This window comes from Cryptomeria japonica, chromosome 3 (assembly GCF_030272615.1).
Source record: "Cryptomeria japonica chromosome 3, Sugi_1.0, whole genome shotgun sequence".
In the NCBI taxonomy this organism is placed as follows: domain Eukaryota; kingdom Viridiplantae; phylum Streptophyta; class Pinopsida; order Cupressales; family Cupressaceae; genus Cryptomeria; species Cryptomeria japonica.
This window is the reverse complement of record NC_081407.1, coordinates 905162167-905234255: the sequence shown is the minus strand read 5'-3', so window position 1 is coordinate 905234255 and position 72089 is coordinate 905162167. Positions and strand designations below refer to the sequence as shown.

Genomic DNA, 72089 nt, shown 5'->3' with positions numbered 1-72089 from the left:
TACTTTGGAGAAATATGTCTTTTATTCCCAACCCCCTTTTTTCTTTTGGTTTATAGATTTCATCCCATGCTACCAAGGGCATTTTGAATTTATCATTAGCTCCTTGCCAAAAGAAGGTCCTCAGATGTTTGTTCAGTTCCTTCTTTTTTGATATAGGTAGGTCAATATAGGAGAGTTGGTATATGGGCATGGCTGATAAAACTGATTTTTATCATAGTTGCCTTGCCCACTGAGGACAACCATCTTCCCTTCCAAGTATCTATTATTTTTATAATTTTTGTTAGAGTTTGGTCCCATAAATTCGAGGATCTACAACCCTTATCCAAGGGTATACCTAGGTATTTACAAGGTAGGTTGTCTTTGTTAAATTTGAGGATATTGCTTATTTTATTTGCTAGTTTTTCTTTTGTGTTGAAGAAGAATATATTTGATTTTAGGGTATTGATTTCTTGGCCAGAAGGCATTGAGTAGGTGTCAAGAGTTTGCTTGATAGACTTGGCTTCTAGCATATCACTATGTCCAAAGAGCATAGTGTCATCAACAAATTGTTGGTGCATGGTGGCTTCAAGTCCACTAATAATTTTGATGCCTTGTATAGATGACTGCTCCCTGGCCCTATTAAACAATCTTCCCAGGGATTCTGCCATTAGAATGAAGAGAAAGGGAGATATAGGGTCCCCTTGCCCGAGCCCTCTAGAGATAGCAAAAAAACCCATAGGAGATCCATTAACAAGAATTGACATTCTGGGTGTGGAAATGCATTCGTAAATAAGGTTGATCCATTATTTAGCAAAGCCAAAGGCTTCAAGGCATTTATATAAGAAGTGCCAATCTACCTTGTCATAGGCTTTTTTGATGTCTAACTTAATTAGCATAATTGATTTTTTATTAGTTTGTACTGAGTGAATTGCTTCTTTGGCAATGATGATACCATCATAGATTGAGTGGCTTGGCACAAACCCAGTCTATTCCTCACTGATCAGCTGGGGAAGAAACTTATGTAGTCTATTTGCAATTATTTTTGTTAGTAGTTTGTATAATGTGTTACATAGGGCTATTGGTCTAAAGTCTTCAAAGCACTCAACTTTGTCTTTTTTTGGTATTAGGGCTATAAATGTATTGTTTAGCTCCTTTAGAATTTTACTAGAGTTTCTTATTCCTTCTAATGCGTCAGTGATCTCATCACCAATGAAGTTCCAACATTGCTGGTAGAAGAAAGCTAGGAAGCCATCAGGTCCGGGGGCTTTGTCTGGGTTCATCTGGAAAAGTGCTCTCTCAATCTCTTCCTTAGTGAATTTTGCATTTAGAAACTGATTTTGCTCTTTGTTTATTAGCTTTGGGATACACTTGAGGACCTCGTTCCTAGAGGCTAATCTTGATCCTTCTAGGTTGTTAAAGATTGTGCTAAAGTAATCAATTGCTTCTTTTTCAATGACCTCCAGGTTGTTGCTCAAATTACCAGATGGAGTCTTAATGTTGTTGATTTTATTTATTATTCTTTTTTGCTTAGTACTATTGTGGAAGAATTTGGTATTTCTATCCCTTGATTCTAGCCAGAGTTCCCTTGACTTTTAATTCCAGAAATTTTTTTCTCTGGCCAAAATTTCTTCATACTCCGTTAATAGGGATTTTTGTCTAAGGTAGAGATAATTGTCATGCCTTTCCTAATAACCTCTTCGTTTATTTCCTTTGAAGCTTCTTCTATTTCAATTTTTTTGCTGAGGATATTTTCAAAAATTTTCTTATTCCATGCTATTAAATTTTGTTTTATTATTTTTAATTTGGCAACTACTTGGAAGGATTTGGAACCTGTTGCCTCGGCTTCCTTCCACCATTTTTCTATTAACTTTAAGATATTCTCATCTCTTAGCCACATTAGCTCAAATCTAAATGGGCTTTGGGTAGAAGGGATGACTTCTAATATGTTGAGCTAGACTCGGAAGTGGTCTAATCTAGATAATGACAGGATATTTGCTTCAAAGGAGTTCAGAATGTTGGCCAAATTTCCCCGTAAGAAAAATCTATCCAATTTTTCTGCAATATCGCAGAATCCCTTTCTCCTATTATTCCAAGTAAAGGAGTTCATTTTAGTTTTGATTTCCATTAGATTTCTATTTATTATCCATTCTCTTAAATCTATGGTGGTCTAGGAGACTTTTTTCATGCCCCCCCATTTTTCCAGAGGATCTGCTATGGTATTGAAACCCCCTCCTATAATACTAAACTGATCCGACATCAAAGTGAGGAATTGCTTGATTTCAGCCCAGGTTTTCTTTTTGTCCTTGTTCTGAATGAGCCCATATACATTTATCAGGAGGAATTTTAAATTTCTTTTGTTACTATTAATCCTACCACACATCTAGTTGGGAGACTTATGTATTGACTCATAGGAAACTGCCCTAGGGTCCCAGATTATTGCTAATCCTCCAGACACCCCCATGGCTTGGATCCCCACTACTTCTCTTATCCCTAATTTTTTGTTAAATGCATCTAAATCATCCTTGTTTAATTTTGTTTCTTGTAATAAAATTAATTCTGGGCTAAATTTTGTTAAGCAACATTTTATGATTCACTGCTTGTTAGGGGCATTCAGGTCCCTAACATTCCACGTGAAGAGCCTCACTTCTCCATGGGAAGGATCTTCCCCTTCCCTGCATAGAAAAGGTTTGTTAATTTAGTTTGGCCTTCTGCCTTTCCTGCCAAATTGAGTAACTGCAATAGGGGTTTCCTACCCCTTCTTTTAATTTCTTTGGCGTAATCAGGGGAACCAATATCTTCTATGGTTTTGGCTAATCCAAGGTTTCCTTTTTCTAGTTCCTTTTTTGATTCTATGATCCCCATAACCTTTTGGACTACATCCAACATAATATCTTTCTTCAAGAGCCCTAGCATAGGAAGCCTTTTTTGATATGCTAGTTCCTCCTCATCAACAATTTCGTCTATGAAAGTTTTCATCAGATTGTTAATTGTTTCATTGCCCACATAATCTAAGATGATCCTATTTTCTACTTCAATTCTCTTTGAATGTTCCTCCTCAGTTTCCTTGGTTTCTATATTTAGGGGGTCACTATGTTGTGATACCGAGTAGGCTTTATCGCTCAAAATAGAAGGCAGGCAGTCCTTGCCATCTGCCTTGTTGATAACCCCTCCATTAAGTGTCATGTCTGATTTCTCCCAGGAAGAACCCTGCTTGCACCAATCCATGAGGGTAAGCTCTTTGACGAGAGGGAAAGGGGGATCTATATCCATAAGTGAGGGTGTCTCAAATAAGCCACCATCATCGCAAGCAATTTCGCCTTCCTCTATTTCCTACATTAGGGTTTCCTTATCCTTCCTATCTATTGTATTCCTACTCAGGTCCAATTTATATGTGGTAGCCTTCATCAAAGTATTTATGGTGAAGCCTCCTCCTTCTGGATTGAGAGTTAGAACAATCTTATCCTTATGGGGTAAAGCTAAACTTCTATTTCCTAGATTAGGGTTGGGTAGGGTGAGATCTGGAAGGATAAATTCTCTTGAGACCACTCTGCCTTTAAATAATTCTAGTTTAATCCAATACAAATAATGATTTGTTATAATTTTAATAGGCTCAATGTTAATAGTATTGATTGGCAATTTGACCATCATCTCGATGGTTGCAGAATCTCTGAAATTTTCCTCTAAACCTTCAAAACTCCCAAGTGAGTCAACTATTCTTATAAGGCAATGATCGTGAATAAGATCAACTGGGAGGTTAGGTAGTTCTACCCACCTTGGGACAGAATGATCTTCGAAAATCTTAGGGGAAAAATTTTGTTGTCATTAAAAAAAGAGAAACAGTAACCTTGAAAGAAACAAGGTTGAAAATTTAGTAATTTATCCCTTAATACTGATGATTTGCAATGAATAAACATATAATTATCTTCTAAGGTTGTGATACTTACCTGCCCTTTGGTTGTGAAGCTCAACCACTGGATAATATCCTGGGTGGAGGCACCGAAACCACACCATTTACCAAAGAGACCACGCCTTTTGTAATCCTTCCAGATATCGTTTGTGTACTAGTTACTTATGATAATTGTGTTCTGACCAGAGCTGATATGGGAATCGACTTGCTTCTCACCAATATGATTTTGAGACTTTTTTGCTAGCTTAAAAGCCCAAGGAAGGGCTCTTGATGATTTTGGCAGAGACTCCCCATGAGGCCTTTTTTCCCCAAGTTTAACCCTATTTGCACCCGTGGCAATAGAATTTGCATTAGATCGGTTCTTGTGATGGCCACCAATTGTCCTTCCTTGCCGATAGGTCCTTGTGGTTTTCCAGTGTCGATCTAGGGTTCCTTTATTTCTTCGACCAATTAGTATCTACTACCACAGACGCAGAGATATCCTTGTTATTTGTAAATTTAGATTTATTTTCGCTGATTGGGAGGCCACCTGGAACCCTAGCCGCATTCTTGTAAATTGGATTCAGAGTTAATGGGATCGAATTTACGCCTGTAGCGCAGGATTGCATAGATGAAAGGGCTTCAAATCTGTTTGCTGAACCCACCTTGCTTTTGTGGGCATTTTGAGAAAATGAGATAGCTTGCCATGGGGATATCCTCTTAGACCCTTGGATATTTTTAGGGCAAAGGGCGGTTTTCGCAGCTGGATGCGATTTCTTGATCGCAGGATACTTCTTACCACTTGTCGTGGTTTGGGCCAAATTTTGCAGAGCCATTTTTTCATCAGAATTATGAGTATAATTATATAGTTAAATATTGATAATATAATCAAATATTAATTTTATTTAATTTATAAATATTTCTATGTTTTTAGATTTATTATTTATATTTAAAAAATAAATTTATATAAGACAAATTTAATCCAAATTTTACTGTTGCTGAGTTCCAATTTGAACCTTGTGACATAGATTTAAATAATTTCATATATATACATACAGACAGGTGAACCCAACCCACGAACCCAAAGGGCAAAAATTATTTGCCCGAACCCAAGCCAATAACTTAGATTATGGGTAATTTGGCGACATTAATATAGATTATTTCTTTCCTGGCCTGGCTGAGGAAACTCCAGTTATCTAGATTGTGGAATCTACTGAAACACTCTTCGATGCAAACAAAAATATTAAGAGCCAAAATCATTTCTTGCTCTAAACTTTCCCTAGATTTAAAGGCAACTGGTCCAGCCTTTGCCTCCCATTTCTGAATGTCTCTATTCCCTAACATTGTGCAGCGCATCTTGTATATTCTTAGGTTACGTCATTAAATTATTCATCAGGTAGAGCTCTTCTGCATGAAAGAATGGAAGAAACTTCATTAAATGATTCATTATAGAGAGCTCTTCTTCTGAATTTAGTTACATTCTCTTGCCTTATGCTAGCATGCATCAAAATGGAAAAGTTAAAAAGCTATTTTTTTTTTTCCAACAGTAATTTGAGACATAGGTAACTTCTTAAATGGTGAACCTAATCTAGGCTTTCATTCGAGACATAGGAAACTTGGTGAATGGTTAACCTAATGTAGGCTTTCATTTGATGTTCCTCGCTTCATGCACAAAATCACACCATAGACCTAGACTGTAAATTTGTTAGAAGTTTCTTCCGCTCTTTCAGTTTCATATTTCTGGTCATTCGGGGACATTAATATAATTTATTTCTTTTTAGAATTGCTTGATGGAAATGCCAGTTGATCTAGATTCCATAGTCTACTAGCATGCTCTTCAGGGCACCCTAATATTCCAAAAGAAATAAAATCGTTTGCTACCATAAACCAGCCCTAGATTTATGGGTTATCTGGGCTAAACTTTTTTTTCTATTTCTGGGCGCCTCTTACTTAAAACGTGCAGTATCGTCTGCTTTTAGGTCACCTCATTAAACTATTCATCATTAGGGCATTCCTTCTGGATCCCAAGGTTTAAGATGTATTTGTATTTCGTTGCTTCCTATGGGGTGTTATTAGTGTACTATTTCAGTCATATCAGATCCTAATAGCCCTTATCCCAATGAGAAGTCAAGTATGCAGACCTTTAACAGCTCCTATTCACTTATTTCCAGGTATCTATTTGGTGGACATCAAGTTGTATTGATTATCATTTTAATTGGCATCACTTGGGGAATTACAACAGTTGTCTTTCATACCAGCATTTATTATCAGCAGTGAACCTTCTTCTTATGTTGTTTATGATGCAGATGTACTGACATTGTAATGCTAGAATGGTTACTCCATTGTAAGCTTACCTTTCAATGCACCTTATTACAGAAGGTATCCAAGAGAGAGTATTTTGAGGTATCGAGCTCATTCTTAACCTCTTGTTGGTCCATGAATCATGTAGCTTGCAACTTACTCCTTTATAGCAATGTCCTTTCCCCAAGGTTTTGGATTAACATGAAGAAGACAGAATGTTTTCGAACATTGGTAGACATACTTGCAACACTTAGATTTATGGTCGAAAATGGTGAGGGGGTGAACATACAAATGAAAGAACTGACACCGCTATTCTAAAACACACAAGAAACCCAGAACCAAGTTCTATTGTATTTTTCCACCTTAGGCTTGCTCAATGATCTCACTGAGGTAGATACCCCATTCCGACAACAATTTACTCAACATAGAAGTTTTGTACATAGTATTAAGATGCAGACTCGACTCAGACTCAAGTCATAATGCAGACTCAACTCAGACTCAACTCATAATGTAGACTCAAATCATAGTTGAGAGAGCACTTTTGCAGACTCAACTCAGACTCAACTCATAATGTAGACTCAAATCATAGTTGAGAGAGCACTTTTGGGATTAGAATTGTACCTCACCAAAAATCTTACTGAGTTGACATCAGAATCTATTTCAAAACCTATCTGGTTTCAATGAACAGTTCTAGACTTGTCAATCAACTCAATAATATTTAGTTTTACCAACCTTGCGCTTGATCAATGATCTCGAGGAGGCAGATGCTTCAATTCAACTACAACAATATAAAGGCCTTTGTACTTGGTATTGAAATTCGGACTCAAATCATACTAGAGAGACCTCTTTTAGGATTGGACCCAAACTCACCAAGATCCTCATTTCACAGACATCAGAGAGTCTATTCCGAAGACCACCTAGATCCACTAAATAATAGCAGATTTGTCCATCAACTCAGTTGGACTAACAAACTCAAGCCCATTGACTTATTTTGTGTGATTCAGCTCAGGAATCAGAGGCTTTTTGAAGACCTTCTATTCTTAACTTATGGATTTTTCATCATCCAAGCTCCAACATTTACATTGTCCTACGTGCCAGCCAGAAATCTCATTGCAACAGGGGCAGAGAACGCTTGTCCATTAACAACTACCAAAAGTATCACCACATTGGAGCTGCAGCAACAGGTACAGGATCACATCAACACACACCTACAGTACCCACACCAATGGATCCAGTTCTCTACAACGCATCTACAGTCACTTTAGCAATGTCAACACAGCACCAGGGATAACATTGGAATTCCAGATGTGTAATTGCTTAATCAGTTCACCATTATTCTCCAATACACAAAGATAAGAATGCTTTTTTATATTTTGATTACTAAATAAAAATTCAGGTTATATATATATATATATATATATATAACAATTTGTAAATAGAGTAGTTTAATAGCTTATTTGTAGTTTTGCTCCAAGAATATTATCATATTTGTACACTTGTTCAGAAGGGCACAGTCATTTTTGGTATTCGATCTCTGCCCTAGTAGAATATTACCTATATAATCTCTGGAAATAACTTGCAATTCTAACTAGCCACAAACCTTAGAAGATGTTCAGAAGATAAAAGAAGAGGAGAAGAAGAAGAAGGATGAGGATGAAGAGAAGTGGAAAGAAGAGAAGAAAAAGGAAGAAGAGAGAAGAAAAACAGTGGAAGAGGAGAAAAAGAAGGCAGAAGAAGACAAGCTAAGAGCGAAAGAGAAGGAGGAAGTGGCACAGAGCACTCAAGTGGAGATTCCAAAGGCAACCTGTAGTCAAGCCAAACCGGCTGACATTACTAGTCCCATTGACCTCCAATCTACAAATGAATAGGAGCTGCTGCAGAGCATTAAGCTTTCTCAAGAATGCCTAGAGGTGATAAGGAGGAAGAAGGAGCAAGACGTGATCCAAGCTGTGGTGGACACTCTTACTGGTTTGATACCCGGTACCAACCTCCCTAGTACCGATTCCTCTCTGGCCGACCTGAAACTCTTATGCACAGTTGTGGAGGACTAGGTACAAAGCCTGGAAGAGGTTGCTGAAGGGAATGCCAAAAAGGAGCATCAAAAGGCTTTGAACACTGCCTTGGTGAAAAAAGTACATGAGCTCCGGTCCGATTTGTAGAAGGCACAGAAGGACATCAGAGATGCAATGGATGAGGGGAAATTACTGCTCAGTAAGATATGTCAACCCCATCTTTTCTGTGATGATGTGCTTGCATATTTTCTACAAAAGGGATAGTGTATATGCTTAGGGGGAGTAATTTTGATTATGGCATTTTTTTTGTAAAACACTTAGATGTCAAATTTTCCTAAGTGTTGCCATCAATGCCAAAGGGGGAGATTGTTGACATTTTTGATGTTTATGTTGTGATTGTCATTAATGGACACACACTTGCTTTGAGATCACTTTTTGTATGTATGAGTTATGCTCGACCTGTATTATGTTGTAGTCTTTAGACTATCGGTGTTTTGCAGAAAGTGTTTACCGATCTCAAGCAGCATGAAGACCTCAAGTGGTTTGAGGATCTCAAGCAGAATGGAGCAAAGGAACTAAAAGTGACAGTTATCATTTTCCCAGTCTTCATTCTTGTCAACCGGTAATCTGTTTAATAATTAAACCGATATTACTCTGAGTTACCAACTGGTAATCAGTAAAGTTGTAGAAATCGGTAATACTCTGTGATGAGTTACCAACTGGTATATTTTTTTGTGATGAGTTACCATCCATCGACACTTTGATGGTGATTTTGTGCCGTGTTACCAAATGTGTCTAGATACACCGAACCTAGGAACTTGTAATGTAATCCTATTGGACCGACATGAAATCAGATTCTTTTTAAGGACATCATGTCTAGAGTTTTAACATGTGTAGCTGTTAGGGTTTTTGGTGGTTGATTAGTTCTTGTATGTGCGATCTTAATAGAGAAGATCAATTCTGTGTGCTGTAACAGAGTGTGGATTTACTAAAGACTGAAGTAATGTTGAAATGCATTAGCAATGAGCTATCATGGATCTAACCAAGCAGGCTGTGCTATTTGCTAGATCATTCACTTGTTGATTACTCACATCTTTGACAAGTCAGAAAACCCTTAACCGGGTAGGCCCAGAAAAGCCTTTGTAAATCCTCTAACAATGTGATTCACATCTATGGATCTGAAATCCTCTCACAAGGTAGTCTTTAATCAAACTTGTCTCCTAGCAAAGATTGAGATTCCTAACATGATCTGTTCTAGTAAAGAACATTGTATGACCTTAACCAGTCTGGTTACTATTCTGCAGATAGTTACTTGTGAGTTGCATCTCACCGTGGTTTTTCCCATTTGGGTTTCCATGTCAAAATCTCTTGTGTTATGGTGATTGTGCTTCTGTGGGTGAATACCTTATTTGCTGTTTGGTTTGCATTTGTGTTAACCGGTTTGTTAGTCAAACTGTTATACCGGTTCACTGCTAGACTGTTAAAGTGTTTGAGTTCAATATTTATTGGTATACTAATTCAACCCCCCCTCTTAGTATTCATCATAACGAGCTTCGGCCTCTCACTGCATCTCTCTAGAGAATCATTAATCTTCATAATGTGAGAGCTACTAGCACTCCCAGACCCCAATTCTTAGGAAAAAAGATTATTGTTAAAAGTCTTCATACTAAGGGATGGGGATTTTGAGCCCACCGCAACATGAAAATCCATGGTGGGAGGTGCCTTCGAGGCCTCATTACCAATACTCGACATTGGATCTCAAAAAAATAAGGAACCCACACCCCAAAGGGACACGCGAGAAAGCATGACACCCAAGACCCCCACCCCTCCCAAACACCACTGAGAGGAAGAGCCAAACGTAGCCCCTTGCCTTACTGGAAACACTCGACCTATAGAAAAACTGAACCCCAACCACGCACAACAAACGCCCCACCCATAGAGCACCGCTCCACCCCGCACACCCTCGGCCACTACCTGCCTTGCACAGTCCTCCATTTCCCTCCCCTGATGTACCTGCAAGCACTTCCACCCACCTATAGTGCTAATTAATAGCAATCTTAAGACTCAATTTTAATACATGAATATAAATTTCTCAATCAAGTCCAATAAAAGAAGAGAAATGGTGTTTGTTAATGGATAGGGAGATAGATGCAATGGAAAGAAGTAGAACATGAGAGCAAACTAAATTACCTATGGGTGAATAAGTGATTGGAGTTAAGTGGACTGTGGGGAATAATTTTGAAGGAAGAATGGAAAAGAAAAAAGTAAGTGTAATAATAGAACAATACAAACAAAAATCTAGAAGAGATTGTAATGAGACATCCACTCTCATACCAAGAATTAAAACTATGAAGGTAGCCTTAATAATAGAATATCAACACAAGTGAAAGGTGTACCAACTAAATATAAAATTTACCTTTATAAATGATGTGATGAAGGAACACATTTATGTTGAACAATCCATTGGACTATGAAGTCCCAAGAAAAAATTAAAGTATATAGATTTAAGAAATCACTCCATGACTAAAATAAGCACCTCAAGCATAGTTTAAAAAAGAACTCATATTTGCTGACAAATGGATTCAATAAAAGTAGTTGTGTATCCACACCCTATATAAAGGCAATTCATGGTGAGATTTTAATTATTATCTTGTACATATATGATTTAATTTTAAAAATATATAAAGACTTTCTTATTGTCAAGTTTAATGAAGCCATGAAAATGGAGTTTAAAATGATAGATTGTTGTCTACTAAAATATTTATTTGATATTAAGGTAAAATAAATAGATATGGAATGTTTATTTCTCAAATAAAGTGTATTACAATTTTTTTAGAAAAGGTTTAAAGTGTTGAATGACAAACCTACATCAGCACAAATAGTCATAGATTTAAAATTAAATAACAAATATTTTATGAGGGTAAATAATATATTAAAAAAAAATCATTTAAAAAAAAATAAAAAAATATAAATTTCATGAATATTTCTACATTTCATTATTTTACATCATTTTAAGATTTACAATAAAAATGTTATTTTTATGTGATCAAAGTTGAAACATTCTAGTTGTGTTGACCATTTCCTTTCAATAAAAATACCACTTTTATTATAGTTATTGAAAATAAAGATTGAGTCATTTTTAATCTTCTTATCATATGGATTAATTCATTAACTTTCTAAACTTTTCAAATTTACACTAGAATCTTTTTAATCTACTTTTTAAGGATTGTTATTTTTGTTATGAAAGAAGTTAATTAATTAGAGATTAATTTGAATTAGGTCATGTCTTTAAAGAAAGCTAAATTTGAAAGTATATTGAAATGAACATGATAGTAGAAATCAACTCTTTAGTATCTCTTAACAATCTTCTTTATGTTTATATGTTTCAATTTTATTTATTTTTTGATAAAAGTGGAATGTACTCCACTAAATTTTATTTATATCTTTTTATTTTTATACAAGATTCAAAGAGCATACCAGAGGAAAGAACCTTGGAAAGAAAACCTCTGGTCATAGCTTGTAAAATAAACCTATACTAGCCGCTTTAAAAAATGCGGTCACATATACAAACAACCGCTTAAAAAATGTGATCACATGTGAGAGATCATTTATATAATATCTTATGGTGCATACAAATCCACCGAAGATTTCCCACAAAATAATAATTCTGCTTGCCAAAAGATGGAAGAAGACAGATTAAACCAGAGCCTTGCTCAAGAACCCGCAGACCAAAACCACCAACTCAAATGCTTTGAGAGGCATGAACAAAGTGCAAAAGCCCAGGAGCATGATGTCAAGGAAAAGAAGACCAAGAACTAGGCCCTTCCAATGGTGGAGAAGAGGGAGGCACCATCTGAATAGGAGAGACACAAACTGGCGAAGAGCGAACAGTGGACATTGATTCTAAGAGGAAATGAATTCCTGCAAATATATTGACAGCTGCAGCCAAATAGTCTGGTGATACATGGTCTAACAGAGCAACCAAAGCAAATAATGTGTCATCATATAAGTTAGATATCAAACCATTCCTTAAGATTGAAAGGAGTTCCCCATGCCAACCTGAAGATAATAACTGAGAATGAGAGATAAAACTAGCATAATCAAAATCACCAAATTCAAAATGGTAATTAGAGAGAGCACTGTCCAAATCAACAGAAGTGTAGAAATGGGGGCTGAAGTATGTATCAAACATTTCCCTAACCATATCAGAATCCAGAAGCACATCCATACATACAGTGAGAAACCGAGAAGCAATATCCACAAGAAAACAACTTGAGTTATCTGCAATCCATTGCTTTCCCAAAACTTTGTGAAAAGCTAGAGAAAAATCCACCGAATGAATGTAAAACAGACGCCCAAGCTTTTCATCGTCCAAAACAAAACAATCTTGGAAATCATAATGTTTATGCGGCATTAGAATGCGATAGCCCATGAATGCCATCAAAAAAGACAATGCAAAGCTGAGCGAGCAGAGGAGAATAAAAGAACACAAAGTCATCATAAGGGAGTAGCGAAACCACGAAAGGTTGGCACAATAAATTACTTGGCACAAATGAAAAGTGAATGCAAACTAAAGCATGCCGCCACCTTAATGTAATATGATGACAATCCATACGAAACAAATAGCTAGTCATGATCGTTAATAAACCAAGATAACCACACGAGCCAAATTTGTCAACAATCCTCAAAAAACTGCCACAAATGAATATGAGGAAAGCATATGTAAAAATCGTGCAAACATCAAGGGAGGACAATAATGAAAAACTTAGAGAAGATTACAAACTTACAATAAAAACCTCCCCCGCACACCAAAATATCGCAACCAATACTTGCAATAAAAGCAATAGGTAAGAGAATAGTGATTAAATAGAAATGTAGTCATTGCATTCCAAAACTATAAACATCAGTAAGAGTACATGAGTAAATATTCTTTAGAGTGGCAACAAGATACAATAAGAAAGCATCCACCGACCACAAAAACCAACCCTATAGAGAAAGAGAGGCCCGAGCCCTATATGAAATTACACACAAACATGCAGATATAATGAAGTAATATCCCAAATGGATAACACTACATTAAACTACATGGCTGAATGAAACTACAGGTAATGCACAAGGTCATACTTCTCTAGTCGAATTGATATCAATTAAATCAGATGAGGAGGAAGAGAATCCGTAGCTACCCCAACCAATTCTTGGATATCCTCATCCAAAGCTTTATTAGCCAGGAAGTCAGCCACCTTATTAGCTTCTCTAAAATAGTGAGACATAGTGAAAGAATTAAACAACTCAAGCTGATCAAGAATCTTATTCAACCAATACTTTAAATGCCAAGAATGGGAAGAACGATTTGTAACCATGTAGAAAACTACTTGAGAGTCACCCTCAATAATAACATCCAACAAATGTAATGAAAGAAGGAAATCCAGGCCTAATGAAAGAGCATGTAGTTCCGCAACATTGTTAGTACCATAATCAATACATTTACATTGAGCTGAAATGATAGCCGCCCTATCATCAGAGACCACAATTCCAATAGCAGATTTACCATGGTTGCCATGAGAGGCACCATCAAAATTCAATTTAACTTTTGAAACTAGAGGAGGCAACCAAACAACATCCTTTCTATTAATTGGAGGTCGTGACTGAAAGAATGCACCACTTCGAGGAAGTGTTTGCAAAGCTACCCAATTATTAGACACCTAATTATCCCAAGGAGTATAAGTATTGTGTGACCCAGAGCCTCTATAGATGAAAGCCAAAACAGTTTCAGAAATCAACTTTTCAATACCGCAAAGCACCTCATGCAGAGGGGAGGATAGTTTCTTAAAAATCCTATTATTCCTTTCTAACCAAATTTTCCAGATAAGAATAGAGGGAGCAATAATCTAGAGAGAAGCATAAAATGCAGATGGATATAAAAAGGCCAACTCATAAAAAGAGAACTAAGGTCCTTACTTAGAGCAGACTTCCAATTTAACTTGCTAAGCAGCCAATTCCAACAATGAGTAGCAAAGGGACAATGTAGGAAGAGATGATCCACCGATTCAAGAAACCGTCCACACATAACACAAGGAAAAACTACAGTAATACCCAACCTATCTAATCTCATACCAGTAAGAATTCTATCCTGAATAGCCAAGCAAAAGCCCTTGCTTTGGGCAAGCAAGCAGCATGCCAGAATAGTTTAAATGGCAAAACTTCCCTCTTAACATCTAAAGATAAAAAATTATAACCTTCTTTAACCGAATATTCCCCAGATTTTGAAAAAGTCCAGGTGAGCTCATCATCCTTCCCCGAGAAGAGTAATGTACGTTTCTTAAGCTCATCCTCAAATGTAGATTTAATGTCCCGACCCACTAGAAGAGAAGCAATTGATTTCCACTTTGCCATTGGCAAGGAACCCGAGGAGTCGACAAAGAAATAATCCACCACAAAAATGCCCCAAGAGCATTTAAGGATGGGCATAAGGGATGACCAGTCCCTAAGACTAGACATAATAGGGAAGCCATTCCAAACCTCATCCCAAAACCTAGCCTTACGACCATTATGAATAAGCCAAGCCAAGCCTGAAAAAATCACAGATCTGCATTCAGTTATAAAATTCTAGATCACAGAGCCTTTGGGAAGAGCATAAGTAGTGAAGATAGCCTCCTTAGAACAATTAGCCAAGTATTTAGCAGATAAAATGGATGCCCATTTAGAGGTAGGCTGTTTATAAAATTTCCAAACCAACTTAGCACCAAGTGCCAAGTTCTGCTTACCAAGGTCCCTAATCCCAACACCTCCTTTATCTTTAGGAGCACAAACCCTATCCCAGGCCAACAAGGAGATCCTTTTTGTCTTATCAACATTATTATTCCATAAAAAGGATCTTGCAATTGAATGAAGAGCCCCCACAGTTTTTTTTGGAGCCTTTAAAATGGATAACAGATAGATAGGAATCACATTTAAGACTGCTTTAATAAGCACAATTTTACCAGAAAAAGTTAACCACTTATGGGACCAAGAAATAATTTTAGATGAGATAGCCCCAGAAACTCATTCCCAAAAATTGTGCTTCTCAGAACCAGTGTAAAATGGCAACCCTAAATATTTGCAAGGAAATTGACCCACCGAAAAACCCCAATAACGAGACAACCTGGACTGCACCAAAGGGGAGACATTAAGGAAAAAAACTTTAGATTTAGCTTGATTAACCTTTTTCCCAGAGAACGAAGAATAATCCAAAATGATCTTGTTAATGACTAGAGCTTCCCTCATAGAAGCTAATCCAAATAGTAAAGTATCATCCACAAAGAAACAATGAGTATGGGGTATGAAAATACGAGGAATGGAAATCCCCTTCCACGGGCCCCTCTCCCTGGCACATGAAATAGCTCTACTAAAGGCTTTGGCCAGAATGATAAACAAAAAAGGAGATAGTGGATCCCCTTGCCTAAGGCCTCTAGAAGAGGCAAAAAAACCACATGGGGAACCATTCAATAATATTGAAAACCTAGCAGTACTAATACAAGCCTGAATCCATTTAATCCATTTTACTCCAAACCCAAATTTAGATAGCACAAACAATAAAGCCTGCCAATTAACCTTGTCATAAGCCTTCATCATATCTAATTTGAGAATAATAGCCTGAATAGACAAATGAGAGATGGAATGTAGAATTTCATGGGCCACAATGGCTCCTTCTGGCATCTCTCTACCAGGGACAAAGCCCCCCTGTTCATCTGAGATGATTCTAGGGATGAGCTTTGCAAGCTGTATAGAAATAGCCTTGGTAATAATTTTGTATAAGGAATTTTACATAATGCAATTGGGTGAAAGTCCATAAAAGATACAGGATTCTCACACTTCGGGATAAGAGCAATTAGAGTTGAGTTGACTTCCCTTAACATAGTCCGATTACATCTAGCTTCTTCTAAAACCAAACGAAGATCCTCCCCAAGAAAGGACCAACATTTTTGAAAAAAGAGAATAGTAAAACCATCAGGACCAGGCGCTTTCTCAGGAGACATAGAGAAGACAACATCTTTGACTTCTTGAATGGAAAAGGGGGCCATGAGCATAGCATTATCCTCCGTTGTTATAAGCTTAGGAATGAAAGAGGCAAAATTGTCACAAAAAATAGAAGATTCCTAAGAGAGAAAGGACTTAAAAAACTAGACACCTTCATTAACTATATCCGATTCTTTAGTTAAAACAACCCCATCAGAATTCTGAATGGAAGAGATCCGATAACGTTGACATCTCAATTTGGTCGAGGCATGAAAGAATTTGGTATTACGATCCCCATCACTCAACCATAAATCTCTGGATTTTTGACGCCAATAAATTTCTTCTCTAGAGAGGATCTCTTCTAATTGTGAATTCAAAGACTTACGCTTCTGGAAAGTTGTAGAGTCCATGCCACCAATCATAACCATGTTATTAAGAGCTTCAATCTCTTCCTAAATCTTAGCTTTCTCAAAAAAAATGTTTTTAAAATGCAAAACATTTCATGTCTTGATTTGAAGCTTAAGAAAAGAGAGCTTTTTAACGAACCGAAACATCCTAGAGCCACAAACAAAGGGAGTCGTAGACCACCAAGATTGTAAAAGTGATAAAAAGGAAGGATCACAAAACCACATTGGTTCAAACTTAAAAGAAGACTAACCAGGAGCTTTGTCATAAAAAATGGATAACCCAACTGGAAAATGACCAGAACCAGCATAGGGCAAAACTGAAGCAACTACATCCACATTAGAGGAAATCTAGTTATCTGAAACCAGAAAATGATTAAGTCTCTTAGCAATCTGAGAGAAGTCCTTTCTCCTATTTGTCCAGGTAAAAGGCCCATTCAAAGTCTTACAATCCACCAAATTATTATTTGAAATGAAAGAAGAGAAATCTTCTAGGATACGTTTGTTAGGGATAATTCCCCCACACTTCTCATCATTAGATGAGATGGCATTAAAATCTCCTCCAACAACTATAAGCTGGTCAAGAAGAGGGCATAAGATGAGAGATAAAGAATCCCAAAGAGCTTTCTTATCCCCAATAGATATTGGACCATAAACATTGAACAACCAGAGCTTGATATCCGAAACATGACTTTTAACTAGAGCCAACATCCAGGAGGGGGCAGAAGCAATTAGTTTTAGATCAATAGACAAATCATTCCAAAGGAAAGCCAAACCCCTAGAAGTCCCCATCGAGGGGGATACACAAAAATTCCAAGACTTCCACTTGGAAAAAAGTCGATCAGCACCTTGACTATTTAACTAAGATTCTTGTATATGTTTCAAATTTTAATCTAGTGTCAATATAACAAATTCTTACCCACTTTTTTTTTCTTCGAATATATATACTATTATATTATAAATTATAATATAGACATTTAGTTAAGAAGAAATTGTCAACATGTTGACTATTCAATTTGATGATTTGTAATTCACATTCTAATATTACTTTCATCTATCTACCCTCTGTCTATATACTTATCTATGTCTTTCTTTTTATCTTTATCTCTCCTTCTATTTCTTCCTCTCAATCTATCTATCCCTTTATCTCTATTTTTCTATTTTTATCTCTCCCTCTACCTCCACCCATTTCTCTATCTATTTATCTCCATCTCTACTTCTACTAACCATTGCATCTCTTTTAAAGAGAGTTGCTACAAAGTGCTGACAAGTTGTCAACATGCCAACTATTCAATCCTCACGATTTTTGGTGAATCCTTTGTGATGCGGCACTACTTTCCAACTAAAGCGACAATAAAACTCGAAAACAGAGTTTAACGAGGAAAAGTGAAAGGCGTTCACACAAATTGAGGAGTGCATTCTAAACTCAAATTGTATGACTGTGCATTCTTGTTCTTGTACTTCAAATCATACAAAGGAAGAGACAATCGAAGACTATGAAAACAATCAACAAGTAATATTTGTTTTCATCTTTAAAGATTTAAACTAAATTTCATGGCCGCTTTCAATGTCATCGATGCCAATGATGTCGTGGACCAATATTGGTTTGTTAAGTTTGGCAAAGAATGTCTAATACGTAAAGTGAGTATATCATCTCCAAGACCATACTACTCTAAAATTGATGAATATTTGTGTCGATCTTTAAAGATGTCCAAAATGGACCGGGGATTTACAGGTTATAACATAGTCGGCTGTCGATATCATAGATATAATTAATTATGTTTCTGTTTCAAGAGCGGACAATGGAAAAGGCAAAAATGTCATTAGCGAAGTGGAAATATACAAAATTAATAACGCCAGTCGATTTAACACATGAAATATAGTTCTCTTGCAAATATATATAAGATAGTGAGTGAGTGGTCATCATATAACAAGGACTAGGGGTTTCGAGAAAGGAGAAGAGAATGGGGGGATTGAAATGGATGTTGTTGGTATGCTGTGTAATGATGATGACAATGTGTACAAGTGCGAGTGAAAGGCGGGGAAGAATGACGGTGAACAGATTCGAGAAAGGAGGGGTTGGAGGTGGCCCCTCGGCTTGTGATGGGCACTTCCATTGCAACAAAGATCACTGGGTGGCTCTTCCTCCTTCCACCTTTGATCATAACTCCAACTGTTTCCGCAAACTGAAAATCAGTGCGCGAGGGAAGTCTACGGTGGCCACCGTCATCGATGAATGTGCGAAGCCGTGCAAGGATGATATCGTGGACGCCTCTGAAAGTGTTTGGAAAGCCCTCGGCGTGCACCACGGTGATAATGACTTCCGCCTCATGCCCATCACCTGGCATTTCATTTCCTAGTGATCATCCTCAGGCATAATAATAACCTCAATCCACTTTACCACCTATCCTGCTTTGTCTTAGCTACTCTTTTCTTTTTATTGCACACGCTTCACGCCATGGATTACTTCTCTTGTTCTCTGCTTTTAGGTTTTTCTTTGTGTTCAAAAGTGCATACCTTTATTGCTCATTCGATCTAGTGCACTTAGTGGCAATAGATTCCTTATCAATTGGTATAATCATCGTGGCATTAAAAATATTTTCTAAGATAGGTGGTTAATTGTCTTCAACCAACCTCTTCAAAGTAATTGTGAAGTTGAGGATATCAAAATGAATGGAAGAACATGTTAGATATTTATCTTGAAAGGATCTTAGCAATTGTGAAAGAAAAATAAGATGGTACAATCATATATTGCGGTAATGCATCATTAATAATCTTGATAAGGAACTTAATTTTTCATGGATGAAGTAAGTCATATTGAGATCGACTATTATTTCATATAAGAGCTTATAGAATATTGAGAAATCAAAGTTCAGTTTTGTAGATCTAAGAAACAACTCACATATAGTTTCACCTAAGATAATTTTAAATTTCTAAGAAGTATTCTGAGTATCATGAATATAAAGACAACAACTTTAAGCCTTTGTAGTCATCTTCATATGTAGTTAGTTTCAAAGATCTTTAGAGTATAAAGAATAGTCAATTTTAGAAAGCTTAGAAAGTTAGCTCTAGATACAGTTCCCTGATATGGAAACTAGATGGATTTGACTAACTTGGATACCTAGACTAAGTATCTGATGTTGATATTGAGTTGATAATGTGAAACTTGTGATCACTAGTTTAATACTCCTCTAATCTGTTGGAAGAAATCTGTCTGAGATAATTGAAAGTGAAAGTCCTCCTAAATGGGTACTTGGATTAGTTGAGGAATTTTTGAAAACTTGCTCGGATAAGGCTCTATCTCAAATGTGCCACTTAAATGCGCTATAGAATTGATCAAATGCGGTAAGAGATTCGGTGTATGCACCACTTAAATGATCATATGCGCTACATGATATGTTGTGTGCACCTCAGGGTTGATTAAATACACTATAGGATGAATCAGATGTGCTTGAGACATGCTCAAATGCACCACAAGAATAAGCAAATGCGCTATTCTGTGGATTTCCTGAATGTAACTAGTTGAAAACTGATTGTGATGTTTGATTTATCTTGCAAGATGTTTTAAGAACTTTGATAAAATACACAACAAACAAGCATGAAGACAATGGTCATTTTGCTCCTAAATCTAAACATTGAGTGTATGTTCTGCTGAGGATGTGTTCAAATCCCCGATGTTTTCACTGGTTTGGATACAAATAAGACATATCAAGTAGACTCTTTATTCAAGGGTCATTGACAATATCATAACCCACACTCGCTACTCCTTCAGCTCAAACAACCGTGTCACCCCCTAGAGAGTGCCCATTTTTTTGCCTTTGTCCAGAAATTAACCCAAAGAGGATTTCTCCTTAATTGAGTAGTTATCTTGGGAGATGTATGGTGAGTAATCTTAGGGGTGGATTCTTCCCCACCCTTGCATTATGATATTGCCAATATATGGCAACTCACTCGGCTCAAAGTTTCTACTTGTATGGTTTGTAATAACGGTTCTGTTTGGTGCGTAGGGATAAGTTTAAGAAACCAACCCCTGGGCAATTGTGTAAAATCCTGGTGAATGAGACATTATTTTCGGGGGGAAATTTTCATATTGATGGCAAATTTGTTTTTCAAAAATAGGGAAAAAAATTATTTTGTATTGGCGATTTTTTCCTAGGGTACGAAAATTCCATAAATTTTTGGCGAATAATACCTTGTTCTATGGGGAAAATATATATTGTAGAAGGCTAATAATTTTTGTTAAAAGGAATAAATATATAATTGTATGGGCGCAAAATTTTCTCCGAAGGAAAAATTATTTAAATATATTGGCGATTTTTATCCATTGCTTGATAATTATTTAATTTATTTTGGCGAACATTTTGTTATTTATGGAAAAATATATAATTTATAGTGGATTTCATGAATTCATTGCCATTAATAGACAAGGCACATCACATCACATTAGTACATCACATTGAGTCCGGACTCTGCATGATGTATCAATAAGAGTGGCCTCTTTGACATGTGAAGGGTGACACATACCTAAAATCCATCAATGATTTTAAACCGTTTGATAATCGTAGATCAATGGCTGAAGTTTTATTTCGGCCCAATTTTCTAAAGAGAACATAGCTCACCAGAAAGTGCCCGAAATGGAATTGGATTCAATAATAGACACGTTTCAAATGTCACGAATCACGATCAATAATTTCGGTCATTTAATATATATCTATTCACTAACTGCAATCCACTCTATCCCCACGAATTCCAATGTGGTACTTGCCAACTTGGTACTGGTTTATAGCTGTTTCCAATTTCACACACTAGTGCATTTATGGGTAAGATTTGCAGAGATACAAAAGATTTAAAAAAATTTAAAACAAATAATACGATTAGAGAAGTAATTATTACAATCAAGAGCTTCAACTATTTATATATGATCTCTGCTTCTTTCATCTTCAATTAGCCTTTGCCATTTGGTAGATAAATCGTTTGAGCTCACGGTATTTAAATTCTTCCTCTGGTTTAGGTTTATAGGCTCAGGTTGTTTAATTTGTTAATCTGATTTCTCAAGATGGACACTCCCATCTACTTGAGAATTATTGCTGTAGAGGACCAGATGGCCTTTCTGGGCTCCATTAGAGACCCAACCCTCCAATCAGTCTGCAAGGAGGTTGGGTCGTTCACCAATGAGGCTGTGCAGATGGTGTTGGGCAGAGAGTTTCTATGAAACGAAAATAGATACCATGTTAACACGGACATTACATACCGGTTCTTGGTGACTCTTGTGGACCTCAGAGGAGACAAGGTAGATATGCTGATGATGTTGAGGAAGATTTTTAAGGAAGACTTCCTTGGAGACGACATTATTGTTTTCCTCCTTACAGAAGTAGGGGTGGGGATCCCTTTGGTGAGTGAATTATCCAAGCTTCTCATCCTTGACCAAATAGTGCCAGTGGCTAGGCAACTGTTTCTCCTGAACCTGAATGCAGAGCACTTGATGCATCACAAGAAATGGGTGCAGATTGGTAGGGACTTCCTTCGAAAATGGTTGCTTCTGGACGACTTTCCAAACTACATGTGGCTTGAAGAATTCTCTCAGCTTATGCTATCTAAAGAAATCTACATGGAAGGAGGGCCAGATTCTTAGTGTAAAGTTGTAAACCATCCACTACTTGTGCCCTAGCCCTGACCCCCTAGTATTTTTTTTTGCCTATGTACTCGAAACCTGACAGGCTTAGTGGCTCACTCATTTTGGCTTTTAAGTTTTTGAGGGACTCAAGTCTCAAACGTAAAAATTGTAAAGTTCCAAAGCATAAATATTAATGATAATTTTTCAAATTCCAGTTTGTTTTAGTTTGCCTCTTAGAGTCTTATGGATATAAAAAATGCCTTCTATAATTCTATTTCATTTTTATTAATGAAAGGTTTTAAAAATTCTTTTTGTCTATGAGCTATGATATTTCAATATTTTGTTACAATGGAAATAAATTTAATACAATGATCTTTTTTTATGTTATGCCTCTCTCTCTCTCTCTCTCTCTCTCTCTCTCTCTCTCTCTCTCTCTCTCTCTCTCTCTCTCTCTATATATATATATATATATATATATATATAAATTTAGTTCATTCCATGAATTATTTGTACATTGATTATGGTTGATTTTAATTTTATAAATATATATAAAAAATAAGTTTATCTTGCAAAAAACAAGTGAATTAAAACTAAAAGTCCATCTTACTTGTTGTTGAAGTTTTGAACTAGTGCATGCGTGGGTTGGTACTGGGTACATGCTATGATTTATAGTTAAGATTTTGTCATAATGAATAAATTTGAGACATTTATGAAAGGTAGATGGGATAGCTTTTATGGAAGAGAACCAAGGGCAAGGATGTCCCAACTTCACACAAAATTGATCTAAAGTAGGATTTATGAATGATAGCGAAAATGACATCTAAGCACTTAGTACCAACCTTAACGGGAAGAGTAATAGAACCTATAGTAGGACAAGAGAAACCATCTAATATCTTAACCACTAAATCAAATTTATCATATCAATATGTTACTTCATGCAATTGTAAAGTATAAAGATATTCTTAACTTATTACATTCACCATACATGTTAGATCAATCATCAAAGAGAACCCCTCGTGAGAGTATGTCTTTGATCTTTGTAGGTGATACATAGACTTATAGTGGGCCATCAAGTGTTTCAAATTTCAATAGTCTCACTAGGATCAAAGGTAATGCATATTGCATAGGTCCTTAGGAGGTGCAAGTTTATCAATAAGATTCACCACATTATTTATCAATAAAATTATATTAAATTAAAATTTATATTAAACTAAATTTATGTTGAACTTTTATATATTTTTAGTCTTTATTTATCTATTAAACTAAATTAAATTAAAATTTATATTACACTAAATTTATGTTGAACTTATATATATATATATATATATTTTAAACTATTTTTTAAAATTATATATCATAAACATATTTTTAAAGAATTTTGTTAAAGTTTAAATTAATATTTTAGATTTAATATTTAATATTTTCTTTTTTATATTAAACTTTTACCTTTCAAATTGTATATCAAAATTTATATTTTTATTCTAGAAACTAAGTTTCATGTTCTATACTATTTTCGAATTTCATATTTTTACAAATAATATTAACATTATATTTAATAGTTATCTCAAACTATTGCACATCTTTAAATGTCTCTTATTATGGGACCCACGACATCTGACAACAAGTACCATCATCCGTTGGATGAGCAAAGATCAACGACTTAGGGTGGATTTCGACCCAAATGTGGGAAGTGAACACATTTGTGAGAACATTGCCCAGAATTGAATGTTTTAAATTTAATTAAATATAATTAAGTCTATAAAGCTCTTTTTCGGGTTGAAGTTTAAAATGATTAAACAGACTTAAAAAACAGTCCTGACTCCTGAAAAGTGACGTGAGTATGGTGACGTGCCCAAAAAATGGTAGAAGTCGTGGGACCCACGACAATCTGACAATAGGTACCATCGTCCGTGGGATGAGAAAAGATCAACGACTTAGGGTAGATTTCGGCCTGAATGTGGGAAGTGAACACATTTGTGAGAACTTCATCCGGAATTGAACGTTTTAAATTTAATTAAATATAATTAAGTCTATAAAGCTCTTTTTCGGGTGGAAGTTTAAAATGATTAAATAGACCTAAAAAACAATCTCGACTCCTGAAAAGTGACTCGAGTGTGGTGACGTGCTTGAAAAATGGCAAAAGTCATGGGACCCATGACATCTGACAACAGGTACCATCGTCTGTTGGATAAGCAAAGATCAACATCTTAGGGTGGATTTCAGCCCAAATGTGGGAAGTGAACACATTTGTGAGAACTTCGCATGGAATTGAACGTTTTAAATTTAATTAAATATAATTAAGTCTATAAAGCTCTTTTTTGGGTGGAAGTTTAAAATGATTAAACAGACTTAAAAAATAGTCCCGAAAAATGGCAGAAGTCATGGGACCCATGACATCTAACAACAAGTAACATCGTCTGTTGGATGAGAAAAGATCAACGACTTAGGGTGGATTTTAGCCCAAATGTAGGAAGCGAACACATTTGTGAGAACTTCACCCAGAATTGAACGTTTTACATTTAATGTCCACAAAATTTAGACTGAAGTGATGAATGGTTTTTCCTTTGGCGGTGAATAGATATTAATAATAATTAATAAAATTACAACATGATTCTAGATATTTTGCCCTAAGTATTACTTTTGTACTTTTCATAGTTTTCAAAATAAGTGACTCATAAATCATAATCGTATTTCATTTCATGGACAAACTAGTAAATCAAGGGAGATTCTGAAACAACTACTAGATTGAGGAATGCAAGTTGCAACAGAGACTGTCTACACCAATCTAGTGAAATAGAAGTTTCGTGTAAAATCTAGAACACATACCGCCTTTTTTTATTTTTTTCAATCTCGTGGTCCAATTTGAGGGTTAGCATTTTCAGGTTTGTATCTAGAATTATTTTGAATTATTAACAATAATAGCAATGTGGAAAACGGGAAGCAGTAGTTCAACATGAAGCCAAGTGAAAAAAAAATGTACCTAACCGAACTGGTTAAAACACCAGGTTTCACTGATGAATACCATGATATTTATGACCCTATTATCCATGGTGAAAAGCGTATCATAGATATTAGATATGCATTGTCTAATAAGGTGATAGATCCATCCAGGGCAAAATTTACTGTTTTCAACGCAATGTTAAAACTAAGAACAAATAAAATCACATCGTGGGATGCTGGATTGGGAAGCCTGGTGTTACCTGAAGTATTCCCTTGCCCTGATTTTGCCATGCTCTGCACCAAAAATTATGATGAAGATAAAAAAGCAATTGTCAATAAAAATACAAAAGAGGAAATTCTATCCATAATTGTGGGAGAATTTGCTCATTTGTTGAACCTAGGGTTTGAAGCACAAAACTCAAACGTCCAAATTGACCTAGGAAAGCTGGTATAGAATTATGAGAGTCTCAATCCAAGTCATAGAGATTAATTTATCAAAGCTCTAATAAAGTGTGGTACTTAGTTGGATCAGAATCATAAGCCTCCTTATGATTCTAACATTTTTGTTCCATGGGTTGGGGATACTATTTCCTTGCTATCATTTTGCCCAGGATTGGAAAATGATAGGGAAGTGGGTACAAGCCTTCTTGAAATGATTTTTAGGATCCATTGTGTAGGCCAGCCAATAAGATATAATTTTATTGAGCACATTGTTCAATCCATGCAAAACCAATTACTAATGATCAAAAAAGGTTCCTGTAAGACATTTAGGTTCTCATCCTACTTGTGCTATCTCCTTCTATCCAAGTATTGTGCAATATTCGAGACCACGAATCTTCAAATTGTGAATTATAAGATTGATGAGAAGACTCAGAATAGAACAAAGTGTCCAATATATGAATGGACACCAAAGATAAAGATGCATGATAACATAAAGAACTATAGCCATTTTGTAGAATTCTTTTTGGCACCAATGTATAATGAAATTACAAGCACTCCAATGCCTAGATTTCCCGTGTCTTGTAGAGATTACATTCAACTCGGAAGTCAAATACAATTGGTTGACTGGTTCTTCATGGAAGAATTCACTGTGTTAAGGTTTTACAGATCAACAGTAAAACCATACAGACTTCCAATACATGTGGTCCAGAGAGGGTATTTGCATTGGAATATGTACGACAATTGGAGAGCATAGATAGGCACTTCCATGGTCAATGAAAGAAGAGCATATTTCCTTTCTTGCCTTTCTCATGTGGAGGGTTCACATTTGAGAGAAAAACATTCAATATGGCACATGATTTTTTGATAGTTTTTAGCTTTGGTGATGAGGGTCTCTGGCAGTATGATCCAATCGGTGTAGTTGAAGAAAGGCTTAAGAAAAATGGGAACTCTTTAGCGTTATGTCAACATGAAAGTAAACCATTGCTAGAAAAGCTTAGAAACATGGACTCTTGGGATGAGGTAAAAAAAAAGATGGAGAAAATTGCTGCTGACAATAACATTTCAATGTTAGAAATGTCATCACAAATTATGGCATTGCACACACAAAGGAAAACAAAGGAGGGCCAGGGCATCCAAAATAGAAGGTCCTATAATTTCTACCAAAAATCTGCTAATCCATCTAACAAATCTATTCCCAAATCAATTCTGCAAGAATGTAAAGAGAGTTATTGGACTCAAACCAAAATAAATGATTTTTGGACTATGAGGAAGAATCTCAGTGAACCAAAGACCAGTGCATAATTTTAGATCATCGACGAGGATGAAGAGTTTAGCAAATTGTGGAATATGGAGCATCCCACAACAACATATGACATGAGTGAAGATGATGATGAGTATGAGGTTGAGCCCACTCCAACAACTACTACAGTCCCTAAAATATTAGGTGGAGTCAATGAGTCCATGAAAGAAAAATATAGCAAAGGGGCAAACATTATGGAAAAAATGGGTTTTGAAGGTGGTGGACTAGGTCCTAGAGGAGAAGGCATTTGGTATCCACTTGAGGTACAATTTCCATAAGATTCAAAATCAAAAACTCTTGTTAAACTAGTCATTGGACTTGATTCTTCAGGTTCATCATAGAAAGGTACACTTCATTACCCTTAGGATCCAACTACATTTGTTTCAGGTTCGAATCCACAACCACCACCACATCATGGTATTCCCATTGGTGGTGAATCAAGTGCCACTGCCATTGGTGGGGATTCTGGGGATAGTATTCTTATTATTGTTCAGTCAAGTGTCATTGTGATTGGTGGGGTTGGCATGGGTACTACTACTGATACTTGTTGTCTTGGTGCTGGACAAGGGCTACAACAAAATATCTCTCGCAAGAGGCCACTAGTGGTAGATTCTCAATCTCATACTATTTGTAGACACCCAAAATTGTTATGTCTAATTAAATAAATATTTTATTTATTTAATTATCTAAGCTTAATTCTTCTATTAATTAAATAAATCTTTATTTATTTAATTAATTCATTTATCCTCTTCTATCCTTATTTCTCATTTAAATAAATAAATTTATTTATTTAAATTATCCTTTTCCTAAATTAAATAAATATCTTATTTATTTAATTAATCTCATTTCTTCTATTAATTAAATAAATATTTATTTATTTAATTAATTCATTAACCTTTTCTACTCATGACACATGTCATTCATCTCTTAATTCATACATTACCTACCCCTTTCATTATTTTATTATTTCCTCTACCTACCCTCTAATCTTAGCCGACCTCCTTTTACACCTCTCAATCTTATCCCTCCATTTCATATAGTGTCTTCTATATAAGAGGATGCTTCCTTCATTATCAAACCCTAATCAATCACCCTAATGAATCAATTTATGCACTTGACTACACTACGATCCTACTTGCAACCACATTCCGTTCTTTGTTGAGCTCTTCTGCACATAAAATCTGAGAGAAAATATATCAAGCAAGATCAATGGAGATAGGAAGAATGGAGATCAAAGCCCTATTGGACATGTGAAGGTATAATCTTTTTGATTTCATTTGATTTGCATTGTCTTAGGTAATCTTCATATGTTATGGTGGATCTTTGTTGTTGTTATGCTAGGGTTTTTGTGGTTGAATTCATTTAGCTTTTCAATATTGTTATTGTTGTTATCCATTTTCACCATATACATTTTGGCATGCCCGGTGGGACTCTTGTCTCTTTTGCATTTAACATCCTTGTTGCAGATTTTGTATTTTGAAGTTGCAGATCTGACGTTTTCGGCAGCATTTTGATATTCCTGCGTTTGTGCACTTTCGGATCGCGTTTTTGTTTTTCTAGCGCGTCTACGACATCTGGAATCGTGTTTGTGTTACTGGTAATATTTTATTTTGCAGGTTCTGGGAAAGTGTGTTTGTTTTATTAAGTCGCGTCTGCGGTGTTTTTAACCGCGTCTATGTCCAGAAATCGCGTCTACATTCTACAGTCGTGTCTGTGCCTCGCAGAACCACATCTGTGTCACGAAGTCGTGTCTGTGTTGAGGGTAATCACATTTGCGTTCAACGGTTTCAAATTTTGGGTTTTATTGATTCAATTTTGGATTTTTCATTTAGGGTTTCAGATCTGGTTTATTTTGAAGCTAACATTTTCAGATCTAGCTAACGAAATTGGTGCAGCTTGTCTTAAAAGCAAAATCGTTTGGTTGAAGGCCCCTAATTTCACAAAGTCTTTTGGGTTTAAAATTTACCTAACTTGTGTGCTTGCAGGAAGGGGTGATTATTTGAAACAATCCAAACTACTAACAACTCTTTGTTGCAGGTCCTTGGCAAGGGTTTTTGGATTTTTATTGTGTGCCTTGTTTTCATAGACTAGCAAACACTTCAATTGGTGCACTAAAATTGAATCATTGTCTTTTGTGTCTTGAGCAATAGGCTCTTTTTGTTTAATCTTTAGAGGGCCTATCTTCCTGTGTGGTCATTAGGACTACTAGTGAGAAGAGAACGACCCAAGTGGTAGCAAAAGAAAAGCCATCTTCTTCCAAACCACTATAAATAATTGTATTCATGGTGAAAACTATGGATAATGTGTGCTGATTAGTTCATACCGACACTATGTCTCCCCATAAACCCGTTTGATCAAATTTATTTGATCAGTTGTAGGGCATAACCCCTACCGGCTGGGAGCCTTTTGTATTTGCAGAGCTGAAAGTGCCGCATGTATGGCCACACGAGTGGATGCCCTTACTAGCACCTTTTTTTTTTAGAAGCCCAAATCCTTCTAGTTGTTGGGGTAGGAGGTCAGACCTTTGGTAGCGGCCCACACACATATGGTTCTTAGTAGAGATACAAATTTCACCATGGGGAGTTTTCATGGGGACTGATGCTTGGCTAACCCGAGAACTGAGTGCCGAGGGTGGAGCCAGTGAGGTCAAGCATCTAAGTATCCACTCTGAATAGCGTAGCCTTGGGGGTAAAACCCCATGTGGGATCAACAACTATTGTCTTGGCCAACCATAAGAATTGTGCTTGACTTATGTTAAACATTCAAAAACATTCAAGACCAAACAACAAAACATTGTGTCTTTTGTGTCTTCAAGTGTATGCAAAACATTTTTTACATCAAACAACACAGTTTTATTGGAGTCATTTCTGAGTTTAGACACTTGCAAACATTGGGTCTTCATCAACACTGTGTCCTCTTGTCACGAAAAAATAGTCAAATAGTCAGATTTTGGTCACAACAAAACAACTTCACAGATTGGAAGAAATTGCACTAATTTTGCAGAAACGCATCTATGTCTGACATAATAGCGTCTGTGTTGTATAACCGCGTCTGTGAAGGGCAGAATCACGTCTGTGTTCCCAGAATAAACATTACACTTTGCACAAAATTTCAGAAATGCGTCTGTGTTTTACAGAGCCATGTCTATGTCAGGAAACCACGTCTGTGAAGTATACAGGCGCATCTATGTTTAGAATTGAAAAAAAAAAAACTGTTACAGTTCAGCAAACAAACACAGTTAGTTTCAGAATTCTTGAGCTTCCTAGGTCACTTCTCCAGGGTTTCATTTAGCATTCAACCTGTCTTTGGGTCTCACAAAGTCCATCATTGCTTCACATCTCACTTTACATTCACATTTGTCTAAACTTGAGTCAAAAGGCCACTTGCTTGTCCTCATTATACTTTGTCAACACACTACATACAACAACACTTTGCTAAGTGGTCCCTCATCAAGGTTTCTTACCTTTGGGTCTCATTTGGTTTTACTTAGAGTCAAGGTCAACTTACCTCATCAAGAGAAACTATCCTCTCTTTGGAAGTCACACCTACTCTACTACATACATACTTGGTCTTACACTTTGGACATTGCAAGTACACCTCAGATTCATTTACATTCCATTCAACTCTTGGTCTTCCATACTTTTTCCATTTTTCATCTAGTCTCACACATCTCAGTCAATACCTAGTTCATGGTTGAAACCCGTCTTCAAAAATCTAGGAGAGAAACTAAAGAGGCTCAAGAGTCTACAAACATGAGTTCTTATGAGTATGACAATGATATCTTTTTCAATTCTGATTATACTACATTACCTGACATGGATGCCTATAGAAACATTCCAAATGTTGAGAACATGGACACTACAAACAACAATGCTACACACAATGACAATATGGACAACTTTTTAGTACATTCGGTAGATGTGGAAGAATCCATTATGAATCCCCATTTCAATCGATTGGTTGAGGAAATAATGAGGAGGGATAGACAATACTTCTTACAAATGATGGCACAAAGTGGAGCCAAGATACCTCATGATTTTGACATGTCTCAAATAATGGAAAATCGACCTTTGCAACAACCTCACTCCAACATGGATCAGAGGAGGCCTAATAGTGGAGGCAATAGAAGACCACATCTTGTGCTTGAATCACCATCATCTTTGTTTCAAAAACCAGAGGTCCCACATAAACATGGTCAAGCATATGATACTCACCTTCGCAAACCATTATGGAAGTCTTATGCAGAGAAATATGCTCAATCACATACCAATGCTAAGGATCAACCACCAAAGCAATTGGATATTCAAAGGCATGCTCAAAATTTGGACACAAGGAAACCCCGTGTCAAATTTGGGGGCAACACATTAGAACATGACATGCCTGTAGAGTATGGTATACATGCACAAAATAGATATGGTGTTCCTCAACATGAATCTATACCAAGTGGTCCATATACGTAGCATCATTATAGACCTCCTCCATATGAACATGTGTATGATCAATATCATCCATATATGCAACATGCTCCTCCTCCAATTGGTGCCTCAAGCATGGGGTATGGTCTAAGAAGCCGGTCTCCACCTAAGAGCAATTTGGAGCAGCAAATTAGGGATTTACAAAAGAAAATGGAGGACATAAATACACCAAAGCCAACATACACAATGAGAGACATATTTCCTTATCCATTTGACAAGAGAATTCCAATGCCTCCATTTCCTACACTTTGTGATGCCTAAATTTGATAAGTATAGAGGAAAAGGGGATCCTAAGGCACACATAAGACAGTTTTTCACAGCTTGCATTGAGGTAGCAACAAAAGAGACATATTTGATGAGATTATTCCCACAAAGCCTAGGTGATCAAGCTATGGAATGGTTCTCCCAACTCCAACCTGGTATTAAGTCATGGGGTGATCTAGCAAAGGCATTTATCCAACATTTCTCCTACAACATAGAGACAGACATATCAGTCACTACTTTGTGCAATACTAAGAAAAAAGAGGGAGAGTCTTTTGCATCATTTTTACAAAGATGGAGGAATCTAGCTAGTAGATGCTCTTGTGAAATTCCACAAAAACAAATGGTAGAAATGTTCACCCAAAATGTTAACAAAGACATTGGCTATGATCTAAGGAAAGCTTGTTTGTCCACCTTCAAGGACATCATTGAAAAAGGCTTAGCAACAAAGAAGGTCCTAATTGAACAAGGAGTCATTAAGATATTCAAGGAAAACAAAGATGACTTTAAGGGAAAAGACAAACTGAGATTTTGGAACAAAAACAAGAATATAGTCAATGATGGTGTTGTTGATGCCAACACAGTGCAACCCAAATTCATCTTTTCAGGATCAAGTTCTACAAACAATCAAGTGAATACTCAAACAACTTCCAGATCACGAAGGAAGTACACCCCATTGGGAGAACCACTTGAGTCAGTCTTCAAGAAGCTTGTGGTAACAAGGTAATCACAGTTCCAGATTTTCCTCCATATGAACCAAAGGTCAACCAAATTGGTGGAATGATGATGAGTATTGTGAATTTCATAAGAGCAAAGGTCATAAGATAGGAAATTGTCATCGACTAAAGAACATCATACAAGATCTCATTGATAGAGGCGACATTGAGATTGAGGGACACTCATCTAATCAAGAACATGAGATGTTTAAGGAACCGTTCCCAAAACATGACAAGGGAAAAGCTAAAGCCACAGATGACCAAACCAACTATACCAGAGCATCCTACAACTATGATTCAACTATCAATCACATCTCAATGGACAATTATGTCTCTACCATTATCATCAAGGACAAAACGTCTGAGAATTCTACCCGGAGACCCAGGATTGTCCTAAAAGGTGTTGGATCTTCTTCCGAACCTACCTCTGAATGTAATGTCACAACCCGTCGAGGTAAAATCACTTTGCAAGGTGCTCCAACTAAAAACACTACTTCTTCATCAACCAAACCTAAGTATGACCTTATAGAACAGTTAGGGAAGACACCCACGCTCATCTCTATTCTTGAGCTCTTACGCATATCCCCCGCACATAAAGCCATTCTTGACAAAATCTTGAGAGACACTATTGTTCCTACTGATCTGAACGTGGACTAGTTTCAAGCCATGATGGGATACCTTTCCATTCCACATTCACTTACATTCACAGAAGCTGATGATGCCTCCGTAAGTCAGCCACATAATGCACCGCTACACGTTGAAGCCTTCATACATAAACATCGAATACAATGAGTCCTGATAGATGGAGGAGTTGGTCTAAACATTTGTACATTGAGCACAATTAAACAATTGGGATATTCTGATAAGGCTGTGAATTCCACAAATCAAATCACCATCAAGGCATATGATGATGAAGAGCGTTCATCCAAGGGCACAGTCACCTTACCTCTCAGAGTTGGGCCAGTTACAAAGGATGTGGTTTGTCAAGTCTTGGATCTGGATCTCACTTATAACATATTACTAGGACGTCCTTGGATTCATGAAATGAGAGTAGTCCCATCTACATATCACCAATGCATTAAGTTTCCTCACAATGGAGTGGAGGTAACAGTTAACGGCGATCCTAATCCATTCATATACTGCGATAACCTGAAATCAAAGACTGAGACTATCATTCCCAGTAATCGTGAAGCTGTTCCTTCCTTAGCATACATTGATCCTGAGTCATTAAAACCTTCGACATCAAAACAGGGTGAGCTTAAAGGCAAGTTTCAAGACAAGGGCATGGGGGAATACACTTTTTAAGCGTCCTAAAATTGCGACACTTGCAATTTTGACCGCATTTGGGTCTTCACGATGGTGACGCAACACTAAACCTGAATGGAGACCCCGAAACTTGCTCATGACACCAAAAACTACATTTTCTTACACCCTGGCCTGAACCTCCTTTGCACCCTGCTGTCCCGGGAGGTGGGACCAGAGCACCCAGCACCCTGGTCCCCTAGGACCATGGCGCCCAGCGCCCTGGTCCCTGGCCCTATTTTGGGCCCGGTCTCCTATGGGGTCTCAGGTCTTTTTGTTTGCAAATTGGAAAATTATCTTTCCTGGTCGGCCTAAGGTTGGGAAAATTAGTCTATCAACCCTAATTGACAAGTATATAAACTACATTTTCCTCTTTCATTCGACATGATGGAAAAAGCGTGGAAACTATACTCAAGCATTCAAGCATTCAAGCATTCCTTCAAGCAATTGATCATTCTAAGTCTCCATTCAAGGCTAAGTGTTGCATTCAAGACAAGGATTCAACCATTGAAGAGGAGATCACTTACAACACATTACATGCTACAACATACAACATACAACAAACAACAACATCTATACCTTCGCACATAAGGATACAAACATCCTTACAACAAGGTACTATTACTTGTTTTACATTACATTTACAGCATTTCTCATTTCTTGGTTAATTCCAAAACCGGGGTTTGACCTAAGGGCAAACCCCTAATCCCTAACCCCCCAATCGTCTTCGCTTTTCTGTGTGTAGGTTGCAGGTACGTGACTAAAATTGAAGATCTGGAATCCTTGTGCAGAGACGAACAGATCCCCCTTCATTTCGCGGATTTTTCGGAGGACCGTGTGCACGCCGGGCGCCATTGTCCCATCAACTTTTGCTCAAATTTGCAGGACAGCGCCGTCTCGACATTTTACTGCTAATTCCAGGTCTGCAGCTTCATCCTATATCCCTATCTCAGTTTATAAGCGAATCTTTATCACTTTCTATGCATTCCTAGTTCAATCTTTCCATCTACATTCTTTACAAAAGAGGGTATCCTTGCTATCACAACCCTTGAAACTCATATAGAATCCAATCTTGCATTGCGTGGGATTGGATCTTGTGGGTTTCAACCCCTCTTTTGAATGTAAAGTCCCTCCTAAGTGAAAACCATCAACCCTAGTGACTCTCCCTTCTCCCTCCTCGGAGTTGGGGAGGGGAGAACGACTAGGGTTAGATTTTTTTTCCGCTTTACATTTTGGTGAACCCGACGTGAACATCCTTTCTGATTATTCATAGTTAGATCTGAAAATTGGATTCCTTGATTACATTTCCATGTTTGATCTTTTGCAAAATTTAAGAGGTTAATTGCATAAAACCCTAAATTTTCTTTTTAAGTAATTTGTGAAATGTTTAATGGTTGATGCTTGTTTCAGATCTGCCCTTCTATTACAAATTATCAATTCATATTTGTGCTTTGATTTTGAAAATTAAGTGGTTAAGTGTCAAAACCCTAATTTTTGAAACCTTCTTGATTCAACCTTTGTCTGACAATTTCACTGATCAAAACATCTCCAAATCAGCTGTAACTTTGGATTCCGCAATAAAATCACAATATCTTTCATCCCTGAAAATTTGGAAAAAAGTTGCGAGGACCGTGTGCACTCCGAGCGCCATCGTCCCCGACATTTTTTCCGAAATTTCGGGAGCGAGATCTTACTGTATTTTCCTGCTAAAATCCAGAATTTTGGCTGATTTTATCAATTTTAACACCTTCAAAATTACAGTCAAAGTTGGTCTAGTGATTGCTTGGATTGAGGCTTCTAATCATTCAAAAATTGTCGAAATTGAAATTCATGTCAAAATTGTGTTCTTACTGTCCTAAATCTGAAAAGTGTGTTTGCATTCATTCGAAATTTCAGTGCTTTATTCAAATTCTTGCAATTTGTGACTTTTGAAATTAAGTGCTTAATTACAACAACTTTGATTTCCGCTTTCAGAATTGAATTTTGCGTGAAATTAAGTCAACTTTCAAATTTCAAAACTTGCATTGCTTTTGGTATTCCCTCTAAAATCATAAAATTCAAAATTTCAGTTTCCCTCTCTTCTTCAAAATTCAAATTTTGCATTTTTCGACAATCTGGGTAGGGTTCAATTTTGAGATTGCAACTTTAATTTGGCCTATCTACAGATCGTAAAATCACTCAATTTTTTCAGGTTAGCTGTAAAATCATCATAACTTTCATCCCTGCAAATTTCGAAAAAAGTTGCGAGGACCGCGTGCACCCCGAGCGCCACGGTCCCAGACATTTTTTCCGAAATTTCGGGAGATTGTCCTGATTGTATTTAACAGCTTAAATCTGGAAGATTGGCTGGTTTTACTGAAATTTGCTACCTCTAAAATTCAAAATCTTCTCTCTCTCTAGTGCATGAGTTTTACAACAATAAGTCCTACTTACACTATTCCCGTTAGACGAAGCCTTAGAATTAAGTCCTTCCAAGGTTTAATTACTGAGGAGATGGAACCTAATTTGAATGGTCTTTTTAACGAGGACATGGGTAATTCCTCTAATCCTCTTAATGATGAAGAAGCTCATCATGAGGTTTCTGTAGAACAACTTTCAAAATTGGATAACCAATTTGATGATTTTCGACAATGGATGTCTCAAGAATACCCTGATAGTCAAGCTCTTCCTTTAATTGAGGGTCTAAAACGTATGCTTCAAAGTGATAAGAATGGAATTGATATTTTGCATGGTATTGCACACATTGTGGATTCAAATGTGATGCCTATGAAAAGTTGTGCCGAAACCTTAGGTTATACACAACCTCCTACTCAAGACAATCATTCTATTCCTTTGACAACTCCTATTGCTAGTATACCTACTTTTACATCAAACATAATGACTACTTCAATACAAGACATTCCTCCTATGATCACTAATCATGGGGGCAATCCCTCTTCTTCAATTAACCCTCTTCCTTCATTCAATCCAACTTCTTCATTCATTCCTTCAATGAGTGTTCCTCTTGTATCTCCACAAATGAACATGACGCAAGGGGGCAATTCGTTTTCCATTCCTCCTTGTAGTGTTCCTCCCGTCCAATCATCTCCTATGACTAACTATCATAGTGTCCCACCACCTTACTCTCTACCTTCTTTCAATAACATAACACCTCCATCACAATCTAACACGTCTAATATGAACTCTTCGACTGAAGCGACCATTAATAATCTTGCACAAACTGTCTCTTCTTTACAGCAACAAATTGCCTCTATGAATCAATCTAAGTTTAGTGTGCCCACATTTGATGTTGCGAGCCCACTTTCTCTTGATATTGTTCGAGCTATTCCCCCTAAACATGTTGAAATTCCGCATTTGGAGCTTTATAATGGTAAGGGTGATCCTCTAACACATGTTAAGACCTTTCAAACAATATGTACTGATTTTGCTTATGACCAAAGGTTGCTTGCAAAATTGTTTACTAGAACATTAAGAGACAAAGCCCTACAATGGTATTGCTTTTTGCCTTCCTATTCTATTACTTCTTTCGAACAACTTGCAAATGCTTTCATTCAACAATTTCAAAACAATATAAGTCCTAAAGTTACTTTGATTGATTTAATGCATTGTAAACAAGGTGTTAAAGAAAAAGTGACTGATTTCATTGGTAGATATAAGCATTTGTATGCTCAAATTTCTTTTCCAGTGCCTGACAATGATATTCAAAGAATCTTTATTTCTAATTTACAAAAAGATATTTGAGACAAACTCCTGTTTTCTGAGTTTACTTCTTTCCAACAGTTGTGCGCAACTCTTCACAATTATCAACTGGCTGTGAGTCAAATGGAACAATCACATCCTATGACTCCGAGTGATAAGGGTGATAGTAGTCAACAACCATTTGGGAAGTTTAAACTGAACAGAGAGTCCATTAAATTCAATGAAAACATCATCAACAACAATGTGAATGCAGCATCAGGTGTGTCTCCTATTTCTAAGTTTTTCAAGAGAGAAAGAAAGTTTACTCCTTTGAATGAATCATTGCATAGTATTATGAATAAGTTATTGGAACAAAATGTGCTTACTCTTCCTCCTATAAGGCAAATTGATCCTGCAAAGATTACTTCACCTTATTTTGATAACAAATCTTTTTATCAATTTCATCGTCAACCTGGGCATGATACTGAAAAATGTTTTGCTTTAAAGGGGAAAATTCAAGATTTGATTGATAATAATACTATCTCTGTTTCTGGAGTGAATGATAAAGGCAATACATCTGTAGCTCCTCCTAACCAAAATCTTCAGATTTTCACTGATCCATTACCTTCTCACACCTCTAATGCGATTGATACTACTGATTCCTCTGTCTCACCTGATGATCTTGTGTCCATGACTCCGAATGTGATTAACTTTGTAGAGAAACATAAAATCCCTAAAGAACCTTCCATCACAATTGATTCCAGTGAAACTATCAGGGCACCTGATGGTCCTTTATATATAGTTGCAAAAGTCAAGAACACACCTTGCCGTGGAGTGCTTATTGATCATTCTTGTATGGTTAATGTCATTACTGAAGAATTTCTGTTTACTTTGCAATTGAATCAAGTTATCTATGACAAAACAGATGTGGTTGTGAAACTATTTGATGCATTTTCTTCTCCTGCAATTGGTTCTATTACATTACCTATTGAGGTGCATAACAAATCCCTTGATGTGAACTTTGCTATTATTCCATCTTCCGAAGAATTTCGTGTGAAGCTTGGCTATCCTTGGCTATCTTCCATGAAAGCTATTGCTTCTCCTATTCACAAGTGTTTGAAATTTCCCCATAATGGTGAAGTTGTTACTATCAATCATAGTCTCTTTAAACCAGCTGAAAGAACTTCTAGCGTTCCTCTTGATTACTTTTGGCCTAAACAATTCCAATCTCTTCCTCCGCGAAGTGATCATCTTTTCAAATCTTATCAAAAGTGGAAAATAGATATGATCCTATCTCTAAGTGAACCTAGAACACCCAAACTTGACATTCCTATCATTCTTGAGAAGGAAGTTCTTCCTTTGAAAGATAAAACTAATGTCTTTCCTCAAGAAGATTCCCAACCCATCCCTATGGATGTGACTATGCCTATGATTAATAAACTTCCTAAAAGTAGACCTATCCCTCCTCGTCATGATGGACTTGGTCTCCTTCCAAAACCAAATATTCCTCCTTTATATGGAGCAGTTCCTCCTCCTTCCTCTTATGGAGAGAAGAGACCTTCCTCTTCTCCTATTGTTCAGCCTAAGAGACCACAACCTAAACACCCAAGTGATAAGGATGAGAACATTCCTCCTCCTCAATCTTCTCAACTTCCTACTAAGACTAGACGAAATCGTTCTGCACGTGAACGCCAGCGAAAGCGTCGTCTTAGAGCTCAAACTTTGCAATCCCCAAAAACACCTTCAACAAGCATTATTCCATTTTCTCCTCAGCCGGAAATTGAGCCAAAATCTCCTAAACATAAGATGCATGATGGTCTTGATCCTGTGTGAGTTAAAGATCCTATTTTTATAAATCTTGATGATGATATAGATGAAAATGTTATTCATGATGAAAATGCTACTTCTCCTGTTCATTCTGATAGTGAATATGAACTTGTTGATATTGATAACCATTTATGTAATGAATTTTCTACAACACTTATCCTAGCTCCTAGACAAGAACACCGTGGCTTGGGATATGAACATAGCCCTTGTTTGGATCTTGTGATAGCTCCATCTACTGTGTTGGATGTTCCTCCTCTAGCGTGTTCCCTGCCTTCCCGAAACATGGATCAGCAAGATCGGGGGGTAGATGACGTGCTAGACTAGTTTCATTAGCATAGTAGATTCTCTCCTCCTCTCTTTTGTTACTTCTTCTATGTGTTATTCTCATTCTTCTATTTGTTGTCCTTAGTGTTGTCTACTTCAGGACGATGCAAAGCATTGAGATCTCTCGATCTCTCTCATGTTGACTCAAAAGACACATGTGTTCCCTTCTTCTAGGTGACCTTCCTTGATTGGGGAATGAAGAACAATTATGCATACATACATATGATATACATGAATTATCATACAACATACTGACCCTGAGGAAAGCGAAGTCACTTCGTGCTTTGTGTTTTGTGTCTATTATCCTTGGGCTTATCTCACACTTGGGGGCTAAATCCTTGTGATAACGTGCTCCTTTCCCTTTTTCATTTTCTTATATGTATCACTACCTTAAAGAAATCACCCTCGGTGAGGCATGTGCGATCGCTTTAACGTAGGGGGGCATACATCCCGTTCATATCTTTTCAAGATACTTGAAAATTTCTTGACAAATTTAGCTTTGTCTTGAAAATTTTTGATATCTTTCTTGCATGACTCATAGTGAGGGAACCTTACTACTGATAGTCATGGTTCTCCCTCGTGATCTTCCCTTTTACTTTGTCAATCGAAGTCGTAAGATCCTTAGTCCACTGGGGGCTTGGTGTATCTTGCCTCCTTGACATGGTGAAAGTTTTTCAATGTTGTTTCCTTGTACTTTACCGAAAATATGAGCCTATGCTTATACTCCCGCTAAAGTGGGGGCTAAATGTAGCATCCTAAAATTGTGACACTTGTAATTTCGACCGCATTTGGGTCTTCGCGATGGCGACGCAACACTAAACCTGAATGGAGACCCCGAAACTTGCTCATGACACCAAAAACTGCATTTTCTTGCACCCTGGCCTGAACCTCCTTTGCACCCTGCTATCCCGGGAGGTGGGACCAGAGTGCCCAACGCCCTGGTCCTTCAGGACCAGGGCGCCCAGCGCCCTAGTCCCCTAGGACCATGGCGCCCAGCGCCCTAGTCCCCTAGGACCATGGCGCCTAGCGCCCTGGTCCCTGGCCCTATTTTGGGCTCGGTCTCCTATGGGGTCTCGGGTCTTTTTGTTTGCAAATTGGAAAATTATCTTTCCTGGTCGGCCTAAGGTCGGGAAAATCAGTCTATCAACCCTAATTGACAAGTATATAAACTACATTTTCCTCTTTCATTCGACATGATGGAAAAAGTGTGGAAACTATACTCAAGCATTCAAGCATTCAAGCATTCCTTCAAGCAATTGATCATTCTAAGTCTCCATTCAAGGCTAAGTGTTGCATTCAGGACAAGGATTCAACCATTGAAGAGGAGATCACTTACAACACATTACATGCTACAACATACAACATACAACAAACAACAACATCTATACCTTCGCACATAAGGATACAAACATCCTTACAACAAGGTACTAGTACTTGTTTTACATTACATTTACAACATTTCTAATTTCTTGGTTAATTCCAAAACCTGGGTTTGACCTAAGGGCAAACCCCTAATCCCTAACCCCCCAATCATCTTCGCTTTTCTGTGTGTAGGTTGCAGGTACGCGGCTGAAATTGAAGATCTGGAATCCTTGTGCAGAGACGAATAGATCCCCCTTCGTTTCGCGGATTTTTCGGAGGACCGTGTGCACGCCGGGCGCCATCGTCCCGTCAACTTTTGCTCAAATTTGCAGGACAGCGCCGTCTCGACATTTTACTGCTAATTCCAGGTCCGCAGCTTCATCCTATATCCCTATCTCAGTTTATAAGCGAATCTTTATCACTTTCTATGCATTCCTAGTTCAATCTTTCCATCTACATTATTTACAAAAGAGGGTATCCTTGCTATCACAACCCTTGAAACTCATATAGAATCCAATCTTGCATTGCGTGGGATTGGATCTTGTGGGTTTCAACCCCTGTTTTGAATGTAAAGTCCCTCCTAAGTGAAAACCATCAAACCTAGTGACTCTCCCTTCTCCCTCCTCGGAGTTGGGGAGGGGAGAACGACTAGGGTTCGATTTTTTTTCCGCTTTACAACTTTAAATTAGACCATGTACTTACGACAAGTCATGAGTTCCCCAAAAGAATATGGAAGACCACATCCTAACAAGCAAGTATCCATCATGATACTCAAATGGGACCCTACTACCTTTCAGAGATGGGGTGAACTGGAAGAGGAAGATCTATATAAAATGCTTTACAAAGACATTGAAGATAATACACAAGATCACATCAGTCTACCATGTGAGAAATATGGCAAAGGCTTCAAAATTCTACAAAAATTTGGGTATGATGGGAAAAGCCCTCTTGGGTTACGAAAAGAAGGCATCATTGAACCTTTACAACCTGAATTGACATTTAAAAAGGAACGCTCGAAAGGACTTGGTTTCTTAACTTCCAAGGTCCACACCCAAAGGACAGAAGAAGCCTTACAAATCAAAGCTGCCAAAATTCAACAAGAGGATCACTATTCCATAGATTCCAATGAATGGGAATAGGGTTCCGACAAGTCTTCCAGTGACTACGAGCTCACCGAGATATTCAGAGAGCCAGATGAACCAACAGAAGAAGAGGAATTTTCTAACAAGTTCAGAGTTGGTCAAGAAACAACCCATGAGGATTCCACACAGTCCATGTCTCAAGGTTCTAGGTTGAAATCACATAGGATGAGAACTCCTGTCCTAGAATGCGCTACTAGTGATGATAATTTGGATTCGTTCATGATCGAGACTGATGAGGAGAGTGCTATCGATGACCTTGATAATTACCTTGACATACCTGAATATAATTGCATCTTCACTCTTAGCCCCGCTAACTTCGAAGACATTAAACGCCTTCCCCTTGTTCACCACCAACTCATTGACTGGGATCATGAAGGACCTACACAGTTTGACACATTCCAAAATGATGAAGCGTTTATTGACTATCTGGGCATACGAGATGATCTTCCTCTTGGGGACCATAAGGCAGGATACACTATAGAACTCAACAGCATGGCATATTTTGGTGAGGGTGTCGGACCTTCCAGTCGCAAAAATGTGAAAATAAGAACAAATCAAGGGTCTTATGGTGAAAACCACACTGTGGCGCTATCTGACCCCAAAAAGTAAAAAGAAAGGACGTATCTGAGGGTGAAAACCTCTCTGAGGCACCCGAAGATGGAAGGCTCGACATTCTCCCAGCATCATATGAGGAAAATTCATCCATGTTGGTAGAGGAGACTATCAAAACAAATATTGGTACAGAAGAGGTTCCACACAACATATTCCTAGCTCAATCATTGACAGAGTCCAAAAGGTCAAAATTCATAAGTTTCTTCAAAGAATGACAAATCAGCTTTGCCTGGTCATACGTTGATATGCCTGGATTGGATCCGGATTTTGTAATGCATCATTTGACAGTCAAACCAGGGGCAAAGCCAGTGAAACAGAAATTAAGAAAAAAGCATCCACAAGTGGCATTACTAGTCAAATCAGAACTTGATAAATTATTGGACGTCGGATTCATACGCCCAATTGATTATCCCGAATGGATCTCCAACTTAGTGCCTGTCAGTAAATCAGATCGCAGCATCAAAATTTGTACAGATTTTAGAGACATCAACAAAGCTTGTCCAAAGGATGACTTCCCATTACCAAATATTGACTTGATTGTTGATCTCATAGTAGGTCATGAAATGTTATCATTGATGGCTGGATTCTCTAGTTATAATCAAATAAGGATCGCGCCCGAGGATCAACACAAAACATCATTCACTTGTCCGTGGGGAACTTTCTGCAGGAATGTTATGCCCTTCGGGCTAAAAAATGCAGGTGCTACATATCAAAGAGCCATGACTACTATCTTTCATGATCTCATGCATGTAACCATGGAAGATTATGTCGATGACCTCTTGGGCAAATCAATAGACAGAAATACACATTTGGACATACTTTCAGTCATCTTTGATCGGTTGGAAAAATACAAAGTAAGATTAAACCCCAAGAAATGTGTCTTTGGAGTAACCTCCAGGAAGCTTCTAGGATTCATTGTATCCAAAAGAGAAATCGAAGCTGATCCAGCAAAAGTCAAGGCCATCTTGGAGATGCAACCACCAAGAAATATTAGTCAACTTCGATCCTTACAAGGCAGACTCTAGTCCATCCGAAGATTCATAGCACAACTTGCAGATAAGTGTAATCCTTTTCAGCACTTACTACATAAAAACATCAAATTCAAATGGGATGATAACTATCAACAGGCTTTCCAGATGCTCAAAGATTATCTTCTAAATCTGCTAGTTTTGATGCCACCAGTTCTAGATCAACCTCTGTTACTATACATATCAACTACTTCAACAACACTGGGGGCACTCTTAGCACAACAAATTGCTGAGGGCAAAGAAAAAGTAGTATACTATATCAGTCGCACATTGGTAGGATATGAGCTAAACTACACACCAATTGAGCGTGCATGTCTCACCGTGGTCTTTGCTTCGCAGAAATTATGACATTACATGCTCACTCATAAGACTAAGTTAGTTGCAAGGATCGATCCATTGAAATACCTTCTCAATAAAGCAATACTTATTGGGCGACTAGCCAAATGGGTAATGATCCTGAGTGAATTCGACATCGAGTATGTGGACAGAAATGCAACAAAAGGACAAGCCATCACAGATCAATTAGCAGATGCTCCCATGATAGATGATGTCCCTCTAAGTTCAGAATTTCCAGATGAATCTATTTTGACAATGTCACATGCAAAGCCATGACAACTGTACTTTGACGGCTCATACACACAGCATGGGGTAGGAGCCGACATCCTCTTTATAACTCCTCAAGGGGATTCTATACCAAAATCATACCGCTTATCATTTCCTTGTACTAACAATATAGTGAAATATGAGGCATTAACAACAGGATTACAAATTGTAGTTCAATGGAAGATCCAGGAACTTCGTGTTTTTGGGGACTCCCAACTTGTCATCCGTCAAGCAACTGATGATTACCAAACAAAAGATGAAAAATTAATTCCTTATAAACAAATGGTGGAGGACCTGAAACAACACTTCACAAAGATAGACTTTGAGCAGATACCAAGAGAGCAGAATCGCGCTGCAGATGCCATGGCTACAATTGCTTCATTGATTGATCTACCTCCAAACGAGACCCGCTATGAGTTCTTGGTGGATAACCTTTTGGTTCCTTCATATGAGATCATGCCTATAGAGATGATATGTGACGTCGGTCCCGAGTTCCAGTTATATGGTTCCATTTTCACATACCTTCGTGACAATACTGTACCTCCTGATCTATCAAATAACCAACGTCGCACTTTCATTCGCCAATCCTCTCGATATGTCATTTTAGCTGATATCCTATACCGGTGAGGTCTAGATGGCACTCTTCTTAGATGTTTAGAAAGCGATGAGGCTCAGATTGTGTTACGTGAAGTGCATGAAGGGATATGTGGTCCACATGCTAGTGGTCCTACCTTGGCCAAGAAACTCATCAAGACTGGATATTACTGGCCCAATATGGAAAAAGACTCATATTAGTTTGTCAAGAAATGTAAGCAATGTCAAATTCATGGGGACCTCATACATGCACCAGCACAAGAACTTCAACCACTTGCGTTTCCTTGGCCCTTTTGTCAGTGGGGACTCAATCTCATAGGCCAGATTCACCCTCCTTCTTCCAATGGTCATAAATTCATTATCACTGCCACAAAGTATTTTACAAAATGGATTGAAGCTGTGCCTCTCACACAAGTCACAGGAAAACAAATTGCTACATTCATCCTCAACTATATCATTTGCCGATACGGTATTCCTCTTTCCATTATCACTGATAACGGGCATCCCTTCAAAAATTAGGATGTTCGTGAACTCTGTGACCGCTTCCATATTTCCCATCGTTTTTCCATGCCATATTATCCCCAAGGTAATGGTCAAGCTAAGGCGTCTAATAAAACAATCCTTAAAATCATAAGAAGACAGTCGACGATGCTAGCCGTAATTGGCATATCCAACTTAATCCTGCACTTTGGGCCTACCGCACAAGTGTCCGCACACCTACAGGAGCTACACCCTATTCACTTGTCTATAGCGCTAAAGCCATCTTGCCTATTGAGGTCAAGCTACCCTCTTTACAGGTCTCTTTGCAAAACATCATCAGTGATGAAGACTATAGGTTTCTCGATTACAAGAACTGGAACTATTGGATGAATGAAGACAAACTGCTTTTAATCATCTCAAAGCTTACCAACAACGAATGAGTCGCAACTACAATCACAAGGTCAAGCCTCGCACATTTGAGGTAGGTGATTTGGTCCTCAGAGAAAATCCCAAAAATCAGCAAGACAGAGAGAAGAAGGGCAAGTTCGAACCAAACTGGCTTGGTCCTTACATCATTATAGCCGCATATGGATCTGGGGCATATCAGCTCTCAACTACAGAAGGTGAACCTTTGGAGGATCCTATCAACAACATGCACCTTTGCAGGTTTTACACATAGCTCTTTAGAGTATCCTAATTCAAAAAATACAAAAAAATAAAAAAATTCAAAAATACAAAAAAATTATAAAACAACAAAATCGTTACTTGGTGAAAACCTGGCAAACAGGCACCTTGTGACACAAAAAACATTGAAAAATCAAAAAAAGTAAAGAGAAATAATTTCGTCCAACGGTGAAAACCACTTTGGTGGTGCCCTGGGCAAGTACCATGGTGAAAACTGGGTCACCAGCACCATGCGTAGAGACATTGCTTCTCCTTCCTTCAGGATTCACTTTCATTCTTTCACTTTGCACACACTCACATCCTATCCATTCATAATAAAATTACCCGTTCCCATCATGACTTGTTATTGATCTACCCAAGATTGGTTAACCATTCATAATAAACATCCCTTTTCACTCCTTTCCATCCATACTAAATCAGATCCTATCGGTGGCTAAGGCAAATCCTACGTCTAGTGATGGGTGTGGAACTGAGAGCATCACATGTTGCAAGGAGTACAGTTTCTTCCAGCTTTCTTTAGTCTATCCACACACAATTTGCAATAAAGCAACATCTGCATCGTCGGTCCACAATAAAGTTTCATCTTCTCCATAATAAAGTATCAGTTTCATGGATTCAGTCAGTTTTAGATGAGACACAACAACAACAATGGGCTTCAACAAAATCAAATCTTTCAACAAACTCAGACAACATTATGGTTCAATGCTATCTATCCTTTCTGTGAAAGTAAACATTGTGACCACAATCAAATACGACTTTATACAAGTGACAAGAGACACTAAAATTGAGGACTACAGTGGATGTTGGTGTCGAGTCTTGGTTTTCTTTTGATTTTATCTTTTGGTGACATGTCTTTTAGCTTTTCCAGGATGTCTTTGACTAGAGATTCTATCTCCAGGATGTCTTTGACTAGAAAGGCAAGGATGGGGTATCGTCACCTATTGGTATTTGCTGTCTGTGGATTGTCTCTTAGTAATGCTATGACTTGTCAAAAGATATGAGGACACTGTGAGTCTAGTATGAACTGGGGCATTCCTTGTTTGTGACTGTCTTATCTCCATGCAAATAGGTACAATGACTTTTTGGGTCGAACATATGCCTCGATTGTCATAACCTATTTTTCCATAATAAAGCTCAATGATGATAACACACAAGAAACTCTTTCACTTTCATATCTTCTGTCTTCCATCCTCCTTTCTTGATTGACTTCCATCGTCCTTCTTGAGTCTGCGTAGCCTGTTATCACATGACTGAGTATAATGACGCACCAAAAATATTTGCATTCCATGTCATTTCACCTGCATTATCACATATAAGCATTTCATACATACATATAGATATCACAACTGCATCACATCCTGCACACAACACCTGTTAGCACAATTTACATTTGCATTATCATATTCATCTGCATTTCATACATTCACATTTGCATCATGCATACACATATAAAACATAAAAGAACAAAAATACTACATTGCATCATATACATATTTGCATCCATAAACATAAAACAAACATCACATAAGAACATCTCATCATATAGGTACACATGCATATAGCTGCCACAAAGATGAATCATCTCATATATATAATCATAAAGTGTCATGATACAATGATGTCAAAAATCATATGGCTACAAAGCACCCGCAGGTGTCTACATCATCATACAAAAATGGTACAATACTGATACATAGGGAGCCCTCTATGGATATGATGAACTCCCTCCCTCGGAGCCGCCCGGCCTCGATGGAATCTAAGCCCCTGAAGGACCCGCCCCAGGATCATCCCTCTTGTCCCCTCTATCTGGTGGTGGTGGAGGACCCATAACCCCACCACTCAATGCCTGTCTCCTCTGGCTCCCTCCCATAGCTGTTGCTATATGCGACGGTCTATCGAAGCTCCTCACCTGCTAATCCGTTGGCACTGCACCATAATAGAGATCCCGCCAATAGGCAATCTCCTTCCCTGCCCACAAGACATAGGCGTATCCGGCCCCTGTGTCCTCTGCTGCCTGTCTCCCAGCCCTCAGTGCTGTCTCAGCCTTTGTATAGCGCTGAATGGCCTGATCCCGCTCCCGCTCAGTATCTCTGAGCCTCCTCCTGAGCCGATCCCTCTCCCTCTCCAACTCCTGGATCTCATCTGCCTATCCCTGGTAGATCTTCCTCAGCTCTATCAGCTCATCCTCCTCTGCATCAGCCCCCTCAAGCTCTGCCTGTGGCTCCCCCTGTACGGGTGCCTGCCCCTGTGCCTATGCCTGTAACTGTACTAGTGCCTATCCTGATACCTATCCCTGTATCTGTCCCTGTCCTTGTACCTATACCTGTCTGGGACCCTGTGCTGCTGGCACCTATAGAGGCAATCCACCACGACCCCTCATGACCTGAGCCTGCCTTTCCTCTCCGCCCTCCCTCCGTGGTGCAACTCTCCTCTCTCCAACTACTCCCCTCCTCCTCCATTGGCCTCTGCCTCCATCACCTCCACCACCATCATCATCCCCACCACCATCTCCATCTAATGGCTCTCCCGAATCCGTCAGGCATGGGAATGGATGCTTCGCCCAGTATGCTGTATACTTGGCATCCATGCTGGCATCCTCAATCTCTGGCCACATGTCCCAGGGTAGGGGCATCATCTCTACTAGCTATGTAACTGCTTGATCATATGATAGCAAGGGCCCAAACTGCGCCTGATCTCTCACAGTCCGTGCATACATGCCTGAGCCCCGTGGCATCCTCTGGATCCTGCCAAACTGCCTACCAACCCTGTCCACTAGCTGCCTCTCCAGCACATAGGGCATCCGCCCAATCAGGTACCTGCTCTGGAAGGTGTAGGGAAGCTCAACTGCATCATCCTCCCACTGCTTGCATCCCAAGTATGGTCTCCATATGACCATGTCAATGTCATCTATCACCCGCCGCCAATGCTCTAACTTGCCAATCCGTGGCTATGACGTGATCATGTCATATAAGTGCACAAAATTGCGTCCATGACCTCTGCCCCTGAAATGTATCGGTCTCGTCACTGGCAGATGCTCATAGGCCCACACCTACAACAATGTCACCCCACAGCCCAATCCCACTGATCCATGGTACACAAACTGATGCAGCTCATAGTACAGGTGTGCCAACACACATGGTCCCTAGGCATATCTGGTGTGCTGTGCCACCAGTGTCTCCAATGATCCTCCCTAGCCTACAGCCAACCCTTGTGTCACCTATCTAGACACAGGAACCCACTGATCGCTCCTCCTACCACTGCTAGTAGCGCTAGCCCTGTAGCTGTCATCGTATCCCACGCCACATGTCCAGCCCTCATCTCTAGTCTTGGGTCCTCCTCATCTCAGGGCCTCCCTATCTCCATCTCGATCATATGAGATTAGCTCCCCATCGATCGGTATCCGCAGGATCCTGTATACATCCTCGAGGGTGACTGTCATCTCACCCATCGGCAAATGAAAAGTACATGTCTCGGAGTGCCATCTCTCTGCCAACACAGTCAACAATCCCATGTTCACCCAAAACTTAGGCACATATAGAACTTGTCTCAATCCCATCACCTCGATAGCAGCTCGCTCCTCGGCTGTCAGCTCAGGTCGCAATCTCTGAGTAGACGGGAATCTCTCCTGTGACTCCAGCATTGGCAAATACTCCTGCAGTCAAGCAAATCAATCATGTCAGTCATAGTGGTATTCCCTGTTTATCACAAAATGCTACTTTTTATCTAAATGCATATGGCTATCTATCCTAGTGACACTTACTGTTCATCACAAAGTGTTGCTCTTATCCTATTAGTACTCCCTATTCATCACAAAGTACTACGTGTGTGACACTCACTGTTCATCACAAAGTGTTACTCACATTTGCACTCACTGTTCATCACAAAGTGCTGCTCATATTTTAGTACTCCTTGTTCATCACAAAGTACTCTATCTTGGTACTCACTGTTCATCACAAAGTGCCTTGATCTATCCTAGTCTTCCCTAGAGGACCTTCTTGAGTGTATCCTCTCAGCTGCTTATCCAATCGACAGTGTATGTTCATCACAGAACTGCTGATTTGACCTAGAAGACAAAAAATCACATTTTTTAAACACAAATGCACTTACCTGACACAAACGCGCTTGAAGATTGCACAGACGCGCCTGAACAACACAGACGCACTTGACAAACACAGACGTGCCTATGCTCTACACAGACGCGCCTGGGCGACATAGACGTGCCTATGCTCTGCACAGACGTGCTTGGGTGACATGGACGTGCCTTCTTGGCATAGACACGTCTACATATCACAAATGCGGCTGCATTTGACACAGACGCGGTTTCAAGCATAGATGCGCCTGACACAAACACAGATGCGCCTCACGAGCATAGACGCGCTTGGTACCAAAGCAGACGCGCCTGGATTTTTTTGGACATTTTTTGAACCCTATTCTAAGCACATTTATTGCCCTATCTACCATGCATTAATGACAATAATAAATGCATCAAAGTACGAGGAGGTTTTGCGGTACTTATCGGCTCTCCTACCTCTGCTGGCCTCTGGAATCGGTGAACGCGGTCGAATCTGTGAACGAAGGCCATTGCTGCTGACTGTTGCTACTCTATTTTCGCTCTGTACTCTTCTCTCATGGATGTGTAGATGACAATGAGGATGTATTTCCCCCGTGGTCTATCTTATAGACTACCCTAGTCCTAGTCCTCGTCGCTCGAGTCAGTCTTCATTATCCCGTGACTCTGTCACTTTATCCGGTCAGTCCATTCTAACCTTTCTTTATTATCGAGAGATTGTCTGCAATCTTTTCCGACATTTTCATCCAATCTCTCGAGGGGGCATATCATTCCCATCTTGGGGCAACTCTGTATCAGTTCATCTTATCTTCTTTGAAACAACGCGACAAGCCGCATTGTCTCAAAGAGGGGCAAAATGTAGACACCCAAAATTGTCATGTCTAATTAGATAAATATTTTATTTATTTAATTATCTAAGCTTATTTCTTCTATTAATTAAATAAATCTTTATTTATTTAATTAATTCATTTATCCTCTTCTAGCCTTATTTCTCATTTAAATAAATATATTTATTTATTTAAATTATCCTTTTCCTAAATTAAATAAATATCTTATTTATTTAATTGATCTCATTTCTTCTATTAATTAAATAAATATTTATTTATTTAATTAATTCATTAACCTTTTCTACTCATGACACATGTCATTCATCTCTTAATTCATACATTATCTACCCCTTTCATTATTTTATTATTTCCTCTACCTACCCTCTAATCTTAGACGACCTCCTTTTACACCTCTCAATCTTATCCCTCCATTTCATATAGTGTCTTCTATATAAGAGGATGCTTCCTTCATTATCAAATCCTAATCAATCACCCTAATGAATCAATTTATGCACTTGACTACACTACGATCCTACTTGCAACCACATTCCGTTCTTTGTTGAGCTCTTGTGCACATAAAATTTGAGAGAAAATATATCAAGCAAGATCAATGGAGATAGGAAGAATGGAGATCAAAAACCTATTGGATATGTGAAGGTATAATCTTTGTGATTTTATTTGATTTGCATTGTCTTAGATAATCTTCATATGTTATGGTGGATCTTTGTTGTTGTTAGGCTAGGGTTTTTGTGGTTGAATTCATTTAGCCTTTCAATATTGTTATTGTTGTTATCCATTTTCACCATATACACTATTGAGAATCCTATATCAAGTGCCACTAACACTACAAATAAATCATTCGCAGCTTCAGATCCCACACCTCAAAAGATTATGAAAACTACACATAAAAGTGTCAGTGGGACAAGATCAGGAAAGGTTGTTGGTAGTCCTAGTAATGCACAATTAGTTAAAACCATAGGCATAAGTGGAACTAGAGCCTCTATTATTTCTATGTCACCTTCAAACATTCAATTGCTTCAACAAGCCCAGATTTTCAATTTCGCGATTACTATAAAAAATTTGAACACACAACAAATGCAAATAAAGAAAAAAAGAGAGAATTGCATAGGGTTGCCCTGACTGAAGTTTTAGATGAACAACCTACAAGGAACATGGTATTTCCAACATATGAACCACACAAAGATATGATGGAGTTCATGGTTGTTATGCCCCCAACTAAAGATAAAAATCCACCACACAGCTAGATAGATCCCTATGAATTTCAAGTTAGCACCCTCCAAATGGATTTTTCCAAAGTACATAATGTGGACAAAATTAGTGTGTCAAAAAGGACTAATAAAGTGGTCTACACTTCACTGCTAAAGGTGGAGAGAGAAAAAATAAATTGAAGAAACAAATAGAAAAGTTATAGGCAGAACTGGCAAACAAAAAATCAAAGAGGAAAGCAACAGATAACAAGTGCAATGATTTATAGAAAAGGATAATAAATTCGGCCTCTGGAGTAGAAATTGCAGAGCAGGAGAAGATGGATGCAAAATTGAAGGACCTGAGAAAAAAACTTGCTAAAAGCAATAAAAAAATTGATGAGGAAAGAGCCAGTTTTCAAAAATTATACAAAAGTTATGAGTTTGCTGTCGCCGAAATAAGAAAAACACAGGACCTATCGGATCATGAGAAGGTAAAAGAAAAACATTTGCAAGAGGAAGTAGAGGAAGAAAGAAAAAAATGTGCACAAATGAAAGAAGACCCGCACAATGCAAATGATAAAATTAAAACATTAGAGGATAGATTGAAAGATAATATTAAAAATACAATGAAGTATATGCAAGAAAACATTTGGCAGAAAATAATGCAGATGAGTGACAAGTTGTGTGAATGGTTTGAATTGAATGAAAGTCTGAGAGTAATTTATATGAAAATCAAAGGGCACTTTGAGAAGAGCATACATGTTTATTCAAAAGAGGATATTGCAAAACAGATTCTGCAAGTAGTCTACAGTACCAGTGACAACTACTTGGCATCTAAGGGAATTAAGAGCCGCATTAATGCCATAGTTAAGACATCATCTATCATTCAAAAATGCCAGAAACTAAGGGAAACATCAGAAGTTATGGATGAATGTGGCAAAAAGATATTGAAGCTGCAAGAAAAAAAAACTAATTTGATTAAACTTGGTTTGCCTAAGACCGTTGACCCATCAATTAAATTCATTGGAAAAGAAGCTTACAAAAAAAGCATGGAGATAAAAATGAAGTTTGATTTAGACTTGCTTCCTAAGGACACAACTCCCCAAAGCTTTATGGAATTCATCCAACCATTTACAACTTTGAATTCGGTATTGGGTGAAACAGTGATGTCAAGTCACTCTTTTAAATATGGAATGTTGATGAAGTTGCAGTTGACTTTTCATAGTTTACAAAATATTGACCTTCCATCAGACGAAGAGTGGAGCATCCTACAAAAACTGACACATAAATCTTAAGAATCATAGTATGTATTGCACAATTTTCTTCTTTTACTCTTAATTTCAAGGTTTTATGTTTTTTCTGTTTGGAATTTGGCATCGCTTGAAATAACTCTTTTTTATGAATAGGAAAAAACTAGCACTCGCTATTGCTAAATTGCTAATCCAGCCTATGAATCTATGATGCACAGTGAAAAACTTCAGCTTGTAAATTTGTATTCTCAAATTCTCCCAAGCTTTAACATTTCTGCATTTCTCTATTTTTGATTACTAGGTTTTGGGCACTGCTATTATCTATATTTAATTTGTCATGGCGTGAATTAATATTTAATTTTGAACTCTATTTTTTGAACATGAGACATCAGACATGTAGCAGTTGTTAAATTGCTAATCCGGCCTGTGATGGCCATGTAAATATGTGGTGAGTTTGTGATTTTGATGTTGAGTCTTCACATATTGCAATTCAACTTGAAGCTGTTGTTGCTCCCTTGTTTCTATAAAAGGGAATTCAGGGTCATTTGCAGAGGATTCTGAAACTTTGTATTGACTTTTGCATGGAGAATCACACAGATTGGTGTATTACTATTGAATGAATTGTATTATATGGCTATATTTTAAAAAATTTAATGAAAATATAAGTTCTCAAACATGTCTAAATAAATAATAAACATCTTTGTATCGATAAACACATTATGGTCTTTTATTATGCTATTTTAAATATGGAAATAAAAAGCTGAAAAATACAATTACAAATCAATATTAAATTCTAATTGCAAAAGGTAATATGCTTTTGTAATATGAATGATGAGATACAGTAATAAGATTAATAAATACCAATCTCTTACAGTTTCCATTCATCCTTATCAAATTCAGAGCTTTCTTGATTCTTGTCTGTGGTTTCTTCATTCTGAGTCTACATACCTTCGTTGAACTGCATCTCAATGCTACCAGTAGGTCCAGTACATGAGTCAATAGTCCAATGGGCACTTTGGTTTGAAGTGTTTCCCAAACCTCTTCTTTCACATTTGGAGCTCCAAATTTGCAGTGCCTTATCGTAAGGAAAAGCGTGGACATCATACCTAGATGTATAGAGCCTCAAACAATTTTCCAAATTTTTGTCTAGTTTTTTTCTTAGCTTTGATTTTAGGAACCCCAAAGCATTGAAAACTCTCTCATCTTCCACCAAACCCAATATCATGGTAAGACATAAATCAACAAGCTTTAAATATTCTGGCATTGAATCATACAACAATGCGTTCTCAACTATATATTTCCAAAGCCTTGTTACTGATCCCTCTTCGCGGGGGTTGTCCATTTTGCCATATTGTTCTCTCATAGTGTATGCAAAATGAGATGATTTCTCTCAAAGATGAGTTTCATCTAATATTCCATTTATAGTTACTCCGTTCAATTCTTTGGATATGCAAAATTGTTTTATCAAAGTCAGTAGCTTACTTCGAAAATCAACTGCACTGTTGAGGCTCCAATAATGAGGAAACACAATAGACATGGATTCAAGTAGGTTGTTAGGAGGGAATCTACTTCTAATTTGTGAGGAAAGATCATACACAATTTTCCTCATAGAAGTAGTTGCAGTCTCAACAATCTTGTCAACATCTTCCCTTGTAACTCTTGCTAGTTGCTTCCTGGGGTGCTTTCTTGGTTCCTCAGGGTCAACCGTGGCATAGAAGTGAATAAGTATCTCAACTCCCCGTACATTGGCACATACCTTCCCATCTGCACCGATTTGTAAAAAGTTATTAGGATTGTTCAAATTTGTGAGTGTCTGCCACTTAACAAATTTTTCATTAGATAGTGTTGGTTGATTTTGATAGAGATTGTCGAGGGTCATGCATGTCATCTTACACAATGTAGCATATTCTGCAATATACAGAGCTCTTTTTTGAGCAGCCTTCATAATATTACTCATTTCCTCTAGCATGGGCAGAAGAGTTGCTAAAGTTAAGAGTGTCTCTAGATTACTTAACCTTCGAAGAAGGTTAGGAAATTTTGGTTGATCTGACTCGTCGCGAGTTGTGTGAAATAGTCCAATCAAGGATGGATATTCTGAAAAAACTCGATGCGCTAGACCATCCAAAGAGATCCATCTGGTATCATTATCCTTGAGAAGCTTGTTCCCATTAGTTATTCCATTAGCAAAGTGTTGAAATTCCATAAATCACTTGGGACTTTGACATAAGTGCGAGTAGAACTCTGATTAAAATTTCAATTTTTTTTATCGAAGCAAACTTGCTCAGAATTCCAAAAGCTAGATTCATTCTGTGAGCCATGTAGTGAATTGCAGTAATGTACGATGCAAATGAAGTTTCAATCTTTGTACAAAGACCATTCCTGTGACCTTGCATTACTGAAGCTCCATCTGCTCCAACACAAACCAATTTTTTGGCTACCGTCATGTCATCCATACCTCCATATTCAATTAAACTTCTCTTTACTAGTTTAAATAAATTTTCCGCTGTCACAATCTCCTTCATTTTGGCAACAACTAGTAGATGAGGTTGGCGGGTATGATTCTCTATAGTATAAACATGCATGCATACCCATGAAGTATTGTCTATTGTTGTAACTTCGTCTAAAGAAAATACAATAAAGTTTGACTCTCTTATTTTTTCCTTTACATCTTTTTTAACCTCAGCAAGACAACTTGCCCATTCCCATCCACTGTTTACTAACCAGTGTCTATTAGGATAGTTAGGAACTTTCAAAAAGTGTAATAAACCACTAATTGATGGGAAATCCGTCATAGCACGCCCTTTGCTCAAAATATAAAAAACAACGCTTAACTAAACAACTTTTCCTAGTTGTTCTATTTTCATTGCTTTTCTAAAACTAGCTTCAATAGAATCTTTAACTTCGTCTGTATTTTCTCATGAAAATAATACTCTTCAGCATTCCTCACATGCTTACATTCCTCATTTGTTTTCCATCTTCTCACTAATTTTTCAACCCCGTCTATCATTTGTTTTTCATAAACTTTACCCATATGCTTTTCTATGGTGTCAAATTTTAGTTGCAACCTAATTTCCTTGTTATGTTTCTAAGTACAAATCTTACACCTGCATTCTATTGGAGGTTTGCCTTCAATTGGATTCTCCACTGGTTCAATGAATGGATACTTTGATGCCCAATTAATTTGAAAATTCCTCACTGACATATCCCATTCCCGATCCTTTTTTGATTGTGGTTCATCCTTTTTTGATCTGGCTTTTCTTTTCCCCTTCCATGCATTATCATCAATGGCATTATCACCCAAGTTGATTATATCGTTCCTGCTAACTTGGGCATCTACCAGATAATCTTCAACAAGATCATCTTGATATGAGATATCAAATTCACCGTCGTCTTCAACAGGTGGTGTAGGTTGCAAATTTTGTACTTGTGCTTGTGATGATGTACCTTCCTAATTTTCACCACAGTCTTTTCCAAAGCCAAAGTACAAAGACAACGTTCTACTTTTTGTTGGCCTCTCATGGCCTTCCCCTCATTCAGGTTTCCTACCCTTCTTCCTATTCGACATCTCCAATGAAATAAAGGTTGCCAAAAAAGTATCAATTTGTTGAAGAAGAAATAATAGACTATAAAGTATAATATATGTTTCATTGGCCCTACGACCTACAATCTAGATGTTTGAGGTCTGAATGTCCTGGCTGACCACTTGACACTGATGGGTTGCCACTGAATAAAAATGAACTCAAGAGTGCAAACAAATATAGATAAATTTAGAATAACATTATAACACTTCAAAAATATGATCATTCACCTTTAGGTCACTAGCAGTCACCAATGCAATCAACAACAATGATTTTCCTTAATCAGAAACTTCGCTATTGACCAGAATTCAGAGCCTAGAACCCACCAGATTGTGTAGAGATAGATCTGATCTTTGAATGTATTTATACCAATCCTTATATGGTGAATTTCGCGAGAATTTTATATGGTATACAAATATTTGGCAAATCCCCTGTAACTATAACACAACTTATGTAATTTTTGAGGCGATTACGGGTCATCCAAATAATTGGCAAATACAATATAGTTGGTGAAAGTTGGGGTGAATGGAGACACGTGTGACAAAATGCCAGGCGAATTGGGTCCTCCTAGCTAACAAATCTTCACATGCCTATAGGCGAATTATGGTCGTCTATTAAGGTAACTCGGAGAGTGTAGGTGAAAAAACTAAATTTACTGTGTGTCCATTGCATATTGTATTGGTGAAATCCTCGCATATAAACATTTAATTACATAAAACATATGGCGATCAGGCCGTGAGTTTGACGAAAATTGATAATGTTCTGGCAACATGGCCACCCCTAGTCGGTACAAAATATTCGCCATTTCCTAGGTTGCTGACGTGAAAAATTTTCCATTGGCGAATATTCGCCACTAAAGTAATCTTTGTTAGTGTGGCAAATGATAAACTCAATGAAGAGACTTCCCAATCTTTAGAATAAAGGCTTTTCACATCATAAGGATACTAGGGGAAGGTTATCAAATACACACTGCCATTGGAGGGGATTTTTATCTGTCTCCACATTTGATTATAGTGGGTTGGTAAACTTGGCGATAAAGTCATTTCCCACTTGGGTCATACCCTTCTCACTAGCCCCCTCAAGGCTTCGGGAAGACAGGCCCTCTCAAGGTTGTATCTTAATTGCTTAAATCAAAAGAAAGCTTAAAAATGGTGTGTTTGGCTTTTTGATCACCCAAGTAAGGGGAGAGCATATACTTTACACCTTCGAAACATAGAATACACACTTTCTTTTTATCCAATATTGTAATTGTTTTCTAAAAGACTATCTTGGAGAAGTTTCTCCAAAAGACATGTGGTTGTTTTTATCCCAAGATAGCAATGTGTGAAGATAGAAAATAAAATTTGAAAAAATAAGATCCTGGTCAACCAAATTAAATTCACCAAATGAATCAACAACGATTGCAAACTTTGAAAGCTTTTAAGATTGCAATGTGAGGTTCTTTTTAAGCTTCCAAATGAAATGTGATGTTTGTTTTAAATTCTTGCAAGAAAGGTGAGTTCTTTTTACCGACTTCAAAAGTAAGCAAAGAAAATTATTCTAACTCCTCCTATAGACACTGTCAAAATGTGCAACCAAACCAGTTATCTAAGATCTAAATCTAATGGTGCGCTTCACAGGCCTAATTTTTAGCTCTGTTACAAAATTTTGCCTTTGTCAGCTCTATGCGCTAAACTGTAGAACAAATGCACTAAGAAATGATGCCTACGTGCTATAAAATAAGGCAAATGCAGTACTTTGAGGCATGGATGTGCTAATCTAGTTCTCCTATGTGCTAAAATATTAGAGAGGGTTAAGTGCTAAAAAGAAGATCAAATGCACTTAAAGATGGTATCTATGCGCTAAAGTATGCCATGGATGCACTAAAATAAGATATGGGTGTGCTAAAATAACTCTCTGACGTGCTAATATGATATTTTGACATTATCTTTGTGTTCAACCTACAATAAAAATGATATTATGTTTGGGGACGTGCCCCACAGTGGGCACAAAAAATGTGTGTTGGAATATGTGGTGATCAGAATATCAACATTGAGATAAAAAAACCAACATACCAATGAGACTTTTGAGTGTAAAGATTAACTAACTTAAACTAGTTTAACTTCTTCAAGATATGTCTCATTGTTCTCTATCTCATACGATCTCAAAAGTCAATGTTTTGCTCTTAGATCATTGAGCAAATGACTAAGGAATGACAACTCCAAGAACGAGTGATATTGTGATCTACATGCATGAATGCATTTTAAGATCTATATGATATGTTCAAACTATGGTATAAAGATAGGATGAAGATAATGATATGATAAATATATTAACAAACTATCCTTGCATGATATACTAACATGGATATGTTATGATATGAAATGCTTCTAAATGTTAAAATGTTATTCTAACAAAGAGAGACTAAAATGCTTGATATAATTAGACTATAATATGGATGCAAGAAACTTGGATATGGATAATGAAGAATGTGAGCTCTATTTATAGAGGAAATAGGGCAATAGATGGTTAAAATTGAATAATCTTAACAATGGCTAGGATTGAAAGTCACTCAATCCATGTTTACAATTTTCACCAATGAAATGGTGACAATTGTCAACAAGAGGTGGCTTGAGAGAAGATGCAAGAGGCATGAAATGGCTGAGAAGACATGAAGGTCACCCTAGGAGAGTGTGGTTAGGGTTAATTAGGATTAACCAGCGGATAAAGCTTTTACCCAAAGGGTAAACTCTTATGCAAGGGTTAATAGGATAACTAGCGTCAAAGCAATGAGTGCTTGATGAGACCCTTGGGTTAGATGAGGGTTGAGTTAGAGAGAAAGTCTCTAACCAGGAGGGAAGGTTGAGTTAACCATTAATGGTTTGGAAGACTTTGGAGACAAATTTGTAAGAGCCTTAAAAATTTGGGGAACTCAACAAGTTAACTTGTTGAAGAGATAAAGTCTTTAATTCATTTAGAAGACTTTCTTCCAAATTTGAGAAGTGACTTCCCCAAATTTAGGGATGTGATATGATTAGAAGAATTAAGCTCATTAAGTAGGATTATAGAGGTTCTAGAAGAATGATTAGGAGGCTAATGGAAAATGTAGGAGAATGCAAGTGGGAGGAAATAGGATTTTAATTAAAATAAAAATGTTTTATTTCAACTAAAATGGATGCAACTTGCATTTGTAGGAAAATGCAAGTGGGGGGGCGTTATAAATAAATTTGATTTATTTATATGCAATGATGATTTTAATTAAATGTAAATTCAATTAAAATGGTGGAAGGGAATTTAATTAAATAAATATAATTTATTCAATTAATGGAAGAAAGGGGATATTAATTAAATGTGTATTTAATTAATGGTTAGATAGAAAAAAAAGGATATTAATTAAACCTTAGTTTAACTAATAGGATGGATAAATGATAATTAAATAAATAAAATTAATTTAATTAAGTGTGCAAGTTTTAGGCATCTACAAAGTTAAACTTATGCATGAATTTAAACAGGAAATTCTTAGTTTTGTATGGGAGTATGACAGTTGTTCTGAAATTCAGAATGACCTTCTCATTCTAATTCCATGAAGCACTGCTAGAAAAGCTAAGGCTTATTAGGGTTTTGTTTGAAATATTGTAGTTGCAATAATATAAGTGCTCTTGAACATTAAAAAGCCCCACAATTATTCTTTGGATGAAAAGCTTGTAAATATTATATACAAAGAACTGCTAACTCATAGGATACAACTATAGTTATTTTAGAGGCAAAAAACTGCTATTAAAATGGAACTTGGCATAGAAATGTTCAAAATATTCTTTTAATGTGAATGTATATGCAAGGAAATATTTTGAAAAGAGTGAAAAAATTATACTCAAAATATAATCAAAATTCAAAGAAATCTATCAAATAGGTAATCAAACAAGAATTACTGATTACAAACAAGAATTACTTTTTACTATTGGATTGGAAACTATAACATATATAAAAGCATTTTATTGATTGGTCTTCCGTGAGGGTATCCATACGTGTAATACGTGTCTACTAACAATGATGCCAACTCTACCCATAACATTGAGACTACTTGCTTTGATGCGGGTACCTCCCTATAGAATGGTAGGGGCTTCATTTTTTGTGAAACATAAATATTGGGTAAAAAGGTTGTTGAAATAGTTTACACTTTCATAAATCAAAATAGTTTTAATCCTTGGTACTACTATAAATTATTCTAATATTGTAAACCATTAAAGCATACAGTTTAGCCAAAGTATATTATAACTACTGTAAATTATTCTAATATTGTAAACCATTAAAGCATACAATTTAGCCAAAGTATTATATACGCATTACTCGCAGATAGTAAAATAGATTTTTAAATGGTATATTAATACTTTGTAGTGCTGTAAATTATTCTAATATTCTAAATCCTTAAAGCGTACAATTTAGCGAAAGTAATACATACACACTATTCATAATTAAGAAATGCGATTCTAAAATTTCAATCATTTTATTATAATAATATGCAAAGATTAGTGACAAGAAACCATGCAACATCAAAGGACTAGCATTGAGCCCAAAATAGACATTATATATTACTATCGACGTAACCATTGTACCTTCATTTGGTAAAAACACTAGTTAATTAATCAATAGGCTTTTTCTAGGTGGGGAATGCCCTACCAGAATTGTCTCTTGCTCGGAAAGTCTTTGACATCCATTATGTGCCCACTAGAATCATAATTATTAGTAATATACATAACACTAACTTCTTCCCCAAATTTATAGAACTGCCAACTATTGGGATAACACTTCCTTTCAATTGTTCATATGATTGAACAAATACATTTAAAAATGGTGAAGGTAGGTAGGGCCATTTATTTTCCAAAAGCAATACTCTTCTACTGCAAAAGTATTTGTTCATTGAACTTTCCTTCATTGGTAAGACAAAAGTGTTTGTTATTTGCATGTATCTTTTTTCAATTATATTTAATACAAAGAATTCCCTACTTATAGTTTCTCAAATGAACTAATTTGCAATTAACACTTTGTTAATACAAAAGTCTAGATTTAATCATGACCCCATAGCATGTAAGAGAAAGAATTTTGTTTGAGCTCTATAATGAAAATAAAACATAGTCAATATATTTATTAAATATAAATAAAACTATGAAAGCCAAAATATTTGATTTTTTTAAATATAAAAATATTTGTTAAGCCTTGGCATGATGAAGATTACATGGTTAAAAAAATTATGACTTACACAACTTCTTAAAATGATAGAAGTCTTCCACGATAAGAAAAACTTTAGAAGGATTGAGTTTAGGTTAATGTGGCATTTTTATTGAGGCATACAAGGTAAAACATTGTATAGATTAAATCAAGGTTTCAGGGTCATTGGGTCTTATTTTGCTTGGTCTTTTTAGTTTTGTAATTGTTGTTAGTGTATTTCCTAGTTGTGTTGGTAGTCTGTATAGTTGGTTACATATCGAACTCTAGTTTTTATGGTGTTGGTTTTTAGTCATCGAGGTGTTGATATTTACTTCTACTTTCACCCACTCTTTTGTGTTCTGTTGTTTATAAACTTTACTTTTACTATATTGGGTGTTGCCCTTTAGCAACTATTTAATTAATAAAAAAAATCTAGTCTCTCCTCCTCTTGGAATGGCCATTATGCAATGCTCAAGGTGAATTGTGCTTATATAATAAAATTAATGGAAATTTGGAAAAGAAATGAAGAGCACTGAAAGGTGAAAATAGCAAGCAAAACATAAAAAACAAATACATTGAGTGGAGGATGCTTATTTTGTAAGCATATTATTTTTATTAGTAAATTTTGAGGTAAGTTGTCCTTAATCCATTCTCTTGTTTTGCTTGAAAGGATGCAAAATAAATTTATACTCTTAATAAATTGATGTAGATGTTGTAGGAAGATTGGTTTTCATTGAATTTTTTCTTTTGGGAAAACCATACATAGTTGCTAATCAACATAGAAAAAGTTTACAAGCATTTTGTCTAATTCACAGATCTAAATAAATTTACATCCATATTTAAAATTTCAAAAAATTGAACATATATTATTATCAGAACCATTGCATCTTCATTTGATTCATGTGCTTGTTATATATCTATTTAGGTAAAATTAAACCCGTTTTAAGTATGGATGCGGTACAAAAATATATGTTCTCCTAAATTTAAGTTGGATGTTTGAATATCTAAACTTCAACAAAAATAAAATTTGAGATTATATTTTTGATAAAACAAATTAATGTTTGATGGTCATTATTTTTATTTTTAGATCTATTAATTGGAGTTGGATGTTTAAAGTAAAAATACTATAATAATAAATTATCTAAACTAGTTCAATATTGGATTAATACATTTTTTTCCCCATGCAAACTAGAGCAATAAATAAACATTTTAAATTATTTTTGGACCCAAAATGTAGACTAGGAATAACTTGCCTATATGTAAAATAAATTATACTAATACTTACATATTTTAAGTCATTTGTACATGTTTTAATTATTTTAATTACTAGCAGTTGCACGTTTTATTTACATGCAACAAAATACCGATAGGTTGGCAATGTTCATGTTTTCATTTTGAATGAGGAGCAAATTTAATATTAAATGGAAAACTCTTTCTTTCTTTGTGATTTTTTTGAGAAAAGTTTGTTTGACATGAGTTATTTTAATTCCTAAGCATCATGTCATTTTAGTAGAATTGAACTTAATCCTTCAATTTCATATGAACTATTATTAGTTGAAAGATGTTCTTAGACCTATGAATTCTAAGGAAGTAAAAATATTTGAGTTGTAGGTCATAGTTTCTTATCTCCTGAATCAATGTATCATGTGTGATTTTATTTTTCTTGAGTAACTAAGGAGGCTACAATTTACCTTTTTTTTGTATTTTTCTCCATAGTTTTTTAGTGAGGTCCAATATATGTATGAAGTTGCGATACTCATTTGGAAGAGTATTGTAATGTGATGAAAAGTGAATGAGAGATCAAGGGGAAAACTACCCTTTCCCTCCAAGGAGAGATGAGAGTTTCACTATAGATTTCCCTTCAAACACTTTTCACCTGATTACATTGGAAGAGGAAAAGAGAATTCACTAGATTCAACCTTCAAAGAAGAAAATAGAATTATGAGTGAAATGGGAATGATAAGCTAATCCCCTCTTCCTATTTAAAATGGAAAGGAATTGATTGAATTATGTAGCGCAAAAGTAACAAAGAACTGATTATAACTTGAGATCAGAGTATGGGATGAAGCTGTGCACCTGGATCTAGCAGTAAAATGTTGAGACGAAGTAGCCCTATGAATTTGAGGAAAATTTGCCTGGACTGTGGCAAGAATATACATGGTCCTCCAAAAAATCCGTGAAATGAAAAGGGTTTCTTTGCCTCTGCAAATGGAGCTCGGAACTGAAAGTATAACTGCGCACCTACAACCTACCCAAAAAAGAGAGAGGAAAATTGGTTGGGATTGGGGGTTTGCCTTTAGGTCAAACCCCAGTTTTGGAATTAACCAATTAATGAAAGAAAGTACTTGCAAATAGATGTAAATGAAAGACTGAATTGTAAATCACCTCAAGGGAGGTTGTGATAGCAATGTTGATAGAAATTCTTGTGTGGAATTGAATGTTGGAATCAATCTCGTCTTCAATGGTTGAATCCTTGACTTGAATGAAACATCTAGCTTTGAAGGGAGACTTGAGAATGCTCAATGTTGGAAAAGAATGCTTGAATGCTCTTAAACACTTGAGCACTAATTTTCACCTTATGCAAATGAGAGGGAAAATGCCTCTTAAATACATGTCAATTGGGGTTAATGAAACTAATTTTCATCACATGCCGACATCGAGGAAGTTTCCCGCTCACTGCACAATCTATAATGCATGCTCTAGGAAAGGTCCTGCCCCAAAATAGGGTAGGGATAGTGGCACCATGCCCTTGTCCTGGGAGGACAAGGGTGCCATGCCCCTATCCTAGGGGGGAAATGGGCGCAATGCCCCTAACTTACCTATTTGTCCAAGGCAGAGTGCAGATAGGGTGGTGCAGAGGCTAAGAAAGAAGCTGATTTTGAGGGTTGAGCAGCCTCCGATCTTTGATTAGGCTAGAGGATTTGATCTCTCATGCGTGAGGTCCATAATGTAGTAAAAAATTGCTAGGGTTGCAATTTTATGACACTACCCCCCAGTTTAGCGAGAGTATGAGTGTATGCCAATACTGCTAGTAAAGTTCAAGGAAACAAGATTGAAAGACTTTTACCATGTCAAGGAGGCAAGATGTGCCAAGCCCCAAGTGGACTTAGGATCTTACAACTTTGATTGACAAAGTAAAAGGAAAGATCGAGAAGGAAAGAACCATGAATGAAAGTAGCAAAGTTCCCCTTACTATGAGTTATGAAAGAAAGGATATTAAAAATTACAAAGCAAAACAAAGTCCACTAAGTAATTCTAAGTATCAAGAAGGAAAATATGAGAAAAGTGTATGCCCCCACATTAAAGAAATCACGCGTGCCTTATCGAGAGTGATTTCTTTTAGGTAGGATACACCTAAGAGAGAGAGAAAAGAGGGAGCACGTTATCACAAGGATTTATCCCCCAATCATGGAATAAACCCAAGGATAATGGACACAAAACATGAGGTAGTTTCGCATTCCTCAAGCTCAGTATGATGTATAATAACTCATGTATATCATGTATGTATATGCATATAATAATTGTCATTCCCCAAAGAAGGATACTAACTTAGAAGAAAGGGAAGAGAGGATGTCTTTTGAGTCAACATGAAAGAGACCAAGAAAAGATCTCAATGCTTTGCATCATCCCCAAGTAGACACTAAGGGGATAATAGAAGAATAGGGAGACACATATAAGAATAGTCACAAAAGGGCAAGGAAGGAGAGATAGAAGATCTACAATGCTAATATTGCTAATCTAGCACGAAATCCGCCTCTTGATCTTGTTGATCACTATTTCGAGAAGGCGAGCAACATGCCATGGGAGTGACATCAATCACAACAGATGGAGCTATCACAAGATTTAAACAAGGACTATGCTCATGTTGTAAGTCACTTTGTTCGATTCTAGGAGCTAGGATTAAGGTTTGTGAAAATTCAGTTGATAAATGCTTGTCCACATCAACATATTCATACTCACTATTAGAAGCACTGGGTTAGTGCAGGATCAAGGGGGGCCAAAAAGTGGTGATGTGAAAAAAATAGCCTTCTTTAGTCACCTAAAAACGCGAAAATCCGTGTTGACTTTTTGCTTGACCTGGGTGTCAGTACACCTTGGCCTGGTAATTACCTATGCAAATCAGATATCCAATTTTTATTTGTAATTTTAATTTAAAAAATATATTATATGTTACATATTATATAATACGTATTATATAATATATTATTATATTATATTATATTATAATATAATAATATTTTATATAATACGTATTATATAATACAATATTATATTATATTATATTATATTATATCATATAATATAATATTATATATAATATAATATAATATAATATTATATATAATATATATAATATAATATAATATAATAATATATTATATAATACGCATTATATAATATAATAATATATTATATAATACGTATTATATAATATATTATTATATTATATTATATTATAATATAATATAATATATATTATATAATACGTATTATATAATACAATTTTATATTATATTATATTATATTATATATTATAATATATATAATATAATACAATACGTATTATATAATATATTATTATATTATATATGTGATTTAAAAATAATTTAAGTATAGAAATTGGATATCCGATTTTCTGAGACTTTTATATTTCGACAGTGACAACCCGTGAGTAATTTTTAACTCACGGGCCACACGATTTCATCAAAATCCGATATTCGATGCACCCGATATTCGGTGTTTTGGCAAAAAATTGCTAAAAAATAGATTGAGAGGTAAGAATTTTATTGTTTTCAATCATTTTCATTCATTTTTTGTATTTTTTGTTAATGTTTATTTGATTTTCATTGAAAATATGGTTTTTTCATATGAAAACTAGGTTTTTTTAAATCAAATATCTAATTGTTTAAATTTGTTAACTAAATTTAATTGTTTACATTCAATTAGGTTAAAAATGGGGGATAACAATGAAAACCTTCACCAACCACAACTGCAACAACCAAACCCTCATTTGCCAAACCCCCCCTCAATTCAAGATTTGATTGCACAAAATTTGAATGAATTGAGGGGGATTGCAGAAGTATATTGTAGGATCCCTCATCTAAACCCAATGTTTGATCCTCTCACATCGATCATAAAAAAATATGGAAACCATGACTGTGGAGCACAATGCCACCCTTTTGTAATGAGATTCTATAAGGGAAAAATATGCAGATGGCTTGTCATATAAGGATATCAAGGATCTCGAGATATCCAAAGCCGAAATCGCCTCATTGTTTGTCAATCCCCGTACTGGTCAGCATGTAGATCCCCAAAAAACAAAACGTTCTATTAAATGGTGCACAAATGATGGGATTGTGAAAAACTTTTGGGATCGTTGGTGGATGGTTTTCGACAAACCACCCAATAACAATCATGATATCCCCTTCTATTTCATAAAAAAATTGTATACTGAGTTTGTTTTAAACAAACATGTGAACTACTTTGACATCCAACCTTTCTAGGGTGCAGGTTAAGGTATGCCCCAAAATAGACTTGGGGCAGTCAGAGTAGTCCAGGGCCCATATGTCCCCCCTCCTCCTGTTGATCCCCCACCTGCAGTGCAACATCCTGATATCATTTGTGAGGCGGCTTCACAGACCATATCGGCTATTCACTCTTTGAGTAGCCTTTTGGTTTCTCAGGTTGCGTCAGTAGCTCAGCCTACTCTTGATGGTAGCGGTGTATCTGGTGCTGTTGACACATCATCCTCAACTCCACACATATGCGTGCCTCATAGTTGTGTCATGTGTGGGCATGTATGCTTCGGTCCAGTTGGAGAGCTCGTTAATCCTCCCGTAGACAGTGCAGATTGTGAGGTGCATGAGATGCATGACGCACTAGATGTTATTACACAGACTAGAGGATACCCTAGGGAGTCCTCACATGCTAGAGGCGAGGAGGCACCGTCATCATACATTGATGATGTAGTGGTAAGATTTGTATTTTCACAGTTCATGTTATATTTTAATTAAATATTTATAAATTAGATAATATTAAGTACTAATTTTTATTTACATGGCCTATTTAACAGTTGATGACTGAGGATGAGTTGAGACAAATTCAGGAGGGCACCTTGTCGGCCATTTCATTTGGCCTTGATAGCTTGATGGTACATATAGTATAAAGGCGAATTTTATCCGATTTTTTTTTGTTTGAATTTTTCCCTTGTTGAATTTCATCCAATTTGATGGCTGTCGAAATGAAGAGTAGCGCTTTGTTGATTTGGTGAATGAATTCATTTGTATGTGATACTTCATTGTGGTCATTGCTCTTCACTATTCAAAATAATAATTTAATAGATAATTAAATTTCTCTATGTGCTATGCTGGGGAGAAGCCTTGTATTGTATGTATTTGATTTTCTGTTCAGAGGATATTGTTCTTGATTTTTGGTTACTTTAGCTTTCATTACCAATATAAAGTACACTTCAGAATTGAAGCTCACTAAATATTTAGAGCAATATTGGGACAGAAAAGCCAATTTGTGAAGTGACTTAGGCAACACATTGATCACTTAAGATTGATGTAGTCATCCAAAGACTCATTTTAACGCCCTTGACCTGAAAATATTTTGTATTGTATTTATATTCATTTGCAACACTTGTGGGATAATCTGTTCTAGTTAAATTTCAGCTTTTCGCAAAATTTAGGGTTTGAAAATTTAATTTCATTAGTCCTTTATGTCACTAACTTCATATTTTGTCAGTTCTGATGGATTTGAATTGCTACTTCAGTGTACCGTCTTGGAACTACAATTGATAAATGGTGTGCTTCATGAAGGCGATCAGATTGTGCTCTGTGGAATGCAGGTGAGAAAGTCTAGTAAATACTTGCCTTTGTTATAAATGCATTATTATTAGGGTCCCATTGTAACAACTATCCGTGCTTTATTGACTGCACATCCAATGAAGGAGCTTCGAGTGAAGGTAAGTGACAAACTATTGCATTTCACATTAAAAGGTGTTTAAGGATCACAATTTTCTTTGAAGTTATTTCTATGGAGTGATTTAAAATATTTCTTATGAGATGTCCATTGTGGTAACCTATATAGTTGTACGTGGTAACCTATATAGTTGTATGTCTTCTTCGAAGCTTTATTATGGTGCCATATTATTTAATATATCCTGTGGCATTGAAGAGTCTGAAAACCTTTTTATTAGAAAAGAGAATGGGAGGTATTTGTGATCTACCACATTATAATATAAAAGTCCACACACAACGTTGATCATAGTGTTTAAATATAATATAATATATTCAATAGCGTAAGATATCCTTTGGTTTCAGGGATCTTATCAACATCACAAGGAGTTAAAGGCAGCACAGGGAATCAAGATAACCGCTCAGGTATCAATTTCAGGCTAATAAATTAATGTACATGAGTGTAAATTTTCAAATTAATGTGGACAAAATAAAATTTAGTTGCAATTTCTTGATTTCAGGGTCTTGAGCATGCCATAGCAGGAACTCAGTTATATGTTGTTGGACCTGATGATGATTTAGATGATGTTAAGGAAGAAGCAATGCAAGATATAAGCAATGTAATGTCTCGGATTGACAAGAGTGGGGAAGGAGTTTATGTTCAAGCTTCAACTCTTGGATCTTTGGAGGCTTTACTTGAGTTCTTGAAGACCCCAGCTGTGAGCATCCCGGTTAGTGCAATTGGTATTGGGCCTGTGCATAAAAAAGATGTCATGCGTGCGAGTGTAATGCTTGAGAAAAAGAAGAAAGAGTATGCTGCAATTTTGGCATTTGATGTCAAAATTACTCCTGAAGCTCGGGAGCTTGCAGATGAAGTTGGTGTCAAAATATTTGCAGCGGACATTATTTATCATCTGTTTGACCAGTTTAAAGCATACATGGACAATCTTAAGGAGGAAAGGAAAAAGGAGGCTGCAGAAGATGCTGTTTTCCCCTGTGTCCTGGGCATTTTGCCAAATTGTATTTTTAACAAGAAGGATCCTATAATTGTTGGTGTTGATATTCTTGAAGGCATTGCAAGGGTTAGTATCTAAAATTAGTCTCTTTGGTATGACTTATGCATGTAAATTTTGTTGTATTTTTCCATAATGCCATGTGTGGTGATTGCATCTACAGATTGGCATGCCATTATGTGTTCCCACAAAAGATTTCATAGATATTGGCAAAATAGCTTCAATTGAGATCAATCATAAAGCAGTTGACATGGCTAAGAAGGGTGAAAAAGTGGGCATGAAGGTACTTTGAGAAGCTATCTTTGTTGTTGTTAATTGTTTTATATGATTTTGGATACTATATTTGGAAATGTATTTGTTAATCAATTATCATACGAACTTAACAGATTGTTGGGAGCAACGTTGATGAAGCACAGAAAATGTTTGGAAGGCATTTTGAAATGGAGGATGAATTTGTGAGTCATCTCACTAGAAGATCCATAGATATATTGAAAGAAAACTACAGGGTAAGGTTATTGGATATCCACATTAACATAGTTTTCCAGTGATATCAACCATGCGTTTTATGATTGTAAAACATTGGGTTTTTTCGTTTTTGGCTGATAAAACAACTTTTCAATGTCTAAACTGGAAATTTTTCTTTTTGTTTCAGGATGATTTGTCCAATGATGATTGGAAACTTGTGGTGAAATTGAAAAAGCTGTTAAAAATTCCTTAAGCCACTACTAATGATGCATTGTGGGATGGAGCTTTGGATTGGAGCAAAACTCTGATGAAAATGGGAAGATGCACCCTGCAACATTACAAACACCACATTCAGGATTACAAATGGTGAACTTTGTTGATGCCAGAACAAGAGCTTTTGCTTCCTAAGTTTCTGCATCCTAAGCTTCTTCTATATGTTTTGCTATGTGGTCTATGTGCTACCTATCTGGCTATAATAAGACAGTAATGAATTTCAGATCCTCTCTATGCAGGAGGGCATTTGAATTTCTCTGTTGTTTAGCTCGCTTTCTGAAATTTAATAGTCTGAAGGGGCGTGTAGTCTTGCCACGCGAGAAATGGAAGAGATTGATCCCAAGAGTATAGATTTTGTGTAATGATTTGTTTTATGAACTCTTCATGTAATGATGAAAATATCATGAAAATGTTGTTTTAAATAAATTACAGTTTGAATCGTATAGATAGAAACAAAGTTAATATCATATAGATAGAAACAAAGTTAATATCATGGGGTGGTACATACTATATACCATTTAAATTAACCAACCTCCAATTAATGAATCCAATATACCATTTTATTATGAAGTTTTTTGGCAAAGTCTATTGGTTTAATTTCGCTAACATTTTTTATATTTTTTGTTTGTCACAGGCCGACATGGATCCATCACATATCGCAGACAGAGATGTAGCTTGTGACACTTCTACCGAGCAGGTAAACCTCATTGTAATTGTACAAATTAGATAGAAGCAAACTGTTACATTATTATGTTCTTTTTTTTTAGTGATTTATACTAATTTTGTAATTGTTAATGATATTCTTGACACAGACGGATGTTCGGGGAAAGGGAAAGGGAGTTGTAGTACCTGAGCACCTTTCTAGGGATGTGGAATCATTAGGGTTAAGCGATGATGACCCTGAAGATCCCACAAACCTTATGAAATTCTTGTTGCTTTGGCTGCCGTGCATCCTATCAGTGATGAGATACGAGAGAGGGTGGCATTATTGATTCAGACAACAAAAAACTTGCAAGTAAGCAGTAATGAAAGCTTTAATTATAACAAAAGTTTAATAATGGTTTATATTTTATTCTCTTTTATGTCATTAACTAAAATATGTACATATTGTTTTTACAACAATTTATCTGCCCTCATCAAAGTCATTCCCACAACCAGGGTGTTGCAGAATCTTCAGGTGATGATGATTTTCATGTATTATCACTTGCTTGGCTTATCACTCTGAGTACCCAAAACACATCATACTTGATACTGTCAATTTTCAAAATAAAGGTTCATCCTTGTTTACAATTTTTGCACTTTT

General features: G+C 36.7%; 1 protein-coding gene across 1 annotated transcript; it reads left to right on the top strand.

Moving 5' to 3' along the window:
- The first annotated feature begins 18625 nt into the window (after positions 1-18625).
- LOC131066360 (eukaryotic translation initiation factor 5B-like) lies at positions 18626-70901 on the top strand. The gene is made up of 8 exons (XM_058001102.2): positions 18626-18921; positions 68824-68926; positions 68978-69043; positions 69402-69461; positions 69557-70117; positions 70212-70331; positions 70435-70554; positions 70701-70901. The coding sequence occupies exons 1-8, from the start codon at positions 18626-18628 to the stop codon at positions 70764-70766; spliced, it is 1392 nt and encodes a 463-aa protein (XP_057857085.2). The 3' UTR covers positions 70767-70901.
- The last annotated feature ends 1188 nt before the right edge of the window (positions 70902-72089 follow it).

Bases quoted from the DNA above. Each gene is read 5' to 3' on its own strand.
- LOC131066360 (XM_058001102.2), top strand. From the start codon at position 18,626: ATGACGGTGAACAGATTCGAGAAAGGAGGGGTTGGAGGTGGCCCCTCG. The intron at 68,927-68,977 runs GTGAGAAAGTCT...CATTATTATTAG, and splicing joins TTGTGCTCTGTGGAATGCAG to GGTCCCATTGTAACAACTAT. The intron at 70,118-70,211 runs GTTAGTATCTAA...TTGCATCTACAG, and splicing joins TTCTTGAAGGCATTGCAAGG to ATTGGCATGCCATTATGTGT.